At 38.4% G+C, this 72,089-nt stretch overlaps 1 protein-coding gene and 1 long non-coding RNA gene across 6 annotated transcripts; one reads left to right on the forward strand and one right to left on the reverse strand.

Moving 5' to 3' along the window:
- Positions 1-10,115: 10,115 nt before the first annotated feature.
- LOC143170014 (uncharacterized) lies at positions 10,116-16,633 on the reverse strand. Its single transcript, XR_012996991.1, has 2 exons — positions 16,468-16,633; positions 10,116-12,724 (listed from the first exon to the last, which is right to left on the reverse strand). It is a non-coding gene; the product is annotated as an uncharacterized LOC143170014 (long non-coding RNA).
- Positions 16,634-17,285: 652 nt separating this feature from the next.
- PNPLA4 (patatin like domain 4, phospholipase and triacylglycerol lipase) lies at positions 17,286-40,508 on the forward strand. Of its 5 annotated transcripts, XM_076357936.1 has the most exons (9): positions 17,286-17,970; positions 18,355-18,667; positions 19,395-19,521; positions 25,205-25,389; positions 27,987-28,081; positions 28,258-28,393; positions 31,836-31,901; positions 37,541-37,693; positions 39,668-40,508. In XM_076357936.1, exons 2-9 carry the CDS (start codon positions 18,437-18,439, stop codon positions 39,797-39,799), a joined length of 1,125 nt encoding a protein of 374 aa, XP_076214051.1. In that variant the 5' UTR covers positions 17,286-17,970; positions 18,355-18,436; the 3' UTR covers positions 39,800-40,508. The 5 variants fall into 5 exon arrangements, with proteins under 5 accessions (XP_076214051.1, XP_076214043.1, XP_076214059.1 ...); XM_076357928.1 differs by lacking the exon at positions 17,286-17,970 and having other exon boundaries at positions 17,997-18,667; XM_076357944.1 differs by lacking the exon at positions 17,286-17,970 and having other exon boundaries at positions 17,997-18,667; positions 25,238-25,389.
- The last annotated feature ends 31,581 nt before the right edge of the window (positions 40,509-72,089 follow it).

Below are 72,089 nucleotides of genomic sequence, written 5' to 3' on the forward strand. Positions count from 1 at the left end.
AGTAAAGAATACTATGACCAGGACTAGAGGGGCCCTGCCTCCAGCCAGGGGGATGAAAGGGACAACTGGGTTTACTGGACTGTGTGGATTCGGTGGCCTGGCACATCGGACCCACACGAGTATAGGGCTCTAGCGGACACCGGTGCACAGTGTACCCTAATGCCATCAAGCTACAAAGGGGCAGAACCCATCTGTATTTCTGGACTGACAGGGGGATCCCAACAGCTGACTGTATTGGAGGCTGAAGTGAGCCTAACTGGGAATGAGTGGCAGAAGCAGCCCATTGTGACTGGCCCAGAGGTTCCGTGCATCCTTGGCATAGACTACCTCAGGAGAGGGTATTTCAAGGACCCAAAAGGGTACCGGTGGGCTTTTGGTATAGCTGCCTTGGAGACGGAGGAAATTAAACAGCTGTCCACCCTGGACAGTCTCTCGGAGGACCCTTCTGTCATGGGGTTGCTGAGGGTGGAAGAACAACAGCTGCCAATCGCTACCACAACAGTGCACCAGTGGCAATATTGCACCAACCGAGACTCCCTGATTCCCATCCATAAGCTGATTCATCGATTGGAGAGCCAAGGAGTGATCAGCAAGACTCGCTCACCCTTTAACAGTCCCATATGGCCAGTGCGGAAGTCTAATGGAGAGTGGAGACTAACAGTAGACTATCGTGGCCTGAATGAAGTCATGCCACCGCTGAGTGCTGCTGTGCCAGACATGCTAGAACTTCAATACGAACTGGAGTCAAAGGCAGCCAAGTGGTATGCCACAACTGATGTCGCTAATGTGTTGTTCTCAATCCCTTTGGCAGCAGAGTGCAGGCCAGTTTGCTTTCACGTGGAGGGGCATCCAGCACACCTGGAACCGACTGCCCCAGGGGTGGAAACACAGCCCCACCATTTGCCATGGACTGATCCAGACTGCACTGGAACAGCGTGAAGCTCCAGAACACCTGCAATACATTGATGACATTGTCGTATGGGGCAACACAGCAGCAGAAGTTGTTGAGAAAGGGAAGAAAATAGTCCAAATGCTTCTGAAGGCCGGTTTTGCCATAAAACAAAGCAAGGTCAAGGGACCTGCACAGGAGATCCAGTTTTTAGGAATAAAATGGCAAGATAGACGTTGTCAGATCCCAATGGATGTGATCAACAAAATAACAGCCATGTCTCCACCAACCAGCAAAAAGGAAACACAAGCTTTCTTAGGCGTTGTGGGTTTTTGGCGAATGCGTATTCAAAATTACAGTCTGATTGTAAACCCTCTCTACCAAGTGACCCGAAAGAAGAACGATTTTAAATGGGGCCCTGAGCAACGACAAGCCTTTGAACAAATTAAAGAGGATATAGTTCATGCAGTAGCCCTGGGGCCAGTCCGGGCAGGACAAGATGTAAAAAATGTGCTCTACACCGCAGCCGGGGAGAACAGCCCTACCTGGAGCCTCTGGCAGAAAGCACCAGGGGAGACTCGAGGTCGACCCCTAGGGTTTTGGAGTTGGGGATACAGAGGACCCGAGGCCCGCTATACTCCAACTGAAAAAGAGATATTGGCAGCATGTGAAGGAAGTGACTGGTACTGAAGCACAGCTCCTCCTGGCACCCCGACTGCCGGTGCTGGGCTGGATGTTCAAAGGGAGGATCCCCTGTACACATCATGCAACTGATGCTACATGGAGTAAGTGGGTCGCACTGATCAGACAACGGGCTCGAATAGGAAACCCCAGTCGCCCAGGAATCTTGGAAGTGATCATGGATTGGCCAGAGGGCAAAGATTTTGGAATATTGCCAGAGGAGGAGGTGACGTGTGCTGAAGAGGCCCCCACGTATAATGAACTACCAGAAAATGAGAAGCAATATGCCCTGTTCAATGATGGGTCCTGTCGTATTGTGGGAAAACATGGGAGGCGGAAGGCTGCTGTGTGGAGTCCTATACGACAAGTCGCAGAAACTGCTGAAGGAGAAGGTGAATCGGGTCAGTTTGCAGAGGTGAAAGCCATCCAGCTGGCTTTAGATGTTACTGAGCAAGAAAAGTGGCCAGTGCTCTATCTCTGTACTGACTCATGGATGGTGGCAAATGCCCTGTGGGGGTGGTTGCAGCAATGGAAGCAGAGCAACTGGCAGCGCAGAGGCCAACCCATCTGGGCTGCCGCATTGTGGCAAGATATTGCTGCCCGGGTGGAGAACCTGGTTGTAAAAGTCTGTCACGTAGGTGCTCACGTACCTAAGAGCTGGGCCACTGAAGAACATCAAAACAACCAGCAGGTGGATCAGGCTGCTAAGATGGAAGTGGCTCAGGTGGATCTGGACTGGCAACATAAGGGTGAATTATTTATAGGCCAATGGGCCCATGACACCTCAGGCCATCAAGGAAGAGATGCAACGTATAGATGGGCTCGTGATCAAGGGGTGGACTTGACCATGGACACTATTGCACAGGTTATCCATGAATGTGAAACATGTGCTGCAATCAAGCAAGCCAAGCAGTTAAGGCCTCTCTGGTATGGAGGACGATGGTTGAAATACAAATATGGGGAGGCCTGGCAGATTGATTATATCACACTCCCACAAACCCGCCAAGGCAAGCGCCACGTGCTTACAATGGTGGAGGCAACCACCAGATGGCTGGAAACATATCCCGTGCCCCATGCCACTGCCCGGAACACTATCCTGGGCCTTGAAAAGCAAGTCTTATGGCAACATGGCACCCCAGAAAGAATTGAGTCAGACAACGGGACTCATTTCCAAAACAACCTCATAGACACCTGGGCCAAAGCGCACGGCATTGAGTGGGTGTGTCACATCCCCTATCATGCACCAGCCTCCGGGAAAATTGAACGATATAATGGACTGTTAAAGACTACGCTGAGAGCAATGGGTGCTGGGATGTTCAACCATTGGGACACACATTTAGCAAAAGCCACCTGGTTAGTCAACACGAGGGGATCTGCCAGTCGAGCTGGCCCTGCCCAGTCAAAAATTTACATACTGTAGAAGGGGATAAAGTTCCTGTAGTGCACATAAAAAATATGCTGGGGAAGACAGTCTGGGTTATTCCTGCCTTGGGCAAAGGCAAACCCATCTGTGGGATAGCTTTTGCTCAAGGACTTGGGTGCACTTGGTGGGTAATGTGGGATGATGGGGAAGTCCGATGTGTACCTCAAGGGGATTTGATTTTGGGTGAGAATAGCCAATGATTTGAACTGTATGCTGTTAATTGCTATATAATATTGTATGTCATCGCTACTATGGTTGCTATATGCCATATCAACAGTATTACAGTCAAAATCACCCAAATTAATGAAGAATGAACTTTGATGAAAACCAAGCAAAGTGCAGCAATGATAGAACTGGACAAGCGCAGCGGTGATGGGACCAAAACTGACTTCAACATACAACAATCCACCACCACACACCATCTCTCCTGCCCTGAAGGGCTGTTATGACAGATGGAGCCCAAAGTCATGGACTAAATGAACTCAATGAACATTTTAGAGGGATGGCCCATAGACAAAGGGCATGATATCTGTGTGTATATATCAAAAGACAGGAAAGGTGGTGGTGATTAATTGGCATGTATCAGAAAGTGGGTGACCTGGGCATGACGTAGATGGTATAGAATAAGGGGTGGATATTGTCCTGGTTTCGGCAGGAATAGAGTTAATTTTGTTCCTAGTAGCTGGTACAGTGCTGTGTTTTGGATTTAGGATGAGAATAATGTTGATAACACACCGATGTTTTACTTGTTGCTGAGCAGTGCTTACACTAGTGAAGGACTTTTCAGCTTCCCATGCCCTGCCAGCAAGAAGCTGGGAGGGGGCACAGCCAGAACAGCTGACCCCAACTGGCCAAAGGGATATCCCATACCATGTGACGCTGGTCAGTATGCTCAGTAACTGAACTGGTGAGAGTTGGCCAGGGGAGGGGTGACCGCTGCTTGGGAACTGGCTGGGCATCGGTCAGCGGGTGGTGAGCAATTGCGTTGTGCATCACTTAATTTGTATATTCTTTTATTATTATTATTATTATTATTATTATTATTATTATTATTATTATTATTATTATTATTTTCCCTTCCTTTTCTATCCTATTAAACTGTCTTTATCTCAACCCATGAATTTTGCTTTTTTTCTCCGATTCTCTCCTCCATCCAACTCGGGGGGGAGAGGAGTGAGCAAATGGCTGTGTGGTGTTTAGCTGCTTGCCAGGATAAACCACAACAAAAGTAAACATTCCTAAACTGTTGATATTTCACAATTTTTTCTGTCTGGCTTCAGTTCCTCACTAAATTTCTTTGAGTGTGGTAACTGTTATTATTTTGTAGTCATGGTTGGAAAGTGGAGGACATACAAAAAACATTCAGCATGTGAACTTCATGCAGGTTGCTTTGAAGGACTGAACTTTTACATCCTCTTCTGCCTCCTTTTTAAACTATTAGTTGCATGAATATGTCGTATTTATACACATTTGCCTATTACAAGATCTCCAAGTCATTTAAGCAGATACTTACTATAAAAGTGTAGTCATTATATCAGACTGGTGGTAGAATCCTAAAAAAGGAAAGGTCCTGCAAACAAGTCATATTTATAGCTTTGTTCTGTCTTTATCGTAGAGTACAAATTAAATTTGACCTTGATATACTACAGTAATGTAGAAAGAGCTTCAGTTAGCAAGTGTTTGTCTTATGCAAATGTTGTTCAATAGCTTTTAATGATACTGCCAAGTATCATTACAATAATGTATTTTGCTCATTTTACAGTGATGGAGATGATTTTAGCTCACAAAGTTTACTGGCATAAAATATAAAGTGAAATATAGAGCTGAAGGAGCTGTGGAGCTAAAGCAGAGCTCAGAACAGACAGATCTGATATTTAAAAAAATTACCCAAACCCATACGTGCCAAAACAGATCAAAATACGAACGGGAATTCAGATAATTTTGTCTTCTATCTCCTTCTGTCTACAGAATCTCTTATTCAGTCTCACCAAGCCTTTTCCTATTGCCCTGCTCAGCAAATTTTCTCTTGCTTTGCACTGAACTTGTAACAATTCCTTGCAAACAGGTTATTTTTAGATAAAGAAGAATGTTTTGTCATAGTAAATCAACAAATAACTTTCTTCTTGCAGTCTAGTACTGTCTCAGCCAGAAAAGGAGACATTTAAGTTAAATGTTAGTGATGCTGTAGTTAATAGTATCTGTAGATAGTACAATGGGATCAGGTGCTCTTGGGGTCTGTTACCTGGTGAAAGAGAGGACAGGTCACTTTGGTCACTAAATGCCATTTGTGAGCACTTTGAGGCTGTATTGACCCATCACATACTGCCTGCATGGAAAGAGGAAGCTGTGTTTTCACAAGGAGGGGAGACAATAGGTCGTACAGAAATCAAAAGTGGCCCAAAAAAGCTGAGGTGATCATTCATGTCCTTACTCAGGGAGTCTGGCTTTTTCCTCAATTACTTTTTTGTATTTTTACAAAGATCAAATCCCTGCCTAAGTACAGGAATCAAAGTCTTATCTGTTCTTTTTACCTTCCTATGCATAGAAACAAAAACCAAAGATTAAAATGCTTTAGTATGTTTTGAGAGCTCTATTTCAACATGCAAACATTTTTTATGTCTACAAACTCAGTTATGACCTTTTTAATTCTGAATCAGTAGCTACAAAGAACTAATGAGGCCTAACTAATCCACTTCATATTCATGCCATTAGTTTATTTAGAGAAATTTTCTTCAGTGCTTCTATGTAGACAAAAGCTTAACAAAGACTAATAAATTGATAGAAAGCATATTACAAAAAATAAACCAAACGGTAATTTGCTTAATTAGTCACTGAAAGACAAGTGTTGTTACAAGCAACTCCGTTTTTCGAAATGTCACATGCAAAATGTAGTGGATACATGGGAAATACTCATAAAAAGCATACTCATTAAGTTCGCCACTGTACATGCTTTCAATTGGTTTAACACGTAAAATATAAAGAAGACAAGATAAAACAATGGGAAGGTGAGATAAAGGGTCAAAAGAGGACAGACGGCAAGAAGATGAAAGAAACTGATGAAAAATAATGGCTTCTGGTGACTGCACATACAATACATTATGCAATACAGGGAAGTTATCAATAGTATAAAGGTTTTAAAATCTTTTCCAATCCACATGAAATTTTTTTTTGCAAAGGTAGTACAGGACTGGGGAAAAAAAGATAATTTCATAGAGAATCAGGAAAAAAAGTAATAACTTATCAGTCTGCTAAAGTTGAAGTATTAGGGACTACGAAAGATGCAAAAAACCTAACTACTTGCATATTGAACTGGAACTTGGAAACAAATGATAGCCTACACATCAACACTGACGATTATGAGCTGTCACTGTTTACAAACACATCTCATCTCATTCCTGTACCGAATCTTAGCTACTCATATTTAACAGAAGAAAAAACAAACCAACATCTACAGAAGGGTTTTCAGAGGAAGTGGTAGGGAGAAGAACACAAAATCACAGAATCACAGAATGGTTTGGGTTGGAAAGGACCTTCAAAGATCAACTAGTCCAACCCCCTGCCATGGGCAGGGACATCTTTCACTAGATTGGGTTGCTCAAAGCCTCATCCAACCTGACCTTGAACACTTCCAGGGATGGGGCATCCACAACTTCTCTGGGCACCCTATTCATGGGCATGGCAGCTGTGAAGCTGAACACAGGCATCCACGCAGGCTGTGACAAGAGGAAATAATGGAGTGCAAAAGTAGACACTTTAAATAATGTGTTAGGAGGTGAAATGAGACAAATTGTGAGCTGATGGAGTGATTTAACGGCAATGTGCCATTCCCCTTCTATAGCGTTCATTTTTCTGACTGGATTTTCCATTTAATGGATGACTTCAGGCTTTGCTCTGGCTTCCAGACAGTAATTCATCTCACCTCAGGATTTCAAGTGATGGTGGACTCAGCATTTGGCAGCCAAGTAAGTCTACACCATTGCCAGGACAGAGGCTCCTTCTGCCAAACTTCAATCACTTACCTCTGAGGCGGTTTTCCTAGGCCTTCCTCAATGTCAATAAAGAAAAATAAGCAGTTTTAGAGAATGATTCACCTAACATATTTTAAAAGTCTACTCCGGGTTGAAACGAATTCCTTTCCAAAAATGACTATTTCTCTTCACCGACCAATGAGGCAGCTTAGAATGCCTAGCTCAAATATCCATGTCTAGACTGTAGCCCATGCCTGCATTCTTTTGACAAATCCCACCCAAGATGTCAAGAACTGAAAGGGAAAACGTGAAACTGTCTGGTTATATGAAAACAAACAAGCAAAAAATGGCTGGGCCTCTTATGAACTAGATGGACATTTATGAAAGATAACTCTTAATATCGAACAACATGCATACCTTTGGGATGCAAAAAACCCCAACAACTTTATTTGGCAGAGATTAAAGAACCAAGAGCAATTCTAGACTGATGGACAAAAATCTTCATTGTCATTTAGGTCTTTGGCTTCAGCTGTAATATAATCAAGCAAAAACAGAATAGAAAAAGGACAGAAAAGCAAAACCACTATCTCTGTTGTGACTGCTCCTAATTCATTAAATATTCCTATGTTTTGTTCAACAGGTCATAAGATTACCAGGAAATTTTTTAAGACAACTTGCAACATATGACAAAGATCTGCTTTATATTTGCAGATTTATAATAATTTATTGGGTTTTTTTCATTAATTTTTTTCCCCCAAAATTAATCCCTTGGCGATATTGAACATATCTTTTTATTATTTTTATTTAGAAAAGATTTGCATTTCAGATTTCTGCTTGACTCCTTGGCCAGATCAAGGGTACTATAGAAGTGGTAAGTGGAAAAGGCAAATGACATTAATGTTGACAATGTTGATTTATAAAGACTAGACAAACAGCAGTGCCACCTACTGTTTAAATACAGAAACTCCTGAGAGCTGTGTCCAGGTACCTTATGCGTGGTTTACAGTGGGAAGTTCACTTCGAGAAGGAATTGCTTTCTGTAACTGATACAGCGTAGCTTAAAAAAATAAGTTTAAAAGCAAAATTAAAAACAAATAGCTGTGCATGGGTGAGATCACTGTCTTCCATTTCTGTCTTATTTTTTCATACAAATTATTCCAGTCGGGGAAATAAGAAATTTAAAAAACGTTCTTAAATTAAGGGATAAAGTGGGAAGGCAACTGCTTTCACAGTCAAATGGTCCTTTGATTTGTTACATGATTTTGGAATGTATCAGCAGCACTTGAGCTTCCTAATCTCTCTCTCTCCCCCCCCTCCCCCCCCCCCATGAAATGGACTTGCAGACTGAGGTATTCCTGAAATTAATGATTCCTTCTCATACAGACAACTTGCAGAAAATAATGTTAATTTCAGATTAATTGATAAAGGGCACATAAAATAGTAGCAGATCTTATTTGGAGGAAATGTTTGTAGTGACATGTTTAACAAAGTATCCAGGAGCAGCTCTTACTGCAGGGGTAGTGGGGTCCATCCGCACGAGAACTTTATAACCCCTCAGTACATCTTTGAGTCTGATTTCACTCCTGCGTCAGGACGAGGCACGGCACACGCTAGGACGGAGCCCGGCACCACAGATGCCAGGATGGGAAGCGCACTGAGCCCGCACATCTGCCCCTGGTGAGGATTTCCCTGCTACCCCCCCAAGCCCCTACCCCTCCATGGGCATGGGCACGGGCATGGGGCAAGTGGGGCTGACCATGGGAAGTAGCACAAAGGAAAACGTTGCTAGGTCCTTTGGGAAGTAATGGCCATTTGTGGGGGTGGGGGTGTTTTTCCAACTTATAACAACTAACTATCCTCCTCTTGTATTACCCAGATAATGAATAACCTACAGTGCTCTTGTTTCGTGTGTTTGTTCTCTCAAACCTCACTCGTGTTACACACGGGTACACGTATACACGCCAGCCTATCACAAAATTTTCTGTTGAGATCACCACCAGTGAAAAAAAGCCTGAGAGGGGCTCCTGGAGACACCACTCTAGAAAGCTGTGAGTTTTAGATTCCCCATCCCTCTTGGAAAATGATTACAATATTCCAGTAATATACGAGTCCCTAAATGTAGGATACAGGCTAATAGTTGAAGCCACCTGACAGTGAGGCTTCTAATTCAGCCACCTCAGGTACCTGAAAGAAGACAGGCCATGCAGAGGGGGAGTCGTTTCATCTTAAGATATGATATGAGCTGATTCAGCTTACTGAAAACAAATGTCAATGTTTACTTTACATTAAACAAATAAATTAATAAAAAAAATTGGCCAAAATTAATAGGGCAGGAAAATCTTTAATACATTCTTTCAAAATGAAGAATTTCAATTCTCATTTCAGAGCAATGCTTTGTTTTAAAATTTATGACATTTATTTTTAACAGAATGAAGTATACCTTGGCCTGCAATTTCTGGTTTTGGGTAGAAAATAGGGAGCATCTCTATTCACTATCATTCCTCTTGAACAAACTCCTTGGCACATTTGCTGTGCGCAGCAAAGAAAAGCACGCATTAGCTTTACAGGCTAAGTGTCAGTGAAGACAAATTTTCTAGTCTGAAGTGGTCAGTTGTATACCACAAAGGACAAGCAAACTCATACCTTACTTCCCGTAGCTGTGGTACAATGAAAATTGATATCGAAAACAACTTTTAATATTGTAACTAGATGACAATGTAAGTACGTAAAGGCCTGACCTGAACTCTCAGAGACCGTTGGGAGATGTAAAGCTGCTAGAAATCTGATCTAGTAAAGTGTCTAGGTGGCAAAATCAGATCAAATGCATGATTTAAATAATGCTACTCTGTTCAATCTAGAAAGATGAGGCCTTTGGAAACTGAGGAAGAACTATCTTCTCTTCGATATTTAGAAGTAACTTGAACATGTCATCTTGGGACTAGATAGCAGCTGTGAGTCAACCCAGGGGAAATCTCACCCTCAGTCTTTTTGTTAGCTGCCGTTACTCACTTTTAATTAAAAGAATGCTCCACATAAGGCACAGACAGGTGCAAGGGAATAAAAATGAAGAGAACCTTGCCTACTCAGCTTGATGAGACTAAATTTAAGTGGCACCCAAGTGATAAACTGGGGGCAGAAAGGAACAGACAGAAATCAAGATAAAGACAAACTTTAATCAATACAACCATGAAAGACTAGTGTTAATGTGTTCCTCATAAACAATATTGTTCCATTTTATTTAAGGAGCCTTAAATCACACAATGTCAGTTAGTCTTCACAATATTTATGTTTTGTTTAATTAACTATGCCAATCATAGCCTCACTTGCCGCTCAAATCAACTACAGGCTGGTCAGCCTGCAAGTTATATCATATAAAGCTGGTATGCAATGTTGGATATGACTAAACTCAAATTCCTTCAGGCTTGGACTGAACCTCTGGTAAGGTTCAGCATGTCTAACCAACTACTACGTACTACCTATATACTTACTATATCGCATAGGACCTTTTTGTTCAGAAAGGCTGAGACTGTTAGCCTTCTGCGTTGAATGATTTTCTTGGCTTAAATCAACTAAATAGGAGAACTGTCTCATACTTCATATATATATATGGTTTTTTGTTCTGATTCCATCTGAGAGGCCATATTACAGGGCTGCATCTGGAAAGTCCATTGTTCAGTGGACTTCTGGTAACCTATGTTCCAGCTTTCTAATTTGCAGCTTAAGATAGGTTCTTATTTCATAGAATATGACAAATAAAAGTCTTCTTGAGCATTTCTAAGGACAATTTAAATTAGGCAGTTTAGGGGTTTTCCCCCTTTAGTCAGAATTCTATAATAAAGGTTTATTCACCAGTTGAAGTTTTAGATTTAACAGATAACAGAGACTTTAGATTTCTAAACTGTATTTGGACTAATGATGCAACGTCTATCCAGCCGATGATGATGGTTTTCTTCTGCTTACATACTGTTGAGAGACTTGGCTTCAAATACTGGGAGATACTGCAATTGTTCAGCTTATAATCAAAAGAATAGTCAGAAAGTGGTAAGTAGTAATTAATAATACAATGCCATGGTAATTACTATTGTAACTGAAGTTACTTGTTTTCTTGAGCAGTACTTAAATGCACTTTCTTCTTCTTCGTCACTTTTGGGTGTTTTTCTGACATTGATGTATCACCGTTTTCCTTTCCTCTTCACACTTCTGGATCAAATGTGGTATAGCTTTCTGGAACTTTTAACTTCAAGTACATGCATCTAGCTCTTCTTCCCAGTAATCAAAAATCTTTCTCTTTTTTGCTTTCTCTGGAATTTGACTCTTTTTATTTGCAATGACAAACTCAACAATTAATGCAAGCTGTACCTATTCTATAAAATTCAAGCCCACTCTTAATTGTGGACTGTTCCTTCACTGTTGGCTTGGCTTTAGTAATGTTACCAGTTACTAAAAATGTCACTAGCAAAGATGTAGTCCCAGTGTTTTATATTTGTTTCCCACAGACTTGAAAAGAAGCAGGACAAGAACTGGAAAAAGCAATTAATGAAAAAAGTAACTGCATTCCCTGCTCTAAGAAATTATCTTCCCATATGATGCCCCGAACTGCATTTCACCATCACATTTATTTATAGTCAAACTAAGTCTTTTTTTTTTTTCTCCTTGTAGGTATCATTCACAAAATATACACTTTCAAGAAATACTTTTTCCCGAAAATTCTCTTTGGAAGTACACCTTAGAAAGATTTCAGTCATGACTCAGTGATGCACCGAATCTATTTTCACCTTGTGATTCAACAAGGTGAACTTCATTTTGTTTTTATTTTTCCCTTTTTATTAAATGTTTCAATATTACATCTGTATCATTTGGAGAAGGCCTTTGCTAGAGGTTGCTAACTCTAATTTCATAAAATTGGCCATTAGTATCACAGCTGGTTTCCAAGCCAGCTGTTGAACTTTGCCTTCTGAAAGCCTTCTGCTACTGTTGTTCTCTCTCATGAGCCTCAACACACCTTCAGCTCTGTGAACACCTCCTTTCTCCCACAGATCCTTTGTAGCTAGACATTTCCACCCTAATTCCCCACCCTTCTTCCACCCTGTGAAGTCACCAGTCTCCCTCCAAAACCAGATGGTTTTTATTCGGAAGCACCTCTGGTTTTTTGAGATCACTTTTTGGGGGGACAATTCCTACATTTGCTTTATCTGTGAACTTCTATCTCCTGTAATCATTCCTCTTTGGGTCCCTGTTTGGACACCTTAGCCAAGCACAAAGTGATTCTGCTTGCAGAAGTATACTTCAGCTTAGAAGTATAAAAAATTATTTATTGGTTATCGTACACAAATGATCACTACTAGGCTAGGCATTAATATGCTCACCACTTCTTAGAAGACAGACGCAGAGTCTTTGCTAGCCAGGCAGGCAAGAGTCAGGAGGAGAAGGGGCAGTTCCTGCAGGTCCCTGGAGCACAGCTGCAGTCATGCCACCTTCTGCCAGCCTAGGTTTTCTTTATGACTTTATACTTGCCCATGGCGGTGCTTTTCCTTGTCTCGCCCTCTCTGCAATTTCAGCTTTCTCATCACACACCAATCTCCTCTTCAGACTTTCTGACAGCTTTTTTTTTTTCCCCACAACTCAGCAATCTCCTCAGAAGTCTGCACCATGGTTACGTAGCTGTGTAGTATCAGCAATGGGCCTGGTATCCTTAGAGCACAGACGCACAAACAGACTTCAAGACAGAGGGAATCACACTTCTCTTTTTTAGCACCGAGATGACTGTAACACAGGAGGTAAGGAAATGGATGTTACAGGTGGCTACCAGTCAGACCTGTAGGTTTGAGTATCAGTTGCTCAGCACTAACCTTCTATATGCTCATGCTTACCCTGTAAGAAAAGCTTATCCTTTTCCTTGTGATACACCATTAGACATTTCTTCAGATCTTAATATACTGCAATAAATCATTACATTTTCTTGAACTTTCCACTCCATGTATCAGCATTCGGATCTAGGCCAATTTGAATTAATGTTGCGAAAAACTGCATTAAATCCTTTAATGACACCTATCCAAAACAAGAACCTTCCACCCTCCCCATGAAAATTTATTATGCAGGGCTCATAGAAAGAGATATTCCGTAGGAGACATAATTTTTAAATATACACAATTCTGAACAATATGCATAACATCTTTGTATGCATATACATGTTCTGTACTAAAAGAAGACTTTCAAGTTAAGTTTTACTTTCAAAGATTTTCTTTATATGTCCCCTCATTTTCCATGTAGGACTCAATGTGTGAAGTAGGAATTCACAGTCTTACTGGCAGAGACATGTTATAGTAGTCACACTAACCAACTTAATCATGCTGACCAAAAATGTAACAAATTTAAAATCATATTAACAAAAGCTCCTTTTGCCGCTGTAGCTTAGCCTGTTAAGGGAACTGATTTTACACACACCTCCAAGTAACTTGTAACTTAACTATATCGGTGCTCCAAAATACCTATTCTGGCAAACACCATGTTGTAAAACCGCTGAAATGTTTATATATCACATGTAAGCCTTTTTTGGTGCATTTTATTCTTAAGAAAATGGCAGAGTATTACAAAGAACAACAACTATTAAAGGAACAAAGAGTGAAAGATATGCTATAAAAATGTTGAATATGGATAAATTTATCTAAACATGAACACAAAAGAAGCTTTGACACTTGAAGGATAAGGGTCTGATCGAGCCTAGCTGTGGGAAAGAGAAAGGATTGAGTTGAGATAGACAGCCAGAGAAGTCTTATTTATACTTTCTTCTAAAAGGGCAAAAGAGGCACGAGTGCCAGCTGCTACATTTGAGAGACACTATCTCCGTTTGCTGTCCTTGGCAATGACTTGCTTGGCCTATACTTGGAACTATCCCTGACTAAACGTTTCATTCTCACCAACTCAGAAAGCTTAATCTACATCACTCATTTTCCAATTCATTAATACATCAGACACAGCACAGAAGGAACAAGAAACTAAATAATGTACTTGAGTCGACATCTGGAAGGATGAGAATGAAAAGGGTTCTCCTGTCATGACTGTGACCTTTGTACTTGCCATAGCCATCAACCAAAGTATCAATTTAGATGCAAGGGTGGTCCTAATGATACTACTGCCCACTACAAATTAGATCTCTGTCTACAATTAAAGCAAGATTTTTTTTTCCACCGCTAGGGCTCATCTGGCTTTCTCATCTAAAATCCTGTAAATATGGGGCAAGAGTGCAGGATGACGAAAAGAGAAGGCAGTAACTCCACCACGAGACGGTTTGGTTGTTTTAAGACAATCCCAGGGCTCTGTTTTGCAACTATTTCTTTTTACTCTGCGTTTGGGCTGCAAGTCAGTTGATGTTATTGCTGCTTCCTCTTCCTGCCCATACAAAATATTTGCAGCAAATTTCAGTTTAAGTAAATTCCAACCAACCAAAACCACCCACATCTCCTTTTGTAAAGTATTAAAGGACTATTCCTTACGAACACTGAAAATTAAAATGAAATAGTGCTTTATGCAGAAAGGTTTTAGTGTAACTTCCATCAATTCCATGGAATATGTTCCTGTTTTATTGGAAACTGAAATTCAGTGACAACTGTGATTCAGACTTTGCTGTCTTCAATTCCGCCAAAAAGCTGGGTGCAAAACTTTCTACTTTTTGCAGAGAGCACTATACGCAGGCTATTCAGTGTAGTGATCTTTCTTTGGAGATGGGCCTATTTTATAAATGCATGTATGTCACAAACAGCTTTAATAAAAGTTAAATACAAGATTGTGGGAAACTTAATGATCTCAAGAAATTCAGTATTTGTCTATGATTACATTTGTAGTAACACAGTGCAATAAAAAGCGGCTCCTTTGTTTCTGAAATATTTTCCATTTCCCATCCTGAGCAATGAGAGAAACAATGTATTTTACTAATCAGCTGAAGTGGCATCTAATATTGCTAATCATGCCGATCATTTAAATTAGGGTAAGAATGAGATAAAAGCAATGGGTAAGAGACGTGGAAAAGGTAGAAAGAAGGGGAGGAGAAAAAGGGAGTTAATTAGTGGGAGACATACTCAGGTCTGTATTTTCTTTTCCTTTTTGTCTAGCTTTTGCAGATCACTATTCATGTAAAAATGTCAGAGATCCACCTTGTGTTCTTGTGAAAACTGAGGCTGAAACCTCAGATATTTCTGTATTGCCCTAATGAGAAGAATATTTAGGATTATGCCATCGATGCATTTATTTCTCTTCCCTCTTACTTAAAAGCAGTATTTTAATTTATAGATTGGTAACATGCACTAGCTATCACACAGAAAAACATCCAATTAGACTCACAGTAAGCAATTCCAAAGTCATGTTGAACAAGAAGATGCCTGTAACACTTAACATTTTGCGAATGTTCATATTTCACTAGCACGAGTCACATTAAACGTGTTTTTTCCTCACACTGAAAAGTAGTATGTAAATTAGTATCTTCCAATGTTCAGACCCACGGACGTACATCTGCTGTTCTCATTTCTAACCATCTTCAAGTTGCTGATAACATACATACATAATAGAAGTGAATTTTCCTATGATTCACCTTTCAAATATTACAATTTTTTTTCCTGTCAAAATTCTGCTAATTTACGCTTCATTATAGGCTACGAAGTGCAATTATGGATTATGCTACACTAAGGTCTGTAGCCTCTATGTAAGAAATATGTGCTTTGCAAGATTCCATGTAGAAACTATCCTGCAAACTTTTATTCCAGTATTTTCTATTTTAGGATACCATCATTACAAACCTATGTCTGTTAGTAAGATGTTGGGGTCAAATTAATTAGTGGAAAAAAAGAGACATCAGTATTATCTGCATATTCTGTTTCCCACAGGCATATAGATTTGATAAGCAGCAAGTTAAAAGTCAAATTTAAGGACACTGGAAGGTTCAGCTCTGTAAAGGAAATGTGGCTATTCTTTAATCCTATAAAGTCTACAACAGACTAAACTGAAGTACAAATTAACTATTACTTATTAAAGCAAATACTTTAAGAGTAGGAAACTTAGCAACTGAAAACACGACTAAATTAAACGGTACACAACCACTTTAGACAAGAGAAGCTGTCAAGGTTCCCCCCAAAAATGGCTGCCCCTCCTTCTATCCCAAACCTGTACCAGCCCCTCTCACATACCAGTAAAAAGTAAGAGTAATAGAAGCCAGAGGTGGAAGCTAATCTGCGTGAAATCTAACTTCTTTTTTTCCCCCCAGCTAGTTTAGTTTTAACCCCAGTCAGACCCCTGGGAGAGTTCACACATCTACACTTTCATCTCACAGGCATCTTTGCTCTCCCTAGTTTTCTTCACCCACTGTGGGCTACAGGATCCCTCTCCATCTCGACTCTGTACGCTCTGTTGACTCCGGTACTCACCTGCCTAAAGGGTGAGCAGAGTCACCTTATTAAAACACACACGCACGCGCGCAAAAAAAAAAAAAAAAAAAAAGGAAAGAAAAAAATACCAACTTCACTGCCGCCCTGAGGTCGCCCCTTCAGCGACAGCACGCCCCTCCCGACACAGTGCCGGCCCGGTGCAAGGGCGGTGCTCAAGGGCTGCGGACACCCGCCCACACGACGTCTCCCGCTGACAGCGACAGCTCACAGGGTGACGGCGTGAGGCGCGCGGAAAGGCACCCCGCGGGCCTTCTCCCTCGGGAGGCCGCAGGAGGCGGAGGCCAGCCCGGGCGGGCACGCCGCCCCGCCAACACCTGCTCGCCAGGTGGCGAAGGCGGAGCGAGCCCACCTCAGCCGGCGACAGCCTCCCCGCGAGGGCTGCGCCCCTCGGAGGGGCCCCAGGGCGCAGCTTCTCCCAGCGCTCGGAACACGACTGCCCCCCGCCACCCCCCCCGGCTGCCGGGCCGCCCGCGTCCCGCCCGCGACAAGCCGCCCCCGGCTGCGCACGCGCGCAGGGGCAGCGTCACGGGGGAGGGGCCGCTCCCCCGAGGCTCCGCGGGCGCTACGTGCCCCTCCCCGCCGCAGGCCACGGAGGCCGCGCCGCCGCCGCCGGGGGAGGTAGCGCGGCGGGGGAGCCCTGGCCGTCTCGCGAGCTTTGGCGCGAGGACAAACCTCCCGCGGGCGGGGGGCGCGCCGGTTGGGCACGCGGGGGCCCGGGCTAGCGGCGGTCTTCGCTGCTCTCTGCCGGAGTTGCCTCCGTGGCCGTTAACGAGGGAAGCGGGGCAGTTCCGCCGCGGCCCCGGTCCCGCTTGGGAGCCGAGGGGGGCGGGTCGCCGCCGCTGTGTCGCCTAGGCCGCGTTAGACCCCCGGGAGGGTCCGAGGCAGGAGCCTGCGCGGCGGGAAACGGGGAAAGATGGAGGGGGGCAGGTCTTGAGCTTAAGATTGGAAGGGATGTGGCCCGCTAAAACATCGCCCTTCTGTCGCACGTGTACGAGTTTAGAAGACTCGGTGGCTGTTCTTAATGCTGTGGTCGCTTCAGTTGTCACTTGACTTCCTGCGTTTGTTACATTTAAAAATTTTGCCTCACCGTTTCAGTTCAGTTTTTCTTGTTTATATCGGTTGCCTCCTGAGCAAAGCGGAGAAAGGAAAAATCAAATTGCACTGTAGGCCTCACCTCGCGGCACACAAGATGAAGCAGACAGCCTGAAACTCACTTGTTTGATGGGTGTTAAATTTGAAGCTGATAGTATGCTTCTGAGACCTGCCTACACAGACTCACGCTGGCTTTGTTTGCACTGCTAGTCAGGGCGATAACCTGTTTTTCTTTTCATGTGAACAAGCGCATTTCCATATGTTGTTCTTTACGGTCAAAGTCTTGCTAGGTGTAAACCAGCCTTACATTCGATTTGTGTGTCACTCCTACCATATCCGGGTAGCACAGAAGATGACAAGGCTTGCCTTGTACCAGCCAGCATGCTTGAGTTTTTCTTACTAGGATCTAGACATCAGCGCTTTGCTTTTGTGAACAGTTGGTTTGAAGTTGCTGGAACACTCCTTGCACGTTTTTCAGCTGAGGTAGAAGGAACAGCATATTCATGTTGTTAATTATAAGGGACAGTTTGTTCACTTGTTCCTTGCATTATTAACACTTTTAAGTCCTTCCTGTTTCTGAAATGAACAATTGACTTTATGGTTGGTGGTGAGCAACAGGCTGCCAGATGGAGGCTGGTGAGAGAAACAGTAGCTACTGAACAAAAGTTCTGCCTAGAACTGTTTCATTGTCAAATGAATCAGCTGTTAACACATCTGTGTTTTAGATTGTGGTCCCTTGAAAGCTAAACGTGAGAGGGTTGTGAAGAGGTCCTTGCTACAGTGTCAGGGCCTTGATGTGCAACTACCTTTCAACTGCTCTTCCTTATTGTTTTTTCTTTTTTTTTTCCCCTTAATGTTTTTGAACAGGTTATGTTTAGAAGAGAGGAAGTTTCTACTGTGTACTTCTATGGTGTCCAAGCTCATCTATTGATACTTCCTTCGTAACTCCATGGTAAAACAGCTTCTGAGAGTATCAGTTTGGTTACCACATCATCTGGATCCAGAGGTTGCTTTTAAGAAAATGTGGACTGCTAAAAGCCTTTGTAGTGCTCAAATACTGTTGCTTCAGTTGAAAGAATGCAGATTGTGTAGTTGCATGTTTCCAAAAACTCAACCGTTCTGGATTGGCATTCTAAACTATTGCACCATAAAAGCGCCACGTAACAGAGTTAAATTCCAGGTAAGTATTTTGATGATAATATTTCTTCTAGAATCTTCAGAGCTAAGCTTTTGATCTTGCAGACTTACTTATGAATTGAAGATGCCTATCAGGGTAAAGGGGCAGGCAGCAATAAGTTGCAGGAGAACCAGTGTTTCAGAATGAACTTTTTGTGTCTGATAGTTCTAAGTTGGGGAGAAACGTTAATTTTTTTCAAATTATACTTCAGACAATACTGCATGATAACTGACAGGCTTATTTGTTAGAGTGACAGCCATTTAGTGAAGAATAGGACCAGAGTTCTCTGGAAAACTGTTTACCAACGCAATACTGCACAAAAAAGGGGGAAAAAAAAGTCAGTTTTTATTGGATCAGTAAGGGAGGATAAAAACATAAGAGTTTGATTATAAAAAAAAAAAAATCTGTGGATATAAACAAAAATAGTGGGAAAGGACACAAAATGAAGGCTAATCTTGGACACTGGCAGTTCCAAATGGCAATGTTTTTCGTTTTCTAGATGTCTAATTAAGTTAATCTTTAAAATATAAGTTGCTGCATGCACTTTATATATACTAGAACATTGTGGTTTCAACTAGTTTAGGGGGGGTAAGCAATTGAGAAATTCATCTAGATGGTTTTACAACTATTTAATTGACTTTATTATTCTGTTTAAGGCTAAATAATGTTCATCTTACATTTGCCTGTTGTTTCCCTTTTTAAATAGTAATATTTGACTGTATGATTGTAGGTTTCCAAGGTAAATGACAGACGATTGGTAGTAGATACAAGAATGGCTACTAGTGCAGAGGGAACTAAAATAGCTGCTGGAAAAAGTCGCAGTGGAGTATGTGATGGAAGCCAACATTTGTTAGAAGGTATTGAACCTTTTGCCACCCTCTTCTTAAGAAGTCAGCCTTCCCTGTCTGCTCTAGACATCTTGTGTTAATAATCAAGATGGTCTAAACTCTTAATTTGGAAGTTTTGTATCATGTGATGTGTTTATTTTTTAAGGGGATTATACACAATTTTTATAGTTTGCAAAGACTTGTAATTTTCCTAAGTGTCTTAATGGCTGATTGGACTGTGTACTGATTATTTTGTATTATTATTATTTTAATTTCTTTTCCTTCAACTTCAAACTCTTACAACGCTTATTCCGTGTGACTGGATAGATGCAAAACTTAGTTTTCCCTTTCTCTTGCTAGCAAATCTGGTGACTCTTGAGTATAATCTGTTGGATGGGTTATTATTTTGCGTGAACCTATTTTTGACTGGGAGAATCAATTTCTTGAATATTCACTGAAGGCTACGAATGGTCTGTGATGCTAGTGAACTTTTTTTCTGTTATAAACATGAAAAAACCAAACATTCCTGTGTGAGTGGTGATTTCTGATTCAGGTAAATTAGTAGTTACAATTATGACATTTATTTTAGCAATGCTGCCTAGCTAAACAGTTCTTTCTGTCATTCCTAGCTAATAACTAATCCTCAAATGTGCTGTTAAGCGTCATACATTTTAGCTCCTGTGCTTCAGGGTGCTTGGTCACTCGCATTTTATGTATATTTAATTTTTGTGTAAAGGTTTTTTAGTCAGTTGCTTTGGGCATTTTCAGCTTTTGTTTGTGAATGGAATGACAGGGAGGTAGTTATGACTGGTTAAGGCACTGAGATTGTATACTCTTCATATAATTATATTGCTCCGGAAACAGTAGTATGAGAAACTGTTGTGCTATTTCTTGTGCATGACAATTAGGAAGACAGTACCTATCCTGAAAAAGCTATATTGTACTATATCACAATTCTGCTGTACAGGCTTGTCTCCTTACGTACATTCTCTTGTAAGTTTGCATTACAAATGGATGAGATACTGCTGAGTAAACAGAAATGCCTCCCCACCCCCCCCAGTATATTTTTAATCACCAGTGCATTTTTTTTTTTTTCCACAGATGCGAGAATTGTTTCAATAGAACTCTTAGGTTTATGTTTATTCCTGAATGCTCCTGCATTATCTGTAAAGTAATGAGATTGAACAGCCCCGGTGTCCTAGTTTCTTCTTGTACTTATCTTTTCTTATGCTTCTGTTTTTTCTTGTAGACAACAGAAGCATACCTATCCCCTTAGCCAGTTAAAATATTTATATTTTGAAATTTGCCAATCATGTAAAATGACAGTTTTGAAAAGCAGTGGCAAAAGCATTTGCTATGTCCTATTTACGTCATATCTCTACAGTGTGTGCACTGTCCAGCTGAAATGTACTTCTGCATCTTTTAAGGTTCATTGAAATTTTTTCTTAACACATGCCAATATGATAACTTTGAGTTAATAGATAATATCTTTAACAGTCAGAACTTATGTTAAACCCTCTAAGAATATTTGTTCTGAAGCCTTGTGAAACAAGTGTTTCATATCATTTCTAAGATAGCAAGATTTCTGCTGTTTGCTCAGGCAGCTGAAAGAATGGTCTACATCCAGATGTGACTGTGCTCCTATTTCTGGTACTCTGTGAAAAATTGGCAGGGAATAGTCATACTGTAGACTTAATTAAGTTTCTCTGTATGTCCTCCTGGGAGTTGTTACAATCCTACTATTCTTTTTGATCAAAAGAGCAGTGATCTACCAAATCACTAAAGCAAAAGACATTTTTGAATCATACTGTCTCTGAAATATGCCATTCTAACTTGCAAATCAAGTGTTGCCATGACATATTTGCAAGAATCAAAAGAAATGGGAAAGTTTATATTCTTATAAAAGTGAGTATCTTGGTTTCCTATTTCTTGCTTTTCTGATTTTACAGGACATTCATCTAATGAATGCTTTCTTATCTTTTCCTCTTACTCAGAGATTGCTTTGCAAGGTGAAACAACATTGCTTAACTGCATCTGTCAAGCAGATGGTTCCTTATAGAACCGTGATTCTTATTCATCTGTATCTTCTTTGTAGGTTAGGTGCTTTGTTACAGATTTGTTGTAAGAGGCCTTCAATTCAATGTACAGAACCTCCCCGCAGGTAGATGCATAGTGCTGAATGAAGATGTTAATGTTCTGTTGTTTCTTCTCTGTAATGCTGATTATTTGCAATACTCTACTGATTTTAATATTCTGAACAAATGAAAGAAGACCTGATTGTTTCACCCAGCAACAGGTACTAGCTGTCAGTTAGGAGCTAAACATGGACATGATTTTTCATTAAAAAAAATCATAAACATGATTTTTCAATTAACAACTAGATAAAGCCCTGAGCAACCCAAATTGATCCAATAGCTACCCTGTTTTGAGCAGAAGAAGGTTGGGCAAGAGACCTCCTGAATTATTCTATGATTCAATGATTATTTTTTCTCTCATTATTTACCCACTTGTAGGGTTGTTACATGTGTGTGCAAAACCCATTTCTCAGTCACGCGGCTAGATGTAACCACTGGATCTGCCATTTGAACCTGAATGTCATCTGCCAATTAACATTTGTACTGAAGTATTTTTAAATTTCATTTATACGTGACAAATACATAATGTAGACTTCAGAATTGACCCTAATTAATAAAAATGTAGTGACTTGATAACACAGCCATGCTGTTGCTACTTTTGATTTGAAGTTCTCTTGCAGAATCTGTAAAACAGTGCTGTATTTCATGCCATACAAATCCAGTGGATCAAGTACTTTTGTTTAAAAAAAAAAAAAAAAGATTTAACTCCTTTTTGGATTGTATTCATTTCATCTCTTTGGACTTGAAATTAGTCTACTCTTAACAGAGTGTGAGACTAGCAGCATTCTTTAACAGTATTCTTTTACTTGAAATCTTAGTGTTCTTTTTCCTTTTTGCATGTTTGTCTCTCACTGAATCCTTTTGTCAGTCAAGAAACTGATGTGAATTCTCATTCGGTAATCTCTGTCTCTTGGGTAGGGGAATGAAGAAGAAGAAAGAGAAGTATGGGATCCAAGTGTGAACTCTTTCATCAAAGAGTGAATGCCATGTATCCAGACACTCAAGAGAACAGTGGTTACTCACAATAACTGATAATTAGATAGGACTAAAGCTCATATAAGAAAATAAAACTTCCTTAGGAAGCCTTCTAAGAGAAGGCTGACTTTAGTTGGTATATTTTTCAGTAGGTTTTGATCTGAGACTCAAATAATCTCTTCAGTTCACATAACCTCCTTTTCTGTTCTTGTCACTTTAGAGAAAATGTACCAGCCAATTCTTTATACATTGAAGTGTGATTGTCTTCTACATTTGTAGGGATTTTTTTTTTCTTTTTAAAAAAATCCTTTAATCTAAAATTTCTTGCTGTAACTGTGCTTTAGATACTCTTTTTAGTTTTCATCTTTTTTTGATTTGTGAACATCTAAGTATTTTACAGCAGGGAGAGATACCTTTTAGAATGCTTTGTAGATGAGCCTTGTAGAAGGTTTAGAAGATGTGTATATATATATGTACATAAGCATACATGTGCTTGTTTTTATTAAATAAGCTTATTATCTTACACTTGTGTTTCTTAGTTACATTTCGTAGGTCCCTTAGACATAATTCCTGGGATTTGTGAACTCTTACTTTGCTTGTTTATTTTCTGACCAATCAACGACATAAACATGGTCCTTATTTCATATAATGTTTCACATTAGTAGTGTCTTGAGCCTGAAATCTCTTTTGGACAAAAATGGGATTTAATTCTTCCATGCTTGCTTTTCTTCCTACTTAATAATGCAGTTGCTTTAACCAACTTTACCTTTTTGTCAGAGTGGCCAGTCATGCAAATGCATCTTTGTTCCTAATTTGTAGAAGGCATGGAAACAGCTCCAGCAGTTGGTTAAACTACCGAGAGTTTAACTAGCCTGAAAGAAGGCACATCATGGCATCATACTTCAAAGTCTATTGTAGATTTTTTTCCACTCTACTAAAAAAAAAATCTTCAAAGTAGAATTGTTTGTTGTTTTCCAGTAAAATTTTGTGTAAACTTTTTTTATCTTCTATGCAGTACAGTGATTTTTCTTTAAATTAAAAGATCCATTCTTTTTAAAAGTAGGAACACGATTTATCATTTGCTTCATTCTAAATGCCTTTCTCTCGTATTGCCACAGCAAGTGCCAACCTGAAATCCTTTCTATCAGTACAAATGTGTTAGATAGAAGTTACAGGTATTCATACTTACAAGTGGATACGCAAGCGTTTCCAGTGTAAAGGAGGTAAAGCGCAGTTGGTAAACTACCTTATGATAGTGTAGCGTTTTAGCAGCATGACTGATGCACCAAACAGTATGCCCTGGCACTATGAGATGCGCTCTCTCTCTCTTTTTTTCTTTCTTTTTTTTTTTCCCAAAAGGAAAATAGTAAACCTAGTTAGACCCATTTGTGGTCTGATTTTAATCATCTTATGGGTAAAGCAGTTGAGTTTAGCATGTCTTCTTATCTAATGGTTTTGAAAGCTGTTTCTTATCCTCATCTTTCCTGCTCTTCCCATTTCTGAGCTGAAGAGGCAACTTAAACCAAAATCTGTTGCTGTACATGTTTGCCTCTCTTCATCAGAGCTGATACCGCAGTGCCTGTAGATGTTTTCCAAAAAAACCATCTCATCAGCTATCTCATTACAAACCAGAAAAATCAAGTATACTGATTTTTTTTTTTTTAGTCCCATTCATATTGATGCATACCCAATATAGTAGGAGTTTATTTTAAATTCAATACTAAGATAATATGTACAATATCTTGTATATCTGTACAATATAATCTATAAGCTTGCTCTCATAATTGCAGTTATTTGCAGAAACAGAAAAGCTAATAAAATGTACAGCCTTTTTTTTTTTTAATAAACCGCCCTTAAGGATCTGAACTTAGACACTTCCTGTTCGTGTTTTTTGTGAGATTTAAATTCTATCCTTGACACCTTCACAGTGTGTGTGTGTGTTTTCATACATTTAGTGCTTTGTATTTTACTTCAGTGTTTTTTTTATTCCTTCTTATTTTAATAGTAGCAATGATATGTTGTGTGTTTTTCTTTTCTAAATAAGAAATGACTTTAAATAAGAATTTGTCTATTAACGATTACTAATAATACTAGTAAGCAAATGCGTTCCAAAGGTGAAGGAAAAAATTGCTTTCTTAGAGAATTATATTGGGTTCAAGGCTGTGTGTGTGTAAGGGGAGTATGATGACACAGTAGCCAGCAGTTTTATAATTAACTTGATTTTTACTGTAGGTGGCTAACAGCGTTCGCTCTCCAACAGCATTCTTTTATCACTTTTGAGTAGCTACTTTTATTTTGTATTTCTTTGACAAATTAGATGAAAATATGCACTTATGTTGTATATGGAGATACATATATATTTCTTGGTTGAAAAAGGCATTTGTGCTAAGGAATATTTTAGAGTTGTTCTCAATTTTGGAGATGCTAAACTAACTGGTGCTTGTTTGATGTATTTGGTAATCAAAAGTTTTTACTGTTCTTAAATAAACTGCTTTTTGTTACATGGATATAATTTATTATATGTTCCATGCAAAAAAATAGATGTATATTATAAGATAATAGTAACTGATCCTTTTTCTGACTGTGAAACTTTATTTCCACAGCAAAAATGAAACATATCAATCTGTCATTTGCAGCTTGTGGGTTTCTGGGTATTTACCACTTGGGGGCAGCAGCTGCTTTTTACAGGCATGGTAAGAAGTTACTGAAAGTTGTGAAAGCTTTTGCGGGAGCTTCTGCGGGATCACTGGCTGCCACTGTCTTATTAGCAGTACCAGAAAATATAGAGGTAAATTAATAAACTCGTAGGTATAGGACATGATCATTTTCGAAGGATATTTTTGATGTAATCATCTACCATTAAGTTTTTTTAAATATTTTGGTTCTTGTTTTTCTTCTTGCTTCTTGTAAGGCAATAGGACTCGTGTATGTGTTTTCATTAACAAAAGCCGTGACTCATGGGCAGAAATGTTTATGAAGGAAGTATTTCTTTATGACAAAAGTCCGTCATATGAACTTTATGTTTACATAGCTTAAAATATAAAGTTCATGTGTGTGAATGTTGAGCTGTATGCAACCAGATATACTTTAATATACCAAAATACATATGCACTTAATCTCGCTGTACATTATGAAGTTAATCATTGTTTCTTGACTAGAGGTAGACTTTGTTAAGCAAATGCATAGCACCATGCTTTCATCCTTTTGTGAAAGGAGATGCAAATGGTAGATGGGCTGTATCTTCATAAAGTCAAAGAACACCGCACACCGGCTCAATTTTTTTCCTTGATGTCTGTACTCCATTAGACAGTGCAAGAAGTGGCTTGTGCACCTCCTTTAGACTCTGTACAGTTCAGGACTTAACAGCAGTAGCCCCACTGTGTGCCAGGGAGAATTAATCCTCTGACATGCTGCATACCTGTGTGTTTGGGTTTTTTTCTCCAGAGATGCCACCCTTTTCTCATCACGGGTGTGGTGTCATGTACAGACAGCAAAGTAATATTCAGTGACTATTCTTACAGGCTCTGTGGGACAGCATTAGCTTGTCTTTGTTTGTTTGTTTTTCCCCTTAGGTTAAGGCTGCTTTGCCCTCCTGAAGTGCCTGTAGTGACTTTGCCTTAAAATATGTAGAGGACTAGGCCTTGCCAAAATGTTAATATTTCTTTAATATTTTGAATTATAATAAACAGCATTATTGTGGGGGGAAAAAAAGGCTGTTAGATTTTTGTTATAAGTATACTTAGGTTTCAGACCAGTGAGTATCAGGTAACTTTTTCCGGGCCTTGCTTTTTACAGCTTTCACTGCATTTGATTCAAACAATAGTCCCAGCCAATACCACACTTTGCCACTGATTTTTCTGTTTGTTTGTTTCTGCTGTGATATGAACTTAGCTTGCAGTTAGCTATACTTCTGTTGCTTTCAGCAGTAAGTTCTTCCCTGGCCTCTTTCCACCCCACCAGCCCCCAGGTGCATTCTTTATATGATTTGGTATTAGGACAGTTCCACTGTCTTGTAAAGAGAACCTTACTTGTATTCTGTTCAGGTGTTACTCCTTTTCTGTAGCCTCTGATTAGTAGTTCAATTTCAAGTCTGCCTGGTATAATGCATACCTCTGACTTTAATTTCCTATACGGTAGACACAGCAGCTAGCCTTTTCTTAGCTCAAGGAAATTTTTCTGCTTATTCTAGGCTCTGGGTATGAGCATTTGTTCCCAGCCTGGTCCAACTTACAAAAATCTTTCTAAATAAAAATATTAGAAGAGTTTTTATTTGTTATGTTAGTGGAAACTAAGCCTATATTACATTGAGTCTGATGGATTTTTTTCCTTGAAAAATATGTCATTTTAATACAAACTGAAGAGTGTTTCAGGAACTTTTTAGGGGTTTTTTTTTGTTTCTTTTTTTATTTACATTTTAGTCATTCTGTTATATTGTTTAAATTGAAAATTGAGAACTATTTTTTTGGGGGGGGATAATTCTTCCTAATTCTCATGGAATTTAAGTAAAGGTAGTGTGGTGTACTGAATAGAATTAACTTTTCATATCAGGATAATTTTATTACCACCTTTATTACATTTCTAACTTGAAATATTTTATGTCCACAAATACAACTCTTACATCAGTTTTTTTTTTCTCTTTTTTTTTTCCCTCTCCCCAGAGATGTCTATGTTAGACAAGCTGTAATTAGGACTTTCTCCATCTCCTAGTCTCAAAGCTCTAATACAACCTTTCCTTATCTTGGAGAGAATGTAACATTGAGAATTTCTTGTTTTGACTGTTGCTGTTCTAATATGACAGTTTGCAAATGTTTTTCAGTCGTATCTTGGATTTTTGTCACTGTTGAAAAGGCATGGGACTTGAAAATTCTAGGGAGGCTTATAGGGTTATAGATAAGTACCTATTTATGTAATAAAGTGTAATAATTTTAATTTTTTTAATGCTTATAGGCATCTTAAGGTACTTGTGTCTGGTTTTGGTACTGAAGTAGTTTTTAAAATAAAAGGTGGCTTTACACTTGAAATATAAATGATTGTTCTTTTGTCTAATGACATGGTTCAGAGAACTGATTATTTAGCAGTGGTAATACATAGAAAAATAGCCTTTAACTTCCCTTGATTGTTAAAGTGGTGTTCTTGTGAGGGTTTATTATTTTTTTTTTTTTTTAATTAGGGGTCTTCTTTTCTTACAAATTAGTTCTTATAAAAGGATCAAAATTTTGTTATGCATATCTTGTTACAAACTAAGCACATATGGGAAAATATTTTAGTCGGATCTTACAGCTCTCTCTTGATTAAACCTTTAGCTGCTAGTATGTTTCAAATACTACAGTTGAACATACTTCCCATAACTAAAACATCCTTAATGGTGAATATTTTAATTTGCAGAAGTGTAAGCAGTTTGCCTATGGATTTGCAGAGGAAGTTAGAAAATTGGACTTCGGTGCTGTAACACCTGGTTATGATTTTATGAAAACACTTAGGTACCTATCTTATCTTAATACATCTGTAAGATCATTTTTGTGTGAAGCTCCCTAAATGAAAATGGAGAGTGTGCATATATCTTCTGTGGGGAGCTCAGCACTCTTTCACCCTTAACATATTTGTAAGGTTTTTAAATAATGATGGTGAATAATGTTTAGCATTTTCTTTACTCTAGGGAAGGCATAGAGTCTATTCTTCCTTCTAATGCTCATGAGATAGCTGAGAACCGGCTCTATGTGTCAGTCACTAACACCAAAAATGGGGAAAATCACTTGGTTTCAAGTTTTGCCTCGAGGGAGGACCTCATTAAGGTAATGAAGTTGAATACTGCTCCTTTAAATAAAAATGCTTGAGTTTCTTTAAGGTTTAGGAGTATGTTATTAGCTGTACAATAAATCACTGTTTTACTCAAATAATCACTTATACTATACTATCAGTGATGCTACAACCATAACTTAAACAATGGAAGTAGAATTTGATCCTGCAGTTTCACAAATTTTGCTAAAACTTACTTTGTGTGTGTTTCCTTCATCTGTTTTTAAAGTTCTACTTTGTAGGCAAAGTCTGTTCAGGGTAACTAATGGTTACAGTAGATGAGAATAAAATAGAGGATTTCCAAATTTTGTAACAATTCGCTGAGGTCTTTTTGCATCTGTTATTTCACTGATACCATTTATATTATGTTTCATCACAAAAGAAAGTAAAGAAAGTTCCTGTCTTAAAAAAAAAAAAAAAATCCAACAGTTTCTACAAGTCCTTGTGGGGAATAGATACGATGTAATGTTAAGTACCATATATAAACTGTAATTTAACTGTCACTGGAAAGCTTATCTTTTACTGCCCATCTCTTTTCTTTTGAATGCCACTTTTTAAATTTGGATCAGGATTGTATACAAAAACTGATAGTAAATTGTAGGATGAATTCAGATGCATGTAAAGCAAATGTTCTTTCTAGTAATTGATTATATATTGGAGGAGATCATAAGATGTAGCAGAATAAAGGAGGAAATAGAATAAGAATGAGCTCCTTTTTTCCCTATCCCTGTGGATGCTTAGAATAAATAAGAGATCCCTTATAATTAACACTTAAAGAAAAAGAATCACACTTGTTAACAAAATCTCAAAGTATGCATTGGAAGCTTGCCTTTACAGTATTATTTTCTTAAAATCTTGACCCTGTTATATTCTACAGGGTCAATCAGTTCTCAAAATGTGTAGGGCTTAATAATGCAAAGATAATTATGCAAAAAGTTTATGTCAAATTATGCAGTGTTATTTCTAGCTATGGTAGCCAGCAGTGACAAGCATGGAGATTATTATTCTGTAGATTTATGGTTTTTTGCAGTGAAATCTTCTAACCTGAAGACAATTAGAAACTTCAAGACGACCTTGGAAATACATATATTTTATTAGTATTTCAATAGTTCTTTCTTGACTTAACCACTTCTGTTCTTTTGTTCCATATGCTAGCAGTGGAATGGGTTGGAATAATAAAATTCCAAATAATTGCTCATTGGAATACATTCATATTGTCTGTTCTTTCAGTGCATCTCGTAATACCTGTTTTTGTGTATGCCTTCAGCTATGCATGTATCATTTATACAACAGCCTGAATGTTGGTAGCTGCCCCGGTAGCATGGAGGATGAAGCTTGTTAGGTTATGTAATCGTATTACACCTTCCCTAGACATGATCTGCTGTATCCAAGGCATGGATAAAGATACTGCTGGGCAAACTGTTTTATAACAGCAAAGCTTCTGTACCCTCTGCCAGAAGTCTTTCAACTTCCATATGCATTTGGTTTCAATGCTTAACAAGCCTTATGGTTCTAAAGTTTTTCATAATGGCTAAACTGAATATATGTTGCTACAATTTTAAGCTTTTATTTTCTTTTACTATTCCCAGTGAGTGTGGAAAGGCAGTTAATAATCTCCCACTTTTGAAATAGTCTTTAGAAGACAATCATCACGTACCAGTGTTCCTAGACTTGCAGTTCTTAAACTGGAGGTGAGGGGGCAGAGAGGCATGATTTGTATGTTTGTGAGGGAGCAGAGCACAGAACACTGTTGTATTTAGTTTGGAAAGGTGGGAGCAGTGAACAGGAGTCCACAGTGGTCTGTTAGTGGTAGGGAAATACTGAAAGTGTTAGTTCTTCAAACTTGTCCTTCCTCACCTCGCTTTTGAGATCGAAGTGACTTTATAAGGAGGGCCAACTGCTTTCTTCAGTCTTCTTGAAAAGAATTCCCACGTTGCAGGGGTCACCTGGTTTTGACTCTTCCTTCACTAAACCTTTTGTCCCCATTTCTCTTAGTTTAGAAGGGCCAAAATTACTGAGATGGAGTTGAAGGAGAGGAGAAAGGGAGTTGGGCAGGGGAAAAAGCTGATGTTGGGAACCCTGGAGGATGTCTCTTTTGAAAATCTGGGGAGGAGTGGTTTCAAGGGGGACCTTATCTTACGCTTTTGTGAGGGAAAGGCCTCTCTGGTAGAGAAATAGCTAGAGTTTCGCATTTGGAAAATAAGAAGAGAAAGCCTTTTTACCTGAGCTCAGACAAAGCTCTGGTGCTTTAGATCACTGGGAAGAGAAATAGGCAAGAAAAGAGTTCTTGAAGTGAAAGTTAAAGACTCCATATAGAGTCTTAATTAAAACTTGTTAGGGGAGGAGAGGTGTTTAATACTGAAAGTAGCTTAATACTGAAAGTTGCTTAATTTGTTGTAAAAATAAATGCAATTCCACCAAAAATAGCTCAGGCATTTTCTTCCATAATCTCCATGGATTGTGGGTTTTTTTGCACCTGATCATCTTTCACATAGTGTTTACTCCAGTCTGTGACCTGCTTCTGTTCCCCAGATTTGTGTCTCATGCTGCCATACAAGCACATGTATGCATATTCTCCACATTTAGCTAGATGAAAATTTCTGACATATTGCACTTAATCCACACATCTACCCCTTCTCTTTGAAATGCTGTATACTAATTGCATATATATATATATATGGGTGGATACGTAGGTGTAGAGATACACACACACACACTCATAGATACTACTAAGAGTGGATAGAAAGATATGTGTGTGTGCACATCTGTACTTGACAGAAGAGGTGTCCTGGTCTAAAAAAAAAAAAAAAAAAAAAAAAATGAGAACTTTTAGACATAGACAGCAATGTAGGCTTACAATAGGACAAATAGTAATTTGTTAATACTTGAATGTATTAAATGCAAAGTATTGTTACTGATAAAGATACACATCTGTGAATTTTCAGGCTGTTTATAGTATTCTGGAAATTTTGAATTCTTAGAAAACCTGATCAAAAGAGTAAACACTATATTAATATGCCAGCAGAATGATTGGGTCAGCTTCTTCTTTGACAATACTCTATATGGCATTTTTTCAGCATATGCATATTTAGTTTCTGAAGAATCATACACTTACTTCACATTGTGTAAGACTAAGTTCATACTCTTTTGAATCACACTAATCAATGAGTTAATTTGTGATATTTTGTTTTCAGAGTTGTCACTGTCAAGTCATAAAAACCCAAACCCTACTGAATAGATTTAATCACATTTTGACATACCACAAAACCAAGACATTTTGAGATGACCATGGTTTCATGAAAAACTAATATATTAACTGATTACTGCTATATTATTTAGTACAGATGAATATGTATGAAAATTATGTATTGGTTCAGAATTACTTTGTTGTCTTTTCTTCACTTTTGTTCTCTATTCTTTCTCCTTTCTTTTCTCTAGGTCCTGCTAGCAAGTAGTTTTGTACCAGTATATGCAGGAATTAAGCCAGTGGAATATAAAGGAGAGGTAATTTTTCACTGAGTTTAACTACCAACTTTATTTTTTTTTTGTAAGAGCGTTCTTCATTTATGATGTAATTATTTGATCTTAGGGAAGGGTAGGTGGGCATTGCAGTGCTGTATTTTGTAGAATAGTTACTGTTTCTGTTGATACTGTAAACACTATGAAGGATGGCATGAGTTTGTTCATGTGTTGTTTCAAAAATTGCGGGTGCTGAGACTGAAATTATCTTTGTAGCATGAAGCTGTTTCCTAAAGATGTCTAATGCTTACTACGAGAAGAAGCTTCTCGTAGTAAAGATGCTTCTCGCAACAAGCTGTTACCAACTCTAAAATGTTTTTTTGCAATTTAAAGGACCACCATTCTGCTTTTCTGTTTAATGGAAGGAATGATAAGGGAGGTCTTGGCAGCTTGGACGCTGCTGGAGTACATGTGTGTGTCTACGTATGTGTTGTAATTCTGTACAGAACATGAGAACATTCTTACCAGGCACCTTCAAATCTCTTACCTCTGGACAAACATTAAAGAACAAACTTTTTTTTCCCTGTAGCACACGGCTGTGAAGTTTTCAGAGGTGTACACTACTATAAGAAAACCTTTTCACAGTTGCCTGTACTTGGTTTAGCTTCAGGAACTTTTTTGTCTTTCTTACATAAATATATTAACATTTCAAGAATAATTTTGACTGTTTAGTCTGTTTGTAATTACTAGAAGCATGAAAATAGACATTTTTTTTCTTTCTGAGAAATACTACATGACACTCTTTCCTTTATTTCCTCACACACATCCAAATGATGCCCTTAGAACATCTATAATCCTCGCAGCTGCCCTGCAAAAAAAACCCCCACAAAACCATATGCATTTGTCTCTAGGAAGAGGGAGTTGGAGTTCGTTATGTCAGAAAGCTTGTCAGCTTTAGAATTGCGTATACAGCAACACATACAAGCTAAAATGTTTGAAGGGTTTAAGTCAGTATTGCCTGACTGCTTGTGTTAAATGGAGACTGCTTGCAGCTTCCCAGGGTCTGGAAATTTTGTTGATTAGAGTCTTTATATGTTGCTTGGGCAGTTCAAGGGGCATACATGGTTGTTTTAGGTTCATTCTGCCGTTAGTTAAAGGGAAGGAAGTGTCTTTGTTAAATTTCTTGTGTTGTTCTTTCAATTAAGAAATCGAAAAGTTGGCTCAGAGTTTTGTCCAAAACTTAATTAAAACCCATTTTACTGGATGAACACTGCTATTATGATTTGCCTGGGTATTGTAGTATTTACTGAAACAGCTGCAGCCTCTTCTTAGTGGACAGTTCTCGTTCCTGCCCAACTTTATTTTTTGCATTCAGAAGTGAAGTCAATGAATGTTTCACAGAAACTGGTTCTTCTGTTACTTAAAAGCTTGTTGTCATTCCCAAATTTCCTTACAACTCTCCTTAAAGAAAAGGCAGTTTCTGAGAAGGTTGCTTTCATTTATTGTTATTTGTTGGAATGATTAGTTCTGCATGCCTGCACTGACTTTTCTCATATTCTGTAAAACAGTGGATTTGTGGTTTGGGGAATTTTTTTTTTTTTTTTTTTTTGAGACTACTGTTGCCCGTAGATGAATGTGACTTCCATTCTTTAGTCCAAAATACTTAAAGCAGGGTGAGTGCAAAGACTGTAGGATTTCTATTGCAATGGCGTTTCCATGGCTTGGAATAGTGGGTAATGAGGATATGTGGGTGGGTAATAGGGGCCCTAAAGCGTGCAGTGTAGAGCCAGATACATGGCATGTAACCTCATGATCCAGACATGGTAAGCACTGAAGTCAGGCAGACGGACTGGATATTGATTTGGCTCTGTGAGACCACCTATCATATTAGCATGATACTCCAAGTTTCCTGAAAGCTTTACTGTAACAGACCAAAGTTCTGTCTGTCTGCATTTACACTAGTTTCAGGGAGTAAATTCCACATGGAATTGAGCTTACTCCCTGCTAGCTGCCTGAGTCTGCTGGCCTGATCTGTGCTTCAGAACAGTTGGTCTGGATCTTCTCTGGGCTACATACATCACCTGCATACCTATCACCAGGTCATCTGGGAATGTTTTTGAAATGTATTTCAGTATGTTATCTGAGGTATGTGTTGCATGATACGTAAGGGAGTATGGTGCAGTTTTACTGGAATAGTATTAGAAAATGGCCAAAATGTTGCTAGCCTGTCCATACTGCCTATAGAGAGTGAACCCTAGGGTGAACTGTTCCCAGCATTGCACTTTAGTTTTCTTTTTAGGAAGAATGCTTTTTGGGAAGCCTTTGGCTCACAGTGGAGTTAGCTAGCATACCTGTAGTACACATGCTTGGAGGCTAGACTTTTGGGGTGAATAAGCTAAATTGCATGGTAGCATAGGCATAACATCAGTCTGTTCATAGTATGTTTTCCTCCTGGTTTGATGAGCCTAAAAATAATCTGAAGGAAAAGGGAGTATAAAATAACATCTGGGAATTTATAGTCTGTTAATGGCCTCAACTAGCTTTTTACCTTGGCTGGGTATTTAAGGTGCCCTTGGGCTAGGCTTCCACTAACAGCAGGGCAAACTTGCTCCATGTGAAATTATCTTCCTTTGAGTTGGTTTGGTGTCCTCTGAATCTCTGGCAAGGTTACTCTTTAAGACAGATAAAGGTCCGCAGATGATTGAGTTGACTGTATCTGATGATGAGACTGTAGTTTGTGTCACTGTAGTTCTTATATAACAGCTTTGTAAAAACCATCTACTGGTAAATGGGTAGATTCTGCTAGGTCCAGCCCACATCCTTAATTTCATTGTCTGGTTGGGTTTTCATTGCATATTATTTCAGAACTTTCTCTGTCTTTGCACTGTACTTACAAAAAAGAAACTAATTCAGAAGTTACCAAGAATTTGCCTCATCAGCTGAGAAGCATGTTTTAAGAATTGGTTAATGGAATTAAAAGAATTTTATTTTAACTGTGTAACATGAGAGACTGTGGAGCCAAATATTTTTGACTGAGAAGCAGTTTCTCCCAAATGTTTGAAAGAAAATAAAATGACAGAGGGCATATCAGCCAGGAATAACAGAATCTGCAAGAGATGGTGCTTAATAAAAAGTATTGCCCTTGCCTTGGTAAATGTTTTGATTTTTGAATAAATATTGAAGTTACATTAAGAGGAGAGGGGAAAAAACCTAAATAATCAGAATTTTTAAAAGTGGGAGAACTTTTAAGTGGTAAAGTACTAAGCTAGACTTGTGAAAGACTAATAATGTTGTCTGTTATGGTGTCTCTGACTTGGCTTAGACAGGAACTCCACTGTTCTTGTCACTGTAGGAATTGCAACAAAAAGCCACTTAGTACTCCAAGGAACACTGCATATAAATCAATAATAAATGACTATTTATAGACACACAGGAAAAGAAGATTTGGTGTTAGAAATGTTAAGGGATGTTGCAGCTTTACTCACAGTTATCACAACAATGGTGTAATGGAGTTTGAGACGTCTGAAAGATAGCTTTAAATGGTTTTGGAATTTTTTGTTTCCTCCTTTTCTAAGGCAAAACAGTCTCAATCCTAAGCATTGAGAAATATGATTTTTGTGGAAAATGAAGGAATTTTGATGGTGGATTGTAGATACTGACATCAAGAGCTAATGTTAAGAGTCAAGATCTAAAGCATGTTATGAAATAATAGGGTGAGAAGGTCCATGGAGACTATTGAATGTGAATATTTGTAGCTTATTATTTAAGCGCAGGAGCATAAAGTAGTGTGAAATGACAACTTTCATCTGAGAAAGTGAAGAAGAGGGTGGGGTGGAGGAACAAAGCAACCTCCCCCCCCCCCCGCCCCCCAAATGGTGCTTGCTATATATCCATGTGTATACAAGAGTAAATCCATGTATTGCCAGATATGGGAGTTGACAGTGGAAGGAGGGGCAAGTGGCAACAAAGTCTTTTGGTTGCATGAACTCAAATGTAGCACTGGGAGAAATCTATACCTATAGAATTAAAAGGAGGTTTGCCTTCAGCGAGAGTAAAGGGCACAGCTGAGAGGGATCTATACAACTAAGTGATGGACCTCAGGGAATTTCAGGGGCTTCTGAAGAACAAACACTGTAACCTGAGATAATGCTTCCTGTATAGCAGTCACTGCACTGAAAGCTAGTGTCTTGCCAACAGTTTGAAGACAAGTTTAATTTAGATGTCATAAACAACTTCCCAGTAGTATTCTTTTTGTGGGAATTTTTTTTTTTTAAATTTTGTGACTGAATTCCTGTGGCATTTTCAGTAATTTTGTGGGAAGACTTGCATTATTTTGCTGTTTCATAACAGTCACATATAGTATTACCTACAGCAGAAAAGCAGTCTTCTGCCTGATTGGTGCTGAAGAGTACTAGTACAATTTGCCATTTGTTTGTAGTGTTCTGTGTTAATGAAACTTGAAGCTGATATCCTGGAGTATTCAGTTTATCTTTGGGGAGGTCAAACCCTTAAGAAACATTGAGGTGAATCTTATAATACCATTTCTTACAGCATTTCGACTAGCTTTAGGTGTCTGCAGTAGTCTATGTCTTACATAGTTAATGTATGTTTCCTGTATAATTAGCAGAGAAGAAGAGAAGAAAGCACTTTTTCAGCACAGTTCAAATCAGATGTAAATGCCTACTTTAGAATAAGGTGGATCATGTACTAGAAGTGTTTTCTCTACCTTGATGATAAAGGAAGTGTAGAATGACTCATTTGGCTGTAGATGTATAAACTTCAGTGAGATGCATCTGATCACCAGACCTCATGTATGATGTCAGTGAATGTGTCTAGCCAGTAGACTGATGCCGAGTTTTGGGTTATGCATGTAAGCACAGAAAGAAATATGAATGTATAAAATATATTGGAAAGAGATGTCACAGCTGTCCCTGCTTATACTGGGATGGAATTTGGCTATGGTCCCTGTGAAGATCAGGCTTGTGCCCCTAGACTGCCTTTAGAACCAAGAAATATGTGGGGCTCTGCAAGAAATTCATTGGTTGCTTTTTTTTTTTCTTCCTCAGTCTTTCCTCTACTCAGCTCCTATAGCAGACTTGATGTCTGCTCTATCTTATGTGCCATAGTTGTTCAGCTCCTTCCCACCTTTACCCTCCACTTTCCAGCTATTGCTGTCTTGTGTTGTATACGTAAGAAGGCAAGAGGCTCTGGAAGAAGAAGAGAGGAGTCATATTTGGTTTAGCTTGTGCAGTCAGTTTACCTGCACGTACAGATTGTCCAGAGTAATGTTTTAGAGGAGTATACTTTATCTGATATGGTTCACATGTAATAGTAACAATCTTATCTTTTCACATACGTGTTGAGAAAAATTCTGTATGGGGCATTTTGTTACTAAATCAGCTAACAAGCCGTATCAGTAGCTTCATAAATACATTACACACATGCATTATGTCAAATGCTCATTGATTAAACACTCTGTGTGTACATTGCCAGTTCCTCGATGATTTTTTTTTTTTTTTTTTTTTTAATGCCTCATACTCAAGCTTATTCGTGGTATTCTGAGAAGGAAACTTGTAAGTTTTCTTGAGGGTGGAGTGGAGGAGGCAGAGACAGGAAGGATGAAGTATTCAGTTATGAACATACTGTACTAAGGTTACTTTGAAAATATTTTTATTTTCCGATAGAAGTGGGTTGATGGTGGCCTTACCAATGGCCTTCCTATCTTGCCTGTTGGAAGAACTGTGACGATTTCTCCTTTCAGCGGTCGATTAGATATCTGTCCACAAGATAAAGGACGTGTGGATCTTTATGTTAAATTTGCAAAACAAGATATAATGGTGAGTTGCTTGTTTCTTAAATAACTTCAGAAGAAGAAAAGGTAATTGAGCAGTTAAGGTTAGGCTTATTTTTAAGTGTTTATTTTCTGTGTATATATGAACTTAAGTAATATTTTGGCATTCTCTGTTTTGCAAATGGAGTGTAGACTTTTTCTTAAACACAAGGGAAGGAAAATGTAGAATAAATTTTGTCAGAAGGCTTGAAAAGCATTGATCTATCACAAAATTGAGCAAATTATCACAGGCTATTAAATGTAAATAATCTAGACTTGCTTTAAGTATCAGCTGTCTTTGGCTAGGCAGATTGTTTATAAAAAAAAAAAAAAGACTTCTGTAGAATACCTCAGGAAAGGGAAACTTCAGAACATCCCTTCATACTTACTGAAATTAGCTACTCTAACTGAATTTAAAATACAAGTTTGTCCTACATTTGAGATGGTATACAATGACTTGTCACCTCATTGCTCAAGAGAGCTTGTGTTAAGATTTTGAACATTTATAACCACAACATTTTTCCGGAAGTTATTTTGTTAGATGTTACAGAAACACTTCCGTGTATTGAAATATAGGCTAAGACTGATTTTTATGGCCTCCTTTTCATCATTGACGTTTCTGTCTTTGCAAGCTTTGTCTCACAAACTTTAACCACAGTATTGCTTCCTTTGACATGATGAAAAAAATATTGAATAGCAGTAGACCTAGCTGTCAACAAAACTCCATCAGAAAGAAAAAGTAAAGATTAGCAATAATTGGTGATACTTTTTTAAAGTTTCTTTTAGACAGTTCTTAATATGTTTCCTTAATTTGAGTAATGTAATCCTAAATTAGACCAATTTCTGAATCTTTATAATTTTTCACAGAGAGATTTTAAGCATGATAGTACTTGGTAAATGATCATAAAGCATGAGATTATTGATTTCATATATATTGGAAATATATGCAATTGTGTAATGTATATTTCTTGGTTGTGATTTGTATCTAATATACAGTGCATGGAGAGGAGGAAAAATGAGTGGGTGATTAGATTAGTTTAGAGATAGAAAATTAATTGCAGAGTTACGTATCTTCTAGGGTCCTGCAAGTGCAGAATTGTGCAGACTCTCAGGCAACATTTTAAACTACTCCATTTGAAGCTCCCTTAGCTTTTAGAGTTGTAAAAATGTGAACTAGGAGTAAATTTTTTTTAGCAATATTATAATCTGCATAAAATGAAGAATTGTATATATTAATTTATCTGGATTGGAATGTGAACAGTTTTCTGTCTCTTTGAACCTCCTCCGTCTATTAGTGTCAACTTGAATAATTGCTTACTTCAAATAATGATGATTTTGATATTGTTTTTCAAAATTGTGTATAGTTATGTGGCTAAAGTATTAAATTAATCATGTAAATGAAGTGTTCAGAACCTTATTAAATCTAATTATTTTTTATTTTGTTGTAAACAATTTAATAATGTCTTTATTCAAGAATAGAGTTCTGAAATCTTTTTACACCATCAAGGTGACCACTTGAGATGCTGAGTAGCTCTTAATTTGTGCGTATAAATGTAGCTTGTATTACCAACATGTTAAACATTGCCTGGGAATGTTCCCAAGAATGTGGTTGTTTGCACAAGTAAGCTGTCAAAATATTTCCTTGCACGAGTTTAGCATGTGCCAGCTACCACTCTGCCAGACAGTTCTGGGAATGTTTCCGAAGTTAAAATGTTTCAGAAACTTCGGGCAGTTTTACAGGCAGGCAGACTGTCTTGGAGGCTGCGAGTTTAATGGTGTATATGCAGACCGTTTGTGCCAGTTTGTCTTGGCGCTCAGCAGTGTACCTGGACACGGTTAATTTACTAGTGTAGACATAGCCATGCTGGTCTTCTCTTTTTACATATGCTACATGAAACAGATGACAGAACAGATAGCAACACAGTCAAGACTAGATAAGTTGCTTTACTAAACTAATTTATAGCTTCTCGCTCTGTTGCAGCTGTCTCTGGCCAACCTAGTAAGGCTTAATCAAGCTTTGTTCCCACCAAACCAGGAGAAAATGGAATCGTTGTACCAAAATGGATTTGATGATGCTGTACGTTTTTTACTGAAAGAAAACTGGTTTGAATAGATGGTACGTAGAAAATTAACAACCTGATGGCTGTCAAAACGCAGCTACGGGCATCCTACAGAATCTACGGGATTGCTGTCCCAATTGCAGTTTATGGAAATAAAAATCCCAATGGAATTGCATCTACTTCTGCCGAGAAAGTATCAGTTGCACTCCGAAGACATGTATAAACATGTCAGAATGGGAATTGTACTTGCCTGGTAGTTGTCTTGTTTTGAGGATGTTCAAGCTTAGATCCATTTTACTTCAGCTGAGGACTTGAGTGTGGGATTTGTAAAAAGCTCGTGTTGCCATAATTGCAGAAATTTGGAAAAGTCTTTTTCGACGCTATTTGAGAGACAAATTGAGGTCGTACCATGAAAAGTTACAGTCTGTATTGTTCACTTAATGTAATAGTTGTGCGTGCGAACTGGATGCGTGCAATATTGCTGATCTAATACATATCTTGCGATGTTCTAAAGGACTTGAACACTTAGCACTAGCCACAAGAAATAAAAAGTTTGCACTTTTTTACTCTGTGTATTTTTTAACATTAAAAGTTCTTGCCTTTCTCAGTGAATGTGGTCTTAAAATTTGAAATACTAGTTGAAATTTGTAACAGAAGTGTGATGTTTGAACGTAAAAATATCTTGTAAAGAAGGGTGTAAGAAACTATTATATTTATTATGTTTTCTTCCTCTGCTAAAACTGAATAAATATATTTTCTTGAAACCTTTGTCAAGAGCTCATTTAAAAATTTCTCGGAATACTATAACAACCTGATTATCTGCAAAAAAAACCGGTCTGTTGGAGAGAAGTTGAAGTCACGCGGTAATGAACTCAAGATTCACGTATCTTGTTCTTTTACCATTCACCTTGCATTGACTACCTGAAGTGCAAGTTCAGGATTTTCAGCCTTAATGCCTAAATCCTAAAATCCACAACTGTTTGTTTAAAAGCAAACAGTGTTTGTTTAAGTGTGTTTTTTAAGTTGATTTCTTAATACTTAAAAAAAAAAAAATAATAATTGGAGATTGAATTAAACGTATGAAATTATAGAATTCCCCAAAAACAAAATCTGGGGAGGTGAGAAATAAGATTTAAAAAAAAATAAATCTGTAGTTGTTTGAGAAACCTCTTCAGCACATAGCCACCAGATTTATATTCATATGTAGATTGCATCAGATTAGGATTCACGTGGCAGGGATTGAATTCTTGTATTACTGTTTTTGATAACGAAATAATAATAATAAAAAAGCTGATGTAAAGCACCTTACTTTCATTTTAGAACAGCAACTCTTTCTAAATGCATGAGGTTCTGTATACAGTGAAAACAGAACAGCTTGCAAGATTTCCAGCTCTGTGGGACAGCATTTTTGCATGCGAAACAGAAATAAATTACCTTTGTGCTACCTACAGGCACCTGTGCCTGGCTCACTTGCATACTCATTTATACAGAGGATAACTTTCAGCATGAGTAGGAATAGTAGGTAATGCTATTGAGGAACTCCCCTCTGTCACACTGATTTGCTGTGGCCTAAGTCTCTGATTCAAAGGTAGCACCTGTTTTGGCACTCTGGTGGAAACTTGAAACAGCTCTTTTTCACTCGGTGTTCTGGGGGCTTGGAGCCCCTCACAAGCTTTCAGAAACATCGTACATCTAATCGGTCACCTTTCTGAGCAATAATGGCACCGTATACATTTAGGGAGCCTGTACAAAGCTTGTTCATCTGGATGCAGTTTTTTAAGAGTTGCTTTTAAAGAAGTGTATTAAATGCGAAGTTCATTTACTGATGGTGCATGTTGCTTTTGAGCATCAACGCTGTCATAGTTTGCTGTGCTCTTTAATCCATAAAAATGCTGACTTCTTTCAGTATGTATTAATGTCGCCCACAGGAACGTATGCACTACCATGTTTACTGAGCCCTAAGAGCCACTGGTAACATTGAGTGCTTTAGAAGTTGACCTTCATAGGTTTATGATAAGATGATAGAAGATTTTTCGGGAAGAATAAAATCGTATTAATGCAGAGATAAGATGTAGAAGTTTTCACTGTGATAAGATAAAGTGTTGGGGTTTTTTTGTGTTGGAGCATAGAAGTTGAAGGAGGACAGAAATCTGTTCGGTCATAACACTAGTGTTCAGAGTGGATACTGCTGCGTGCATGGCAAGACTCGGAGATTTTTTTCAGTTACCAGCACTTTATAAATGTGTTTTGATTGTGGATGATGTACCCAAAGCAGAAGGATGCAGGCCTGTTTTTTCTAAGTTGCTCAATTGGTCCTAATGAAGCATAGTAAAGCACATTCAGAAATGCCTTATTTTCAGCCAACTATGTTGAGATCTGTTTTGTTTGTGTGAAAAATAATTTCTTTGAAAAAAGGGATATTTCTTAGCATATTTGAGAAATACTTTGAAAAGGTAAATCGGGAGGATAGTAATAGTCTCTCTTTCATGTAAGAAGCCAAGGCTGCTTCTAAGCATTCAGGTTTTGTGAACGCTACCCATTTTATTTCCTCCTTCCCACAATCCCTCCACTGTATCACCTTGAAAATGTAAAAGATGTAAAGTTTAAAGAAAACCTATTTTTTCTAAGCAAAGTAGTGTTTTTACAATAGAGACACAACCTTATTAAAGGCGAAGCTATTTGCTTTCTGGTTTAGTCTCCGTGATTGTGTGAATTGGTCATGATTTCTTCCTATTTATCTTTGTAAACGTCAAAGCCTCCTAATTCAGTTTTGTGTTTAGGTCTGTATTTACTGGCTCACTATTGCAATGTTTGAGCCTGGACAGAACTTCCATTTTAAAATCTCTAGTTTTAAGTGCATTTCCCATATCTGATAAAATAGCAATGTTTTAGTTGCCGAAAATGATCTAGAACAGAGGAGACCATATGGATGTGGAGAATGTTGTTTCTGGTTTTGCGACATGTATGTGCCATTCACGTTCACTACACAAATGAGGGGAAACCGAGGAATGTTTGCAGAGGTGGCTTCTAGGTTAGGAAGGCTAATAAGTACCTTTACTTAGGTCAGTCTGTTTCATGTGAAAAGGTCTGATCCCTTTTAGATAGTCTTCTACCTGTCTTCACCTGTATTAGTACTAATCCTATCCATACCCCATCCCAGCTTTCCTAGTTGGAATATATATGGCTGCTTGTGTTCCTAACCTAATCATTTTTCTGTTTTAAATCTCTTCTATGTATAGTCTTACTGGGCAATTACACTTGTACATTTTTATTGGTTAAGTATTTTCTATTTAAGAGAAACAGTGAGAAATCTAACAAGATCAGAGTCTCTTAGACTTTTGTTTTCTATTTACAGTAGTCATATTCTTCAAGGAGTGAATATTAGCCTCTATGAATGGAGAAAGTTCAGGGACTTTTACCACTTTGCAAGTTCTTCAGTTTGGTATGGATCTTTCCTGGCTAATTATGCTTACTAATAGCTGGAATTTTCTGTTAGAACGTCATAAATCAGTTCTGCTGAAAAAGGATCCTAGCCACCTTGTTTATGTTTCTTGCAAAAGTCTAAGGTCATAGGGAGTCCTCTTTCAAAATGTCCTAAATAAATGGAGTTGAAAATCAGTTAGCGATCTCTTTTGTTAAAACAAATCACAATGAAATATATTGATTTGTAATTTTAAAAATATTTATTAAATAGATTATGTTGTAATGTTCTGTTAGGGGTATTTCAGCCTTGTGTGGCTGAAAGCAGAACCTGTACTTAGAATTGCATCTTCTGATGGACTTCCTATACAAATAGGCTGCATAACTGTTTTTAAAAAATGTTATTAATATCTTAAAAGGCTGAAGGAAATGCAACTTGCTAAAACTCATGTCTAGTTTGTACCATGATGCTGTTGATAAGTGGTTGCAATGACATGGACAGTGGGATCGAGTGCACCCTCAGCAAGTTTGCAGATGACACCAAGCTGAGTGGTGCGGTCGACATGCCAGAGGGAAGGGTTGCCATCCAGAGTGACCTGGACAAGCTCGAGAAGCGGGCCTGTGTGAACTTCATGAGGTTCAACGAGGCCAAGTGCAAGGTCCTGCCCGTGGGTGGGGGCAATCCCAAGCACAAATACAGGCTGGACGGAGAATGGATTGAGAGCAGCCCTGAGGAGAAGAACTTGAGGGTGTTGGTTGATGAGAAGCTCAACATGAGCCAGCAATGTGCACTTGCAGCCCAGAAAGCCAACCGTATGCTGGGCTGCATCAAGAGAAGCATGACCAGCAGGTCAAGGAAGGTGGTTCTGCCCCTCTACTCCACTCTCGTGAGACCCAACCTGGAGTACTGCGTCCAGCTCTGGGGCCCCCAGTATGAGGACATGGACCTGTTAGAGCAGGTCCAGAGGAGGGCCACGAAGATGATCAGAGGGCCGGAGCACCTCTCCTATGAAGACAGGCTGAGAGAGTTGGGGTTGTTCAGCCTGGAAAAGAGAAGGCTCCAGGGAGACCTTTTAGCAGCCTTCCAGTACCTGAAGGGTATCTACAAGAAAGCTGGAGAGGGCCTTTTTACAAGGGCGTGTAGTGATAGGACAAGGGGTAATGGCTTTAAACTGAAAGAGGGTAGATTTAGATTAGATATAAGGAACAAATTCTTCACTATGAGGGTGGTGAGCACTGGAACAGGTTGCCCAGAGAAGTTGTGGATGCCCCGTCCCTGGAAGTGTTCAAGACCAGGTTGGATGGGGCTTTGAGCAACCTGCTCTAGTGGCAGGTGTCCCTGACCATGACAGGGTCCTGGTTTCGGCTAGGATAGAGTTATTTTTCTTCCTAGTAGCTGGTACAGTGCTGTGTTTTGGATTTGGGATGAGAATAATGTTGATAACACACCGATGTTTAAGTTGTTGCTGAGCAGTGCTTACACTAGTCAAGGACTTCTCAGCTTCTCATGCCCTGCCAGCGAGAAGCTGGGAGGGGGCACAGCCAGGACAGCTGACCCAAACGGGCCAAAGGGACATTCCATACCATATGATGTTATGCACAGTATATAAACTGGGGGGAGTTGGCCAGCGGGGGGGTGACCGCTGCTCGGGGACTGGCTGGGCATCGGTCAGCGGGTGGTGAGTAATTGCGTTGTGCATCACTTAATTTGTATATTCTTTTATCATTTTTATTGTTATTATTTTCCCTTCCTTTTCTGTCCTATTAAACTGTCTTTATTTCAACACACAAATTTTACTCTCCCCTCCCCCCCCCCCGATTCTCTCTCCCATCCCACTGTGGGGGAGGGAGTGAGCAAACGGCTGTGTGGTGTTTAGCTGCCTGCTGGGTTAAACCACAACAATGCCCCATTCCTGGAAGTGTTCCAGGCCAGGTTGGATGGGACTTTGAGCAACCTGGTCTAGTGGAAGGTGTCCCTGACCATGAAGGGGGGTTGGAACTAGATGATCTTTAAGGTCCCTTCCAACCCAAACCATTCTGTGATTCTATGATTGATAATTGAAAACAATACTTAAAAAAAAAAAGGTGCCATTTCTGCTGAAACTTTACTAACTCTGCTAGCTGCGTTGTCTGGGAAACCAGTATTTTAGTGGTGTTTTTTTTTAACTGAGATTTCACAAATTCTTTTGAAAATCATTAGTACAGATATAGTAAAATCTAGAAGATGAGACAGGATAAGGCAATATTTTATCCTGAGGATGAACATATTTTTTATGATAAAGCACAATGTTAATGTATCTGTTCTGAGACTACTACTTCAGGTTATGCTAAAGATATGCTAAGATATTTTTTCTTATTTTAATATCCATACAGAATTATGTTTAAACAGGCAAGACATACAAATCCTAAGAGATTATTAAGAATAGTTCATTTCTGTACTGCATCGGTATCTTTCCCTCTTGGTCTATAGATAGTAAAGAGTGTTTTAGGCAGCACAGATCCTTCTATGCTGAAATATTTTTACTGATTTTAGGAAACTAGTCTGAGATCTTGTTATATGCCAGAGATGTGTCTCACATGATTTAGGTATTGTTTGGTCATGGAGTAATTTTTTTTCTCAAATCATTTCTTAGTTCCCCAAAGAATAGACTTGTGTTTGACAATGTAAGCTGTATGTAGATACCATTCCTCCTCTAGTCATATCAGTTACCGCCATTTTTTTCATATGCCACAAAGTAATAGCAAATTTGAAATATATTTTTCTTAATCAGTCTTAGGTAATTACAAGGGAGAGAACTTGTGCAATTGTAACTGTACTAGGGAAAGACAGAGAAGCATTAAGAAAATTGTTTTCCATATTTGTGAATTGGACATCTGTGTAAGACTTTATGCCTTCCATTTTAATTATAATTTTGATAAGGATATACAACATGACACCTACTGAGGTTAAAAAATTGGAGTTTCAATGTGAGAACAGAAAAATGCAGTAAGTTTCCATCTTTCCTTATTAAGCTACAAATAAATTCCTGAAAAGCTACCAACTATGAAAGAAGAAAATGGAAGTACCCCAAAGAGCCATGGAAGTCTGTCTTTAACCATTAGTATTCCCCATAATTAATGAAGTTATGGATGACCTGCTCCTGGTTTTCTCTCTCCAACCCCTGTACATACGTAGCTATATGTACATGTTCTGCCAGACAGCATAGAGCTTAGTCCTGAGTCAGTTTCCTTAACTTCGCCTAGCGATGACAGCTCAGCTTTTGCCGTAAGAAACAGCAAACGCAAGAACTCATTCCACAGGGAGAAAGTGGTGCTCACCTCTGGGAACTCGAGCCAGACCGAGAGTGCTGTGAAGTTGGGACTGAGTCTCTGGAAACCAGCCTGATATTTACTGGGAGACTCGTGGGATGAAGGGAATGCAGAAGAGAGGTGTTCTTGGTGAGCTCTGTTGCAAGGAGGTTACTGCCGCATTGTTCATGAATTGGTGATCCTGGTAATTTTGTTTTGAAGTACAGTTGTGTTGCAGTCGCAGCCTGGGAGCCTCCCAGCGGTTGGCTTCTTGGATGCATTGAAACTTGAGCTACAGTTTTAACTTCCTACCCTGACATACTTGGACCAGGTAACAATCCAACTGTGGCTTTTTCTGTTGTTTTTTTATACACTGTTCATTCTAGTTTAGCTTTATCATTTGTGATATTCTAATGAAATTATTATTATCTTCCTGAGGCCTTGAACATGCACATGTAGCATGCTGTGGGTGTTTGAAAAGGAAATGCTGCAGCTAGAGACTTTTGGTATAGGCATGCCCTCTAAAAAGGCAGTTTGCACCAAGTCTTCAGTGAAAACTTCAGTGTCCTTGCATGCTGAGGCAAACACAGCAGCTCCACCTCTTTTTAGACCTATTGAGGAGTATCACTTCAGTTCTTGAAGCGAAAGAATCTTTGAACTCATTCCTGCCTGGAAATTGGGTAGCGGTTGGGATGTTGCATTCAATTAATGCTTGCATTCTTGAATTTCATAATTTTCCATTTTTCAGAAGTGCAATGAATTTCTATCCGAACGTGTCAATGCCTTGTCTAGGATGTTCACGAGTAATTCTGCCTTTTCTAACAGCTCTTGTTTTCCTGAAAAGACTGAACTCTGCTGTGACCTTCAAACCTTTCGTCACCTTTGTTTGTGTGTGAAGACTGGAAATGAAGATCACTATAAGTATGCAACAATTATTTTATTGGCTAATACAAATAGTAATTGGCTGGGACTACTAGGCTAAGCAGTAATGCTCATCATCCAGATGTAGGTACTCTATGAATGTCTGATGCCTAGACTGTTACTTTATTCCTTCAAGATCAGTTCTTCTTATGAACTTCAATACCCATCCTTTCTCCTATCTCACTCTTCATATGAACATCAATTTCAATCCTTTTTCCCTTCTGTAGAACCAGGAACTATATGGCATGCATGCTATTACTATATAAATTTTTCTGGAGTCCAAAAATTCTATGAAGTGTTTTCAGACCAGTTTTCCACACTCTAAATGTATTTATACACAATAAATCTTGAAACCTGTAATTACTGTTAAACCCCTAGCTGAGCATATATTTAATAATCTTTAGTACCAGATGAAGTAATTGGAAGTTACTGTTTCAGTTACTATTTTCCTTTAGCTTGTCTACATGTTTCCTGTCAGAGTATATATTCAAGAGATTTGAAAGTAAACTTGAGATCTACTAAAATTAGCAGGAGTTCTGTCTCCAGTTCCCGGAGGGCTAAGACTCCATCTTTCCTGTATTAGGTCATGAACTTGAGGTTCTTGTTTCAAGTCATTTGGAATTGAACATACACACATGGTCCAGAGGGACCCTGGACAGGCTGGAGAATTGCGCTGAAGAGAATCTCATCGAGTTCAACAAAGGGACATGCAAAGTCCTGCATCTGCTTTGCACAGAAGGACCTGGGGGTACTGGGGACAACAAACAGACCATGAGCCAGTGATGTGCCTTCATGGCAAAGAAGGCCAACAGCATCCTGGTCTTCGTTAGGCAGAGCATTGCCAGCAGCGCGAAGGTGGTGATCCTTCCTCTCTACTCAGCAGTGGCTAGACCACATCTGGAGTGCTGGGTCCAGTTCTGGGTTCCCCAGTAGGAGAAAGTTACGGAGTTACTGGAGTAAGTCCACTGCAGGGCCACAAAGATGATTAAGGGCTGGAGCGTCTGACATATGAGAAGCTGAGAAAGCTGCAACTATGTAGTCTGGAGAAGAGAAGGCTCAGGGGGATCACATCAGTTTATATAAATACCTGATGGGAAGGAATGAAGAAGGCAGAGGCAGGTTCTTCTCAGTGGTGCCCAGTGACAGGACAAGAAGCAACGGGCATGACCTAAAACACAGGAGAGTCCATCTGAACATCAGGAAACTCTTTACTGTGAGACTGACCGAGCACTGGGACAGGTTGCCCAGAGAGGTTGTGGAGTCTTCCTCCTTGTAGATATTCAAAAGCCATCTGGACATGGTCCTGTGCAACCAGCTCTATCTTGCGCTGCTTGAGTAGGGGGGTTAGAATACATGCTTCCCAGAGGTCCCCTCTAACCAATGGTTTCATGATTCTTTGACTTACTGTAGGATCAGCATTTCATATCAATATTAACATTCTTAACACTACAATGTGCACTTTTTTAAAAAGAAGTATAAATAGAAAAAAGTGATATATGTCTAATATTAAGAATTGTTTGTGTTCTAAACTCATTCTGAATTCGGTTCTGATGTTTCATTCTGCGCTAAGCTGCCATAAAAATCCATGACCTTGCTGACTGCAACATAACAAATAATGTCTTTTTACTATCCTTGTGCTGTTGGTATTAGATGATGGAACATATTACCTATTACTTGTTTTCAGTCCCCCAGAACTTTCTGAATATTTAACCTTTCAGACTGGAAGTTTATGTCCAACTTCTTTGGAAACACTGTGTAGAAAATAGCTGAGCTGTTTGAGAAGCATGTGAAAAAGTGCAGAAATCGCATTGACCTTCATTTGAAGGGCCATTGATCTGAAGTGGAGGCAGTGTTATAAAGTGGAAAGAAAACGGCCCCATTTGAGTATATGAGTTATCTGAATGAGATGCTTTTTAAATGTACCTTCTAGTTATGTCTGCTAGATTAGGTATGAAGTCTTGTCATTTTTGCCATAAACCAGAAGGTTTCACTGAGTGCATTGACCTCTTTGTGCTTGTACTTGAAGGTGACTTTGGTTCAGTGACTGCTGCCTTCAGTTCTTCTCTTCACAGAACTGCATCTTTGGCTCAGATGGACTCCACACATCACATTTTAAAGGATGTAATGGCTATTTCTCTCTCCTCTAAAGCTCCATGTTAAATGTATAAACATTCCCTGTATTTAACCCCTTAATATTTAACCCAATTTATAATTTTAACGTTAAAATGAAGAGTTAGGCATATATCTTATGCAACAAGGATTTTATTTTTAAAAGATTCTTAAAATAGGAAATTTGAAGTGCTTCTGAAGAGAGAGTTTTGCTGGAAAAGAAATTAATTACATAGTTACACAATGAATTACACAATTAGAGTTTGATTTACTGACTCTGGAAACCTAAATATGTATGACTGCAGATGCAGTCAGTTCCCAGTTTAGGCAGAGGAGGAGGGAAGACCGTTGTTTAATTCCCACTGTCCAAATAAAAAATAAAATAAAAAAAAGATTCTTTGTGATTGTCCTCCCCCTCTCCAAATGCTGAAGCACAGTCTGTCTGTCCCTCTGAAACTCACATTTCACTTTTTCTAAGTGTATTAGCCAGCACTTTCACCAAAAGGAATCAAATGCTCAGATCAATTCCTTAAATGAAAATTATTTGGCATCTTTACTGATAGAACAAGGAAATATTTAGAAAAAGAGGCTGATGATGAAGTTGAAGCTGAGTCCAGCTAGCACTGTGTATCCACTTAATCTCTAGCCCTGAGTGTCAACTCTATGACTTGCTGTCCCCTTTTAAGTGAACAGTTTACTCACTCTTTATAACTACTGCACAATTAATGTATAAGGCTGTAACCTCTGTCATGTTATTCTATGAACTGTTTCCTTTCACATAATATATTTTCAGTGGTAAGCAAATTTGAAACACAATAGTCAGCTTGCAATATTTGACTGGGCAAAAAAAGAAAAAAAGAATCATTTTCAACAATTTAAATACTTTGTCAAAGTATTAATTTCCTTCAAGTCACACACATAACTATACCAAGGCAGCACTTCCTCAAGTACTTCATTACTATGCAAATTACGATAAGGTCTTTCTATGCAGCTTAGTTCTATTGTTGTTGTTTACATAGATTCCACAAGTATTCTAAACACTTTAAAACAAGTTTAAAAGACACTTTTTTAATGCAAATATTTTATATTGCAATCTTAGATATGGCATATAAGCAGTAAGGATAAGCCCTACAGCAGTAAACATATCTATGTAGCCTATCTACGTGTCAAGATGATTTCAGTAATTAATGTTTCTTCAGAAAACATACAAGTTACGACTTTCAAAAAAACATTAAATATTTTCATTCCATTGGGAGATACATGTACTCAATATGCATTACATGAGTGACATAGCTGGCTAAATAGCTACGAGTGGAAGAAGTTGCAGGGATTTGTACATGTGGGGGATGTGTAAGGAGTTAGAAATAAGGTCAGACAGTGCACTGGGAGCATGTGAGAAATTCCTCTCTGACAAACTCTTCTTTAAATCTGCCATTACAGTGGACAGACACTGTATTACAGAATTGCATTTGTAAAGCAAAGAAGCTGTCTTAACCTGGGTAAAAACAAAATTCCAACTGTGTCCTTGTGTTTGAAGTAGAAAAACAACAGTATGTATGGTCAGTTTATTGGCACTGAAAAGAGGTTTGAATACCTTTAGCTTTTACAGTATTTTGATGATAGTTACATACACTAAAGCTCATTTCATTTGTAGCTGCATGGACTGGTAACTTCTTTAGTTTGAAATAAATACATGAACAGATGAAAAAAACTTGAACAAAAAACATTCCAATTTAGTGAAGTGATTTGTGTGCATGTTTCTTTTCTACCTTGATAGCAGTAGCACACATCACACATGCTCATGTCTCCGTTACAACTGCATGCACCTTGTTTTTCATATCATTTTCCTTCCAATGTCACTGAAAGTTCTTATTAGTGACATATCTTCATATTCTTGATTAAATCCATTATTAACTGGTCTGGATGGCTGGTCATAAATCCATTCACTTGGCAGGGCAGCATTGCTATCTGTATTTCTTGACTCATTCTTGCACTTTTTACAGCACTGGTGAATCTGTTGCAATGTTCCACAAAACATATTGTTAAGCAGTAAAAATGTTTCCTTCAGATACCCCATCTTTTCAGAGAAGATACTGCTAACTTTACTGGGATAGCAATCCAGCATTTATTCTGAATTTTTTTTAAAGTTGTTGTGCATATCACAGTCAAAATGAAACATGGCAATACTAATTTTAACTACACCTTCATGAATTGGCAGACTATTCATTATTATTATTAATAATAAATGTTAGTGATATGTAAGCTAAGATACTAATACCTTTGTAGTTATTGCTTTATAGCTTATCTGGTTCTAACTTAATAAACAAGTGGGATATGGTCAGATGTGGGCCATTATGATACAGCAGAACAATTATCGTACATTTTGGTTTAAAATAAGAGTAAGAACTAATATGAAACATTGTTAATTTATTTCAGTGAATTAGCTTCTTACAAGCTGAATTCTAAGGCTTCACAGGTTGTTTCATATTATACTCAAGAAATAGGCAGAATGTGCATCCAACTGTATACCAGTGATTTCATTTAACACTTCTCCAATTCCCAATGCTATCCTTGAAGATGTATGTGTGCCGTTACTTTAGAAAAAATAGAGCACGCGAGTGGGGGGAGAGACATTTTCATTTGTTCTTTATTCTTACGTAGCATAAACAATTTTTTTGGGGGAGAATCCCCAGGTGACTGCCGTAATGGTTTCGCCATAAAACAGACCCAACTGTCACGCAGGTGTCATTGGGATAGCGCGTTGCTGTGCCCTAGTCTGGACTTGGAAGCACGGGAAAAGTTTGGCAGAAGAAGCAAGGGAACAGCTGAGAGGACTTTAGACTCAGAAAAGGCAGATCAGACCTCTTCTTGAGGTTAACAGCTCTGTACAGAAGCTCCCTGAAGGACTTAAGCAGCCATGACACACCAGATTTAAGCAGTGGCCCGTAAGGGCCAAAGGGCCTTTGAGTCATCTAGTCCCACTTTCATTAGTTTACGCTCTGATTTTGACACAATGTACATTTTCATGACAGGAAACTTTTGTCATTTACTAAAGGAATGACCTTTAAAAGTTATACACTTCCTAACTTTATAAATTTCAGTGTCGGTCTGTGTGGTGGATTGACCCCGGCCAGCAGCTGAGCACCCTCAGAGCTGCTTGCTCGCTCACTCCCCTATCCCCGATGGCAGTGGGGAGAGAAAATGAAGAACAAAAGCAAAAAACCTTATGGGTCAAGATAAAGACAATTTAACAGTGAAGGAGAGAGGGAAAAAAGAAACCCAACAAAACATCAAAAAACCCCAACTGGTGCAGAGGAAACCGCTCACCATCTCCATCCATCGGACCAATGCCCAGCCAGTCTCTGAGCAATGGTCACCTCGGAAGCAAAAACCCCCTTTTGTTCTTCTTCCCCTACTCCAGCTTTTATTGCTGAACATGATGTTATGTGGTATGGGATATCCCTTTTGTTAGCTGGGGTCAGCTGTCCTGGCTGTGTCCCCTCCCAGCCTCTTGCTCAACCCAGCCTACTCACTGAGGCAGCAGAGTGAGAAAAAGATAAAGTCTTGATGCCATTCAAGCACTTTTCAGCCAAAATATTGGTGTGTTATCAACACTGTTTTAACTACAACTCCAAAACACAGCACCATGCGGGCTGCTATGAAGAAAGTTAAACTCCATCCCAGCCAGACCCAAGTAGAGTTTGCTACTGCTTGCTAACAGCGTGCTCACAGTGACTCATTTTAGGAGAGACTAGGTTCACAAACTTTGTATATTCAGATGTGAAACAGCTTCTGGCAGGCTTCTGCTGCTATTGTATTTTAGCAAGGTTTGACTGTTTACGTCTCTCTCTGGCATGAGTTTACTGTCTCCCTAAATACACATACCTTGTCTGCTACTGTCTGAACTGTGCGAACATTTCTGGTTTTGATGTGGCTTTGAGGTAACAGTACTTAACAACTGGTTGTTAAAACAAAACCCAAACTTTACTTGACCTAGAAGGGCAATTGGATACCGAAAATGTCTTTGTAAGTCTCGTAACTTATGTCACTGGTGCTGAGTCTTATACAATAATGAAGTTCTTGGCTGCGCGGCAGTATCAGCAGAGAGGGAGATGTTGCCACCATGCCAGCTTCAGTGACACTGAAGTAGCCCCTTTAAACTGCACAAGCTGAGAAAGAGAAGACACGGTGAAGGCAATCCTGCCTTTCAGTCAGGACTTGGCTACCTGAAAGATCTGTCTTTCTGGACTTAAAATTGCTACTGGTTTAAAACCATGTTGATTCCTCAAGAGCTAAGTTTTCTTCCTCTAAGCCTGTTAAGTTTGGTACCTATTCCCTCTTGGTCCAATTTAGCCTGTGTTTGTTAACTTTTAAGGGACTCTGCAATAGTGGTTTTGAGAAGAGACATTGGTGGTGAAGCACAAGGAATTTTTCAGGTCTCCTATAAATGATAATCTTTGAATTACACTTGCAAGTAAGGACCTAGTAAACATAAGCAGAGCATGTTGTACTGTTGATGGTTAGGCATGAGTGTAGCGCCATCCGTGCTTTCAAAGACTGTGATGCTCAATTGCATCAAGTTATGGCATAGGTCAGATTTCTTCAGCTCATGGTTATTTCCTTCCAAACGGTTTCATTTACATAAAGGTTATTCCCAAGTAGGATCAAAGAAGAGCTATTCGTTAATAGCTGGCTTTTTAGGTTTTAGTTCCATAAAAAATAATTGATTAAAATGATTATAAAGTTTTTCCTGAAGTGGGGAACAGAGGAAAGGGAAGAGGGAAGGATTTTTAAAATATCATGGGAAGCATAAGAAATCACCCTGGGCTTAGAAAATTTTGTATAAAAAAAAATGTTTTCTCCTTCTCTTGCAAAATATTTTCAAGTTTTCAAGTTGCCAGGGTGCTGCGCTGCTGGCCAGGTAAATGTCAGGCAGTGGCCCGTACCAGCTAGTGGGTGGGAGCGGGCATAAAACCCTGGCATGACTGATTGGTTGGCCAGAACATGAGTAAGACGAAAGATGAGCAGACATTGATGTGTGTCCAGGGGAGCTCATGAAATTAGGAGCTGGAGCCCAGAAACGTGGAGGGAGCAGGATGTGTTTCAAACTGCTAATCATTTAGGCGATTTTTTTCTCATTCTCTTTTGTTTCCAGGTAAAAGTAAAATGTTCAGCCAGCAATATAGAAAATACCTTCCCAGTTGTCAGGAAGCTCAAAAAAAACCAGATATAATTTCTCTATATGTCACAGCTTCCTTTTTTTTCCCATGGCCATGCCCTCAAAACATTCACAGGCAGGGTTATACCTCTAACTCTTTAGTGAACAGAAAACAGAGTGACTTTTTACTTTGCCACAGGTGCATATTCAGGCTAATCTGCTTATCATTTCTTTCCATCAGAAGATGCCACCCATCTTTAGGTTTGTAGTATTTATTTCTGAAAATATTACTTACACCAAAAGCTATGATAACTGTGGTGACAAAGATGGTGTATCCAAGAAGAAGGAACCAACCCCACCAGGTCTTATCTGGTCTTATACAGTCTTTGCATTTGAAATCTGAAACAATGAGAAAGAAAATTAAGTATTTGAAAAAGAAAAAAAAAAGTTGTTTTTCTGATAAGATTTCATTTGAAGGATTAGTGAGGATTGACCAAGCAGCACAGCTGCCTTTATTTTTATCACATTTTCTTTCACTGTTTTTTCAGGCTAAAAGGTTAAGCTTCTCGTGAGAGAACTGTTGTCTTCTTTTTACTTCAGACATGAGATTTTTGAACCTGTTGTAAGCTACTTACAAAATGGATAGTAAACAAAATTCTCAGTTTACTAACAGTGGCATATCCAAAACCATCTTTTTTACGTAGCACATGCTTAGGTAGTGATGAAAAAGCCAATCTAAATGACAGTTATTTTACTAAGTCTCAGACAAGTTTTTCTTCTTTTTTTTAAAAAACCTAAACCAAACATAAGCTTATGGTGCAATAGTCAGAAGAATTTCATTGGCTGCTGGTTGTTTTTTTTAGGGACTCAGAAGAATTGCACTGGACAATTGTTAAACATAACGTGAAATCTAGAATGAGAGATATGCTTTGTGGCATTTAGCATTTGCTGGTCTGGAAAGTCCACACAGAAAAAACTTGGCCCGTCTTAAATAGTGTAGCTCGGTCACTGATGTCACATCCCCAGCAGGATTACGGAAACTGGATTCATAATTTGAGGATAGGGGAAGAGTTATAAGGTGTTGAAAATGATTTTACAATCAAATGGAAAGAAGGTTTCACTCCACATATGCCTACTTTTATGTACACTCTTTCTAAAAACGCTCACACTGCTGTGTGAATTTACTGTTCATTTTTCAGTAATTGGAAGAGGAAGCACAAACTACGTATTTCAAAAGAGACCATTGGCTTATAAAGAGTGAAGAAAATGATAAAAAAGATAATGAAAGATTGTCAGGGATTTGATTTTTTTGTTTGTTTGTTTGTTTTGGTATGGGGTAAAGATCCAGCAAATGTTTGTGGAGAATATTAAGAAAAAGTATTTTTAAATATATATACACAAAATTTAATTAATGCTATATAAAAAAATGTATAAAGTATGTAGAATATATAAAATATGGAATGAATGTTCTACTGCACAGTGAACTGGTTTAGATCCAAAGAAAAGTCTCTGTCCCCGAGGAGTCTGTCTATCGAGCTGTATAAATAGTTCAAACAAAAGGCGTGCCTTCCCTCCCCTGCTCATACGACTGTAGGCTGCTTTTTCCCACCCTTCTTCCGGCAGAGGCGAGTGGTGGGAGAGAAGGCAGTAGGGCTGAAAGAAAACTTAATTCACCTTGCACACATCAAGTCCGTTTCTGCCACTCCCAAACGCTCCTTACCGTGCACTGTCAGCTTGGTGCCGTTTCCACGTTTGCCCTGGATTTTCTGCGTTAACGTCACGTCGCAGAAATAGGAGTTACTGGCATTCTGGTCAACATTGCTCAGCTTTAAGATGGAGAATCCCCTGAGGGTGTTCTTTGTAATGTGTACCTGTGGCCTGCCCGTGCCGGGGCTCGACTGGAGACTCTGCTGGTTGTGGCAGTTGGGGCCTTTCCTCCAGTACACGACCGGCTCTTCGTTCTCCTCACTGGGGTACTCAAATACACACAGCATCCACACCGTGGAGTTAAGAAGCACGCTAGCGTCTTCAGGGTATTGCACGACCGAAAGCTCTGGCCCGCTGCTGGCTGTAAGGTGTAAATAAAGGACATCCAAGTAAACAGAGGTGTGCTCTCTTAGGAAGGGTTGTCTTGGCCAGCTGAATGCACGGGTATAGCCAATATCTGGATGTACAGAAAGCCACAGCTGTAAGCGCGTATAGCGAAACGTACACAAGAGTGAGGCAAACGACAGTTTTGCTACTGCCTTCCGAGAAACCAACGCTGCAGTCAGCGTTCAAAACAGAGTTAGAAGGACAGTCATTAACTTTGCCTAAAGATCACGTATCAAATAAATTACATGTAGGGTATAAGAACTGCATGCCCAGGAGGTGACAAAGTAGGAATTGCAAACAGAGCAGAGGACTAGATTAAATTTGCATACAGTTCCTATTATTCTTAAACTTTTGGGATGCCTTCATAACAAAGCTTTGCTCTGGGAAATTTCAGAAAATATTTTCAACTTGCAAAAAGTTCTAGAAAAAATACAGATACTTTTGCAAACTTAAGATGTTGTTCTGCGAGTGTCTGCACTTCATCTAAATATTATATTTGCTATGCATACAATAGTTTCTGGCTCAAATTTTATTGTCTCTGTAAAAGTTTGTCAGATACATTATTTACACAGTTATTAATGACTTGATAGTCATTGGGCATATTAAAGTTTGTATGAAAATGAAGGATGACACTGAAACTCATTTTGGCAACAATTTACTGAAAAAGCTCTGAAAATACCTTTATTCTGATCAACTTGCAAAACTGAAATGTTCTTTTCACAACTGCTGTATATGCACATATAATATTTTTAATGAAGGAGTTTTACCAGGAAATACGTATTGCCAATAGCACAGATACAATTTAGAGTATGAGATAGTTATGTCATTATTAAACTAATGAAAAGATGTGAAAAATCTATTTCCATGCTGTGAATTTGAAGGAGTTCTGGGGGAAAACGGCAGTTACAATTATTCTAGAGGTCAATATCACAAAAAAAGCCAGGATTATATTAAAATGGGATTAGACCAAAGGAAACTAAATATCTTTATTACCTTCATTAAAAGTAATGTTAATGCTCTGTTAATTTTATCCTATTATTTCAATACATCATTATTTAAATATTTGCATGCCCTTTGTTATGGGCAAGAATACTGGAAAAGAAGGAAACACAATTGCAACTAAACAGAGTAAAAGTTAAAAATGAAATAAACACAACAGTAATGAATACCTTAGGAAGAAAGAAATGCCATGCTTGTATTAAACTAAATACAAGGATTATTCAAGTTTACTCAGACTCACTGCTTGGAATATTTTCTATGCAATCTCAAAACAATCTTCAGTTGCCATAATTTTTCAGCTTTGGTAGTTCCTGACATCACATCCCAGAATCTTTGGGTATTTTTTTTATTTTTCAAGTAAAGCCTTATATGGATACTATGTGCACATAAACTAACTGTATACAGTTAATGCAGAAGGATGATGAATCCATAGATGATGGATATTTTGAGAGAAAATTCTTGCACGTATACAGGCAACAATGAGCAAAATGACTGGGAGCGTGCCTGAAGTAAATCTATTACTATGCTTTGAACAGCTAAAAGGAAAAAAAAACAAAAAGGCAAAAAAAGTGCTGTGAACAAGACAATACACCTCAAGAAACAAATCTGATATTAATTGCAGAGGATCCAGAAGGCTAAACTGATAATGCATTTAGACATTCCCTCTTCCAGAGGCACTCGCTAGCCAGTCTAAAAGTTGGCAGGCTGCAACATCTGCCTTTCCTCCCTCAACACAGTCATGATGGCATGAGCCAAATCCTGGAGGCCGCTGAAGTGCACTTGACTTCGGCAATCCTCAACTGGCGAATAGTTTGAAGGGGCTTTTCCAGTCAGCGTAGTGATGAACTCTTGTTCTTGTGGGTAACAGAACGATCCCCTGCTTGACACCTATTTAAGGTCACATCTTACTCTTTTTAGCACCTTACATGACTAAACTTTATCTGCATTTCAGTTTTGAAATTTTAATTAATAAATCACATGAGATTATTCTACTTTAAACTCAGTTATTTACACTTTAAATATCCACATTTTAACACCTACACTTAACGGTACTCTCCCTTTGTAGTCAATAAACAGAAATAGTAACTTAAAAGCAAGATTAATTTCATCCCACAGTAAAGGTTTAAGCAGATAAAATGTTGGGGGCTTTTTTTAACTATAAAAGCACCTATTTCTCACATAGAGTAATGAGTTCAGATAAAGACATTAAAAAATCTGTGAAATTAATCTTTTCTTTTTCGTCTGGGGACATAAAACTAGATTTCCATCACAAATGTTCTTGTATTTATGGAATTGCTTTCAAATGCAACAGAGGTTGTTTTAAGTTTTACATCTGTATTTTTATAGGGAGTATAAAAAATTGGAAAGTCATTACTAAGAGCAGACAAAACATGCTTCTAAAAATATAAGAACAAATCAATAAGATGTTTTAAAACAGCTGGTTACTCCTATTTTTGTATAGTCATTCTTTTTAGACTTTTTGTCATTTGAACGTATATACTAAGAAATGTATGTTCAGAAATGACTGGGCTGTACTTGAAAGAGATTCCTGAAAGCTAACGTGAAACACATTTTGAAATGGAAATAATCCAGAGGAGTTTCTGGGACACACCTTTCATTTGGGTGAAGAATAAATATCTTAAAAAAATCAGTACATCACATTGATACCAATATTTCACTACCCACAGAAAACCAGTCTCACCTCAGTCAATGAAAGAGAGGCAGCTAACTTTGTGAAGAGAAACAGATGGCGCATATCTGAAATAACTTGCATTTTCATCAGGCTATACAATTAAAAAAAAATAGTCTTAAATAGCTTTTATGTTTTTTTTTTCTTTTAAGTTTGTTGATGTAAGTGAATACATACACCTTTAAAAGTACTCCAAGACCCAGTTTTATAAAAATCCTGAAATAAACAATACGTTGTCCAGTTGACCTATATATAAAAATACCAGTATAGATGCCTAACATGCAAAAATGAACTCATATTTTTCTCCTTTTTCAGTCAGATGTAATTTTAATTTTCTGTCAGTCAGGTGTAATTTTAGTTTCTATCTACCCTTTTAAGTACTTTTATAGTTTTTTCTAATTTTTGCTTTCCTCCATAAAACAGCAGCTTGAAGACTTTACAAAGTAAAATTGACCAACTGACAATTTCATCCCTGATTAAAAATTAGCACTGCCTTCCATGATCAGCTAGGGTTTGGAGAATTCTGGGGTAAAATAAAATACACCCCACCCCCCACCCCCCAAACCCCTACTTACCTGCAAAGTGAGCAAAGTAAGATAGCGTAATTAATATACCAAGCCACATCGTTTTCTTGGGATTGCTAATGCAGAGGTTTTAAAACCTCAGTCGAGACTAGTGACACCACAGCTTTCAGCAAGTAGTTGAAAAGTAAATTAAAGCTCTCCTAAAAACACGTTTTTAACCTTGTTTCTAAGGGGAGGTTCTTGTGGTTTCATTCACTGTAACTATTACCCTTTCTACCATCACACATCCTGGACATTGCAACATATTAGCTTCTAATATCATAGTTTCAAATTGAACTCCACTGGGACTATTTTTCCATTCTGAGCATTTTCTTCAGATGACTAGGAGGAGGATCAGTTTTGTATGGCAAACTTACTCAAAGCTGTGCATCTGAAAAAAAAAAAAAAAAAAAACCAACAAACTAAAAACCCAAAACCTAAAAAAACCCCAAGACTGGGAGCAGTGGTTACAATGTAATACAGCAAAGTTTGCAATAGACACCCAACTCTGATGCTCTTGCTCAAAGTCCCGTTTGCACCTTAAACACCACATGGATGAAGATGACTTTGCTTTATCTAGTATTGGTCCCATTAGACAAATCAAATATACCACAGGAATGGTTCAGAAGAAACATTATTTCTCTTTGCTGAAATGATACTGAATGTCTAATTATCATCCTGCAGTCCAGGATACATGAACATTAGCTGCCAAAAACTATAATGTGGCAAAGAGGGCAATGTAGTTAGCCTCCTACTACATACCTTCTGAATTTACAGGAGCCCATGAGATTAGCTAATGTCCGTGTAGCCCCTTGTATAGACTATTAAATTTCATCCAGCAAAGTTATACCTGGGCTTAACTAAAACTTGTTTTCATCCAGCTACACTGCCTACAGATTTGAATGTCTGGGTTTGACTAAGAGGTAACTTCCATAGAAATATCCAGTTTTGATCTGAAGGCTTTGAGAGAGAGAGTCTACCAACTGAATGGTTAGCTGCTGTGATGACTAATCAGTGTCACTGTGAAAGTCTGCGTCTTCATCTGTATTCTGATCTCTGTCTTCAGATTCTCATCCTGAAACAGCTTTGACACCCCTGCTGTAAGACATCTCCATCCTGGAATAAGGTATCAGATTCTGTTTCTTGTGACTGGTATGCTTTAAAGCTGGACACCTTAAAACCCCTTTATTCAGAGTTAAAATCAAATGCCACTCTCCTGCCCCTCTGTCTTGTTTACAGATCCAAGGGTATTCCTCCACAGAGTCCTACTGGGAGGTCACTGTCAGCTGATTTTCTACTTGAAATGTTATGTATCTTTTCAGAGTCACTGCTTTCTAAAGGGATACAGGTATATTGCACATTCCTTAAATAGCATTAAGGCCACAACCAGGCCCTCCAACTTTCCAGCAGATGCTATTTAATGACGTCTCCTCAGTGATAACTTTTAGAGATGTTTGTTAAACTGATCATAAATCACTGATTGGATACTCTAATAATTTTAATTATTTGCACTTAAGTCTTAAAGAATTCCATTATCTTAATTCACATTCATTCAAAGGTACGTCTCAGAAAAAAAAAGAAAAAAATTGTGTTACCTCATTTTGTTATCAGCAGATAAACAGACGTATTTAATTATTTTTACCAACATCTGAATATAAGAATATCTAATTGGATATGATTCTTATTGATCACATCTGATACTAATCAGGTTGAAGAGAGAAACAAAAAATGCAAAACTCTTAAAATTTCTTGTTTCTAGATAGTAACTCCTCAGATAACACTCTATTTTTATCTATAACATTTTGAACAACAGCGATAAAAGCCCTATAAGATACTGACTTGAATAAGAAATAACTGATTCAGAGAAAACTGATCAAAGACAAGCATAAGTAATTTAATGCAGCTGGTCTGGGATTCACACGTGCATTTAAGCAGCTATTCAGTATCAGAACAGACAGAGTGGTTTGTTTGTTTTTTCTGAAAATGAATTTAATTAATCAGATAGCAATAGAGTTATTCTATACTCTAACTCAGTGTTTATCTCAGTATTTTGATCCAATGAATTTGGCTTAGCTAAAGTTTAACCTGGTTTTAATAATATGTAATTACAATACTGCTGGACTATACTACTAAGTAGAATTTCAGGCTGTAAATAAGCATTGGTTTATTGGCTAAGGATTCAGCAAACACAAAAGCTTGCCTAGAATTGGAACTAACTAAGCCATTAACAATTGCTATTTTTAATTGCCTTGAAGTTTGTGTGTTAACATTATATAAGACAAAAACTGTATATTATCTTTCTAAAATGCTAGAGAAAATTGCTAGTGAGCTGAAATCCTGCCAGAGCTTTGAGTTTCAGCTAACCAAAAGATTTATGTTCATACTTAATGATAAGCATGTGCATGTCTTTTTCTATTCATTAAAGATGTTTGAGAAGAAACTATATCCCATAGGAGTGATGTGCATGTGGCATAAGTGCTTTCATGAAGAGAAGTCAGATGACTTTTGTACTTAGCTATAGCGAGTGAAACTGTGACTAAGAAAATATGACGGAAGATTTGAAATAATGAAGAGTTTAAATAAGATAAAATCTAAAAATGCTCTTTTATGGCATAGAATAGGAACTATTAAAATGCTGTTGCATAAAAAGAGCTTTTACTCTCTAGCACTGGAGGAATATTAATCTTTAAATATTTTATATTGCTCCTGTGCATGAAATGGCTGACAGAGAAGAATTTTAAGGTTTGAAACTTAAGACAAGTTAAGAACTGGACAATGACCTTCTAACTCTTAAAAAGAAGGGCATAACTTTGAGATACCCAAGGATTAGGGGATCGATGTGTAGATCTATTTCAGGACCATCTCATGGTGATGAAAATAAGAATCAGCTCTATGAAAATATTAGAGATACCAACATGTAAGTACAATCACATTTAGATTTTCTGTCAGTCCTGTGTGGTTTCTCATTACCAGTTTCAACTATAATTTCAGGGAATTTAGAAACTTGACTCTGATTACCTAAAAAATATATTTTTAATTTTCTGCTGAAACAAGGATTAGATATAGGACTATACCAATGACAATACCTATTAAAAAGACCTTGATTCCAGCTGATTATTGTCCTTCCACAGGACTGGAAAAAAAGATGGATGGATTTAATGAATAGGCTGTGACTCCTCCATTAGCAGCATTATCTTCCACTGTGCTAAGACTTATGTGAGTGGTGAGAGTTAAGAGTGTAACTGAATGGCTGCCTCACTGCTCTGTGGTTGCAACCTGGAAGAGTGGCATAGTTAAGTAATGTCTAAATGAAAAACAAATACATGATCTGTTTTGAAAAGGTATAAAGTTATCACCAAGAGATGAGAAAATAAATTTTGTGCCAGTTTCCAACTGAAGCAATGAAGAAGGATAACAAGACAGGAGGGAAGAACCAAACAATCCTGGACAGTCATATCTCTATACCAATCCTTATTTGGAGGTATTTGTCCATGAGAAACAACTAAGCATTTTATGAGGTCTGTAAAACTGGAGGTGAATGTGGCTATGTGAAATAAAACAGTGCCTTATAGTTTGACAACTACCCCAAAATAGCTACTTTACAATATCGAACAGCTTAAAGTAGGAATCTCCTTAGCATATCTTAAACAAGTAGCATAACTTGCATTCAGTTTATTGTTTAGGTTTATTCATCATAAATTTAGAGTCCAACAAAGCAGGCAAACACTATAAAAGCTTCCTAATGGTAAAGAACAGCAGACCTCTGGAGTAGCTTCTATGGGAAGGCTGGAGACCTTTGAGGAAGCGTGTGTAGAGAATGATACAGATGTAGTGGATCCTGCACCGGCCAGTGATGGAGGACGTGATTTGTTGCTGACTAGTGCATATGGCCGCAGGATTTTTCTGTGTTTTCTAATCAGATGTACAAGGTGTGAGAGGGTTGCCACACAACAGCACAGACTGAAAGAACCTACCTGACCTCTAAAGCTGCTTTATTTCCTGTGACTGTTCCTGAAAACTTCAGCAAAAATCTGAAGGTTCCCCAGTTAATGCAGAGTGTGTAAACTCCTGCTGGGTGTCTCTGTAACGATGCACCGTTTAGCCTACTAGAAAGTTAAAGGCACTGCAGGATCCTTTCTAATGATAACCAGAACAAAATAGGAGTAAAAATTAAACTCAGAAAGGAAAAGCAAATACTTTAATGGTACCCTACATTCACAATTAGGAGAGAAACTGGATGAAATCTCAGGTGAAATATGGGAAGAGTATGTAGTCTCATTTGACCAAACTTACAAGCTTAGTTTAATTATTTAGCAGTTCCTAATTCTTATAGCCAAGAGAGGAAACTCCATCAATACCAGAACATCTACCATGTGTATACATTTCTTTACTAACCACTATGAATTGAAAGTGCCATTAATCATTTGAAATCTGGAGACGAAATTTACTCAGTGTTCCTTTCAATAAACAGGTATGGATGGAGATGCCAACAGTGCATGTCAGTAGTAGATCTGCAGCTTGCGAATTGAAGTTAGAGCAAATTGTTTATGAAGTCAGCTGATTTCAGACCCCAGGATTGTTGTGTGTTACTAATAAATAAAAAACTAATTACTGTTTAAACAAGATCATTGGAGGAAAATAGCTTTATTGGATTTAAAAAATAAATGTTATGCAATTAAGAAAATTGTCTGTTAATGAACATTACTGGGTGGCATCTTGGCTTCTGGTTTAATCAAAATACTTGGAGATGAGGAATTTGAGACTTTCCACACAGAGGAATCTGGAACCTGCTAGCAGTTCATTGCTCTCCGTGGACACTTCTACATGCAGAGCTGGTTTTTCCTCTGTGGTGAAGCATCCTTCCACATTCTGGAGGTTTCTTCCATATTCTCTGAGTAGGAGTGGAATAAGCTTGAGACTAAACCACCTGCATTTTGCTATCGCCATGTGTAAGGAGTGTTTGAGCTGCCACCATACCCATGGAAATGCAGTCAGTATATGCAGTGGAGTCTATGAAACATTTCAGCTGACCAGCTGATAGGACTCTACAGTACATTGAGATGGCTTACTTTTCCTGGGGGTTCTTTTCTTGAATCTGGTGCAGAGAGATCCAAAATAGTAGTAAAATCCTTAACAAACAACCCAAGCAGGATAGTGGCACTAAATTTTAGCAGGCTGCATGAATCAAAATATTTCTGCCAAAACCAACATAGAAGTTCAACATTCTGATCCTGGAGATACCCAAAAGTGATAATTCCACAGTTTCACTAATCATATATGATCCTCTGAGATGTCACGTATAGACCCATCCCAATCCTTCACATGTGCTCAGAGGATTCTTAATGTACATGGTCAGCTCTGAACTGTCTCAAAAATGCTGTAATGAACATATTTTTTCCTGATGTTGTACAGCACTTGTATAAGAAATGCAAAGCAGCAGTCCTTCCTCAGCTTATCAAGGTGAAATTTTGCATTTCACAAAGCCCCGGAGTGCAATACGAATCAAGCTATTATGGAGTCAAAACAACCCTCCTTTGTCTTTCTTTCTCCATCCTCATTCCTTTTGCTCTCTTCTGCACTGATGATGGAGGCCACATTGAAGGTGTCCCTCTGACCTGGAAACATTATTTACCCTGTTAAACTGAGGACATTTTACTGTAGTGCTTTTCACGGTCTAATGCTGTACCTAGAAGGGAAGCAGTTTAACAAATAGGCAGAAACCAAACTATTTTGGTCTTTATAGATCAATATCAAACCTTTAAAATCCACCCAGAGATCTGAAGGCAGCTAGTGCAAAGCACAAAATTATCATGTTATATATTCCCACTAAGAAATCAATTCAATAAAGAAGCCACAGATTTTTATATTGGCTTTGGTTTCTAAGCTGGCCTGAGGTGTAACTCCATTTAGGGTACCCTGTGGTAAAATAGTCTCAAAACTGTAAACACAGGAGTCCCAGTAAACCAATGAGAATATCTCTTTAGATAGGAGTTATCATATTCAGATGGTAGGACATTATAACACGGAGAACAAAACAGAAAAAGAAGAAAAAGAAAAAGACCTTCTTGCACATCTTGTTTGCACAGCGATGATATAACTGTGATGTAAACTGATGTTACAGTGCCTGGAAATCTCACTGCTTGACTGTAAAAAAACTGGCAACCATGCACTCCCAGAGAAATCTTCACCTTGCCTTATGTTTTGAATCATCTATCCTACCAATTACATTGTAAATTTATTTGGACTGAGCTTCAGCTGCCCAGCTGTTACCTTTTCATTGGTTAAGAGTGCGATAGCCGTTGTAAGAGTCTCTCAGTCTCCTGAATGCCACCATCGCAGTGAAAACTCTGGAGTAGATGCTCCTACACTTTACAGTCCTGCTGGACAGAGAAAAGACTAAGCCAGGTATAAGACAATCCTTACCTGAGATACAAAAGAATTTTTTATCAGAACTACCCTTTGAAACCTCCAACAGAAAAGATGAAACCTTTTCAAGAGTAGCTCTGTTCACTGCCAAGTCAACAGGTCTTTGTGCTTTCTCATATCAAAAGTAAGTGACACACTTACCAAGCCTAATGTAAGTGTTCTTCATCTGTTGGCAGGAAGAGTAAAAAAAATGATGAGGTCTTTCTACACTACACATCAGTTTCAACTTGCGACATAGTGACTCTCTTTGGAGCAATTCCTTTGACAGAATTTGATAGTTTCCCCCGTTTAAGAAAGTATTAAGTTCATTACCTAGCAACGAATAAAAATCTTTCTTACTTTTTTTTTTTTTTTACAGTTAATGTCACAAACAACTTGAGGTGCAGCGTATATGTCTGAAATATGACTGTTCCTTGAAGTATAGGTAGTTTCTGTAGCGCTTATGTCTGTGTTGGTGGATTAGTAATGAACAAGACAATTGCTCTGACTTAGAAAGCACTGTGTTAATCCCCTTCAAATCCCACTCACATTATCACAATATTTAGACATTCTACCACTCGGATATCAAGCCATGGACTTTTATCTCTACAGAAACTATATTTCATGCATGGAAATAGAAAACTCAAAGAGGGGAGGTAGAGGAAGGAAATGTTAAAGGGAAGATGAAAAAGAGGAAGAGAGCATCCTAAAGATAAATATAAAAACACTAACTTATTTACATATCTTTAGATTAGTGGTCCGCAACCTACAGCTCCCAGACAGAATGTTTCCTGTAAGACTCTTATGTTCTTCACAGCTGCACAAATGAAATTACCTGATGAGGATTGGTTTACTGTATGAGATTGAAGGCTCCAATTCCTAACAACATTTTTGCAATCAATAATGAAAAATTAATTGTGAAGTTAATATTATTTTGATCCTGTATTGTGATTTATCTGTAAACCAGTAATCTAGATTGTCAGAAATGATCTTCTGTTTGATGGAGATCCCAAAATGTAATTCTGACACTTGAATAAATATCCACATTTCTTTTTTGCCTGTGGCTCATTGTAATTCACAGAGGTTTTTTCTCCTTTCAAGGCTGTTGATCTGATGAAGAAATTATGCTTTGTCTATTATAAGGAAGTGAAGAAAAAAGTGGCTGTCTTTTGAGAAGTTGGAGCTCCAGATTCTACTATTAAAAAATATTAAATGATTTTTTAAATAGTTATTTTAATGACTGTCCCCAGGGCACTGTATTCCCCTCAGTGTAAAGCTTCAGATGCTGTCCAAATATCTGGAATGTGGAGCTCATGGCAGTAATTTTTTGCTAATTCCCTTGAGACAATCAATTGACCCATAAATTGGGGGGGGGGGGGGGGGGGAAATCAAACACAAAAACCCCCCTCCTTGAATGATGGAGAAAGACTTAAGCCAGAATTGCATTATATTGGCAGGGTGATATACGGAAGCTTATATTATCACAACCAGCCTTTGTCTTTTCCTTTAATAAATTTATCAAGAGTTTCCAGTGGTAGCAACCTTCTAACTTTGTCCAGCATTAAATGACCTTCTAAGAGTAAGGACCTGAAAGCTAGTATGGCTTTTTCATGAACCGAGCATATTTGTTCTCAGCCAGTGAAAATCACAGGTGTTAATAATGAAGCAACTAAATTACTGTTTTCTATCCCTGTGGAGAAGCCAGCAGCAATCAGGGAAACAGATGGGCTAGCAAGAGTGGTAATTCAGATTCTTACGCACATATGAGATTAAACTGCAAAATAGTTGGTTCTTACATTAATCAGGAAATGTCTTATATGTTACACTGTCAAACTGAAACAGTGAAAACGCTGTGTGTGTTAAACCACCAATAGTGACTGGAGAGATAAAACTTCCTCTTTTTAATTTGCTTTCTTGATTTTTTTTTAAAGGCTAGAAAAAAACACAGAAAACCTAATGCTTTCTACTGCTAGTCTAGTGGGTTTTTTTCCCTTTAATTTTAAAACAGAAATTAAAAAAGATAAATACATAAAGCATACTCCAAAAAGCAGTACCATTAGAAGTGATACTACGAGATCCATAGCGAAACAATTTTACTGGCCCGTGTAATCTTTTCCTTTAATATAACATTTAATCCACTCCTACAAACACAAAATATCCAGGGAGCTGTCAGTCTTCTTGCGTTTTTGTAAAGTGTTGCCTGTTTTTAAATCATTTTATCTGTTTTGGTTGTGGCGACAATTTTCATTCCTTCCTCCCTCCCAGTTCCTTTTCAATCTCTGGAAATTTCCTATGTAAACAGTTTTCAGTCTGAGTAAATGTTGAATATGCAGTTATGCTCAATATCACAAATATCATGTAGTTACCTAAAGTGTAATAAAGGCAAAGTTTAAGAACATGAGTCAAAGAGAGAGCTTATAAAAATCCTGCTGAGCTTGCTTAGGTCCTGAATGACTGTCGAAAGCCAAGAATCGTGGCTTGACTATTCCATTTCTAACGCTACATGGTCTTTCCAAATTAAGTCTCTTTCTATGTAAGTGAATCCCCCGGAGGGCCCCATGCAATCCAAGAGCAATGTAGACGGATGTGACCGAGTTCAGCAGAAGCACCCACCACAACTTTCATTCAGTAACACAGCCAGCGAAAGGGAAGTTGCTGCAAGCCACCTGCTGTAACAGGCAGATGCTGGAAGGTCTGTAGTGGAACAGAGGGAGCGGGGCTCCGGGTTTCAGTCTGAAAGCGCTTTACTGTAACTGAAGATCTGGCCGTACACAACTCTCTCTTCTGGCTAGCTGAGGCTAATTTGGAACCACATGAGCCAAGAACTGTTTTTCACTTAAAAAAAAAAAAGCTGAAAACAAGGCAAAACAAAGTCATTTTCTATCTCCATAAAACTCACAGCGTTATTAACCATTCTGAACAGTATTTGTTGTTTGAAGTAGGGGCATCTTTAGAACACCTGCTGGTGTCTACTCTGGTTATCAGACTGTATTGTGTGCTTACGGCAATGAAACAAACAAACAAACAAACAAATCCTATTTCTTTCCATTCTCTAATATTTCCATCCACCAGAAATTTGAAGGCCCAATTTTCTGTTATGTGATATTGATTTGTTGTAGAGGAGGCAAACAGTTTCAGAGTTAGATTTGATACAACTTTTGAGCCTTTGAGGCCAGCCACACTGTAGTCCTGAAGCGGTGAACCTGAAAGGAAAATGTAATGCTTTGGTTTTACATGTCTGTTGTGGGATCTCTCTGTTCTATCTGTGATGAGCACACATACATTTTCCACTAGTAGGAAATAACTTACAGCGTCAGCCTTTCTCTTTGTGCTTCAGAAGCTAAGGCACAGATTCTTCTGTTTGCTAATCCTGCTTCTGAAAAGGAAGTCTGGGCATTATTGACATGCTCTTCAACAGCATTTAATAATGGAAGGTGGCTGAACAATTCAATAGCAAATAAGGTAATCCTGTGAGGGACGATTGAGGAAGTTGGGAAAGATAAATGTAGACAACCTTTCACTTCTGTTTCCCTCCTCTTTTTCCCCTGTTTCAATTCCATTTTGTACTTTCTATAGGATCATTGTGTCATTTGAGCAGCTGAATGTGGGAAGAATAATGGAATTGCACATAGTTCTCTTACTCTGGTCTCTTACATCATTAGTTTTTTAATTATACTGATTTTTGAAAATATAAACAAACCTACTATTAAATCCATAATTTCAATTTATGTTTTTAGGCATAACACATTATATTGTTATTAAAATGTACCCAGTTCTGTCACCTATACCATATTTAGATTATGATAAGCACTCTGCATTGCTTAATTTGCTTTTATTTACCATGTATATTGAACTAGATCTACAGGCATATACTTATTAAAACATCTGATTTTATTCTTGTTGCTTTAATCAGGTTTATATTATAGAAATGTGGATAATTATCTGTGGAAGTTATATAGGGACATTTCATCATAAGCAAGTAACTAAGGAACAAATTGGTACATAACCTTCACTAAACTATTTAAACTTTTGAGTCTCCATTTACCTTTTGTAAAGTTGGAGGAATAATAATTTTGTTTGCTATTTTCATTTTATAGATTTCTAAGGTTTTCAGACCAGCAACTGCATCCTATTCTTTACTTATACAATGTAAGAGAGAACTTTTTATCTCTCTTGATGTGTTGTCTTTTTAGTGTTATGATGGCATCTGAAGATCATGGGTAGCCTCTCCTTGAACAAAGTTGTACAGGTAGTCAAGGGAAAACAGGTTAAGTCTGGCTTTTCCCAAAAGGCTGCGCTCTAACAGACCTGACACTGTCATTAAGTCTATTATCTGTTTAAAACTGGCAGTTTCTCAGTTTCTTTTTTTGTGGGATGGGAGGAGACTGTTAAATTAGTAAATGTAAGACTGGGAAGTGTAAAACTGTTAACATTACAGTTAAATTGTAATGTTTAAGCTCCCAAAAGAGCGTTCCTGAGTGCTGCAGGGACTGTATTTAAGGAGTAGTAAAGAGGAAACAGTAAAAAAATAGATATCCATGCTGCAAGACAGAGGTTATTTATAACAACAGTGATGGGAAATTCTTAACAGTCTTTAGTTGATAGTCATGAGTCCATTGTACTTTAATTTATCACTGTGGTGATAAATGAAACAGAGTTTCATTTTTGTCTTTGAAACTTGAATTAAATATTCTTCTCACATGAGAAATATTTTAGGAACTTTTTACTTTATATAACCAGTCAGGTTAGAAGCCAAGTTTTCTGCATCAGGTGTGGTAGCAGAATGCTTTTTTCTTTCAAGTTCTGCCTCCATTTGCTGAACCGTAAGTATTGTATAAATGGCAGCAATTGGCCACCGTGATGCATCAGCAACGTCACGCTCAGGTGACATCCCTAAAGGGTGACAGATGGTATCTAAACCGGCTGTCAGATCCTAATAAGTAGAGGTCAGAACAGCATCTGTCTCCTCCACTAGTGCACACTTGCTGACATGCAACAAAGCTCATTTAAGTTTTGTTGTTGCTGTTAATTCAGTATGGAAGGGTCTTTTGATGAAAATATAGGATGATAAATTGCAAGTAAGTGGCCCAACTATCTTCCTGTGTGGTTTGTGCCTTTTAAAGTCAAGTAGCAGATACTGTTCATAATTGTTTGCTTTACGTGTATGCCCAAAAATCTGCATCAGCAGATTGATAAAGACTCCAGCTGGTCTCAAGATGAGACTCGCGATTTCTAGACAAATAGTATGAGCCTCAGTATTATTTGATGGGAGGTATGTCGAAGCGTCACCAAGGTGCTATGATTTTCATGTAAAACAATTAGTTCAGAGGCATAGTAAATCCCGGAGGATTTAGTGGCTTCTGAATGTCAAATATGGCTCTCGAACATAGTTCCTGCTTCATGATTGTGTTTGTCCCTTAATGTTAAAAGGGGTTTGTTCCCTGAGATTCTTTAATTGTAGAGGTCATTGCAGAGGTATGTACACTGAAAAAGTGGAAGCTTAATTAAAGTGCGAAAAATTATTTCTATATGATAAATTCCTACTCTATTTTTTCTGTGTGATCTTGCCTTTCCAAAGTCTGTTTGTCTGTGGAGGTAAACATAAAGGGAGAGGGAGGAGAAGAGGGAGAAGGAGAAGGAGAAGGAGGAGAAGGAGGAAGAGAAGGAGAAGGAGATGTCAAGTGAGATGAGGAGAG

This window comes from Aptenodytes patagonicus, chromosome 1, assembly GCF_965638725.1.
Source record: "Aptenodytes patagonicus chromosome 1, bAptPat1.pri.cur, whole genome shotgun sequence".
NCBI lineage: Eukaryota > Metazoa > Chordata > Aves > Sphenisciformes > Spheniscidae > Aptenodytes > Aptenodytes patagonicus.

Bases quoted from the DNA above. Each gene is read 5' to 3' on its own strand.
- PNPLA4 (XM_076357936.1), top strand. From the start codon at position 18,437: ATGGTAAAACAGCTTCTGAGAGTATCAGTTTGGTTACCACATCATCTG. The intron at 19,522-25,204 runs GTATTGAACCTT...TTATTTCCACAG, and splicing joins AAGCCAACATTTGTTAGAAG to CAAAAATGAAACATATCAAT. The intron at 31,902-37,540 runs GTAATTTTTCAC...ATTTTCCGATAG, and splicing joins CAGTGGAATATAAAGGAGAG to AAGTGGGTTGATGGTGGCCT.